The sequence below is a fragment of the Chiloscyllium punctatum genome, chromosome 10 (assembly GCF_047496795.1).
Source record: "Chiloscyllium punctatum isolate Juve2018m chromosome 10, sChiPun1.3, whole genome shotgun sequence".
In the NCBI taxonomy this organism is placed as follows: Eukaryota; Metazoa; Chordata; class Chondrichthyes; order Orectolobiformes; family Hemiscylliidae; genus Chiloscyllium; species Chiloscyllium punctatum.
The window spans coordinates 9,529,435-9,590,382 of record NC_092748.1 but is presented as its reverse complement, the minus strand read 5'-3'; the positions used below and the strand labels follow the sequence as shown (position 1 = coordinate 9,590,382).

Genomic DNA, 60,948 nt, shown 5'->3' with positions numbered 1-60,948 from the left:
TGGTGCATCTATAAAATTGGGAGATGTTCCTGGGGACATGCCGAGTTTCCTCAGCTTCCTGAGGAAGTACAGGAGTTGGGGGGATGGCATATAATTAGAATTAGGTTTTGCTGTCACGTGTACTCACATACAGGAATACTGGCGTGAAAAGTGTACAAAGTCACCTTTCTGTGGCACCATCTTTAAATACAAGTTGAGAATTAAACGAAAGAAAGTCAAAATAAAAATAAAAGCTTCCAGATCTTAAAGTCCATGTCCAAAGGAAAGGAAAAACATTTCAGATTTTAAAGTTTTATTTGCCTGGGGCCTACCCCTGGCCTGGAGTTTGGGTCAGCCTACTCCTGGCACATGCTCCACTGATCGCCTCTGATGCCTCCACTGTCGCCACCAATTACCAGAACAAGCCACCCCTGTTGCAGCAGCTAATTGGGTGAAAGTAACATCCAAAATGGGTGTAAAAATTAGGTAGGGGTAATTCCACTGCATTTTAATTTGGGGAGAAGGTGGCCGCGTTTTAAATAAGACAAGGATAACATTGGATGCAGTTTTAAATTGAAGGCGATCAAAATTTGTCAGGAATAGAATTGCTGTGTTGAAAATCGGCCTAAAACGAACACATTTAAAATAGTGTGTGATAGAAAACTGGACAGCAATGAGATACTCTCTCCACACCCAGTCTTTGCACTATACACTTCACACTCAAATTTCAACGGTTTTTGGGTATTAGTCCCATTTTGTATCACTTTTTCCAATGTTTCTGAGAACTAATTAATTTCTTTTTGGATATTCCTATGACTTACTCTCTTACATTGATGCAGCTGTGTTCATTTGAATAATCTACAGTTCCCGGAGATGAATCCTGGGTGATTATGAGCGCTGGGAGAAAGTGAGGACTGCAGATGCTGAAGATCAGAGTTGAAAGGTGTGGCGCTGGAAAAGCACAGCTGGTCAGGCAGCATCCAAGGAGCAGGAGAATCGATGTTTCAGGCATAAGCCCTTCATCAGGAATTGCATATTCTCCCCGTGTCTGTGTGGGTTTCCTCCGGGTGCTCCGGTTTCCTCCCATAGTCCAAAAATGTGCAGGTCAGGTGAATTGGCCATGCTAAATTGCCCGTAGTGTTAGGTGCAGGGGTAAATTAGGGGAATGGGTCTGGGTGGGTGTGCTTCAGCGGGTTGGTGTGGACTTGTTGGGCCGAAGGGCCTGTTTCCACACTGTAATTAATCTAACCTAAATCTAATCTAATCAAATTGATAATTTTCTACTGAAATAGCATCCTGTAATTGAAATGCAGTAAGTTAATTCTTCATCTTGTTTTAAGCATAAAGCTGTACTTCTAAATGAAAACACTTGAAAAAACTAAAATGGGACTCAAAACATATTGATATAAATTCTTAGTCGTTGGAGCACTGAAAACCTGGTTGAAAGGGTTAATGGCACCTGGCAGGCTGGTATTGAGCTGGGCAACACTGGCCAGTACTCATGACTCAAACAGCATTACAGAAGCAGATTGTCTGATCACTACTGTATGGCTTCAAAAAGTGCTTTGACTGTCTGAGACATCATGAGGTTATAGGAATGCAAGTACTTCTCTCCATTCCCTAAAACCACTCTGTGCTGCCAGGGAATGCCTCCTGCATCATTACACCATGAGGCTGCATGTCAGGACGCCCTACCCCCTTCAAGGTAGTTCATTCACAGAATCTCTACACAGTGTGGAATCAGGCCATGCGGCCCAACAAATCCATTCCGACCCTTCCTACCCAGGATCTCCCACTCCATCCCTGCATGTCCCACGTCCAATCCACCCCGCCGACACAACCTTTGGCCTGTGGGAAGAAAGCGGAGCAAACCCACAGAGAGACGGAGGGGACGTGCGAACCCCGAGAGGGACGGAATCGAGCGCGGGGTTCCTGGGACTCTCCTGGTGCTAACGTGCTGCCTCCCAACATAGCATGCTGAAGCATCCCAATCCCAGGCCGTCGCACTCTCATGCAACTGAACTGCACACTCGACCAACCCCATCCCCCCGCCAAAAAAGCAAGTCTTATAAGCAAAACAAACTCCAAACCCAGGCGGGTCAGGGCTTCAAGTGGAACAGAAATTGCTGACAACAGCTCAACCTTCATGTTTCGTGCCCGGTGATCCTTCCTCAGACTTTTACAGTCCTACACTGATCCATCCTCAGACTTTTAAGTGGCAGTGACTCAGTTAAACTCCCCTCCTACTCCAGATGATTGCAATGTAACAAACAGTTAGAAGGAGACATCAGCCTGCTTTAGCGGTCAGTGTAGTGCTCCTTGGTATATGTAGTACAGCGGGATGTGCTGATCCAGGGTCTAAGTGACTGATGGACTCCAAATCCCAGCTTGCTTTGTGCAAACAAAGTAAAGGCTTGTGGGAAGTATGCAAAAAGAAGGAGTTGAAGTAAAGTCAAATGGTTTTACCACAAGCCACAGAGTTGGAGGCGGGGGAAGTCTCCGCTTATAATCGATGCCCAGGTTCTGGGAGCTCTGCAGACTCTCCCAAGTCTCAGCAAGTCAGAAGAGGAGCAACTCCTTGTTTTGTACATGGCACTCGTTCTGTGCAGCAGTAGAGGTTGTAGGTACCACCATCACCACCAGGGAAGGAGATCAGCTACCGCGAAGGCATTTCAGTTTTCAGGGGAGTTTGGGTTCAGTCTTGTCTTGAGTCTGGGAGCACTTAGGGAGACTGCATTCTAAGTTCAGCTCCCGGGGAAAAGTGCTGGCGAGGCTGTTCAACTTCACATAGAGATAGAGATAGAGATAGAGAAGGGTTGGGGGGGGGGTGGGCAGACCCAGGAACCAGGGCCGTGTTAAAGACAGACAGCGAGCAATAATGGACCCCGAGGTCCCAGAGAAAACGCTGCAGAAGCAGCAGCAGCAGCAGCCCGGGGAGTGCTGGCGGTTCTCTGTCCTGTACCTGTGCTTTTATGGGTTCATGGTTCAGATTAAACCAGCGGAAAGCTTCATCACTCCTTACCTACTGGGTCCGGACAAAAACTTCACCAGGGAACAGGTGAGTCTGCCAGCTCTCAGGAATCACTAACACGAACGGGCTCCTGTGCTTTTTTTAAAAAAAACACTAAATAGCTGGCTATCAATTATCGTTCACACTCCAGTGAGGCAGACTTTTACCAGTGGCGCCTCATCAATGCAGCTTGTTGTTAAATGATAACGGGGTTACCGCTGGTGATGGAGCTCAGGCTGGAGTTTTGGGTCGAGGAAATGGAAAGTTGAAACCCAACAGGGGCTGGAAGAACTTTTTTTTGTGAGTGCATGGTTGCTCATGCCTAATGAGTACTGAACGTTGTTCATCAGGGGCAGTTGAACTGGAGAAATACCACTCCAGATTGTTTTCTTTTCAACAAAAGAAAGATTTGTCCTTTGTGACCTCGGGATATTCCATTAAAAAATGCCAGTTAAAATATTTTCTGAAGTGTACCTATCCTTGTAAGGGAAGAAATGTAGCAACCAATTTGCTGGTGGTAACAGGTTTCCACAGTCCACAATGTGATGATGACTGTGTAATATTTCTGTGAGATTGGTTTTGTGGAGAGGGGCAAGTTTTGGTCAGGACTCCAGAGAGAATTCCCCTGCTCTTTGTGGAAGTTTGCATTCGTTTTAACTTATTACTGTCACATGTACCTGGGTACAGTGAAAAGTTTTGCTTTGTGTGCAGTACAGACAGAGCATTCCATACAAATCTCGTAGGGTGATTGTATTCCTCGCTGTTTTCAGTGTTATGGCTGCACAGAGAGTGAGATCAACATTAAATGTAAAATTTGAGATTCCGATACAGAAGGGAAGAAGCTATTCTTGAATTTGTTGGTATGTGTGTGTTTAAGCTTTTGTATCTTCAGTCTGACGGAACACATTAAAATGGGGGTGGGAGGGGTCTTTGATGTTGGCTGCCTTCCTGAGGCACTGAGAAGTATAAACAGAGTCTGTGGATGGAAGTTTGGCTTGCATGATGGACTGGGCTGTGTTCACAACTTCCTGTAATCTCCTGCAGTCCTGAGCAGAGCAGATGCCGTACCAAGCTGTGATGCCTCTGGTTACAATGCTTTCTATGGTATATCTAAACAAAATGGGTAAGAGGCCTTGTGGACATGCCGAATTTCCTTAGCTCCCTGAGCTAATAGAGGTGTCATTGTGCTTTCCTGACTGTAGCATCAACGTGGGTAGACCAGGATAGATTGTTGGTGATAATCACTCCCAGGAACCTGGCGTCCTCCACCATCTCCACCCCAGCACCTGATGATGTCAACATTTACAGGCCCTGGAGCATCATAAACAAATTTCTGGGTTAGGGTTGGAGTGAACAGACTTCTGAACATCATGTGCCAAAGATCATCTCCAGCTATACAGTTGCCTTCCAGTCTCCAGTTCCTGTTTGTTTTTTTTTGTTGCAAATTCTGTTTTCTGTTTGATTGATGGAGAGGATGTTAAAGCTTTCATTTGTAAAATGTGTCATAGAAATAATTAGTACAATTGTACAATAACTGAGGGAGTTGATTGACGCTCTGCAATCATTATGTACTGCCCATTAGTATACTGCCAGTGTATCTAACCTGGGTCTCTCCTGTTCTCTCCTCCACTTCTTCTGATACGAAGCTTCTTTGACCGTACTCTTGACTATCTACCTCAGTATCTCCTTGTATGGCCTCATTGTCACAATGAATTTGATCATGCTCCTATGAACAACCTTTGAGGTTGCTCGTAGTAAAGGTGCTAAATAGAGTCATACAGCACAGAAACATGTACAAGTGCAAGTTGTTGTTGTCTATCCACATGTGACCAGTGCAGTTTACAGTTTAGGCACTTCAGTCCTTTGCCTTATTCCCAGTCAGTGTCTTTGCCCTGCACCTTACAGGTTATGGATGATTGGGGGGGCGGGGGAGAAAGGGGTGTGTGTGTGTGTGATTTTGACATTGATCAGTGAGGTAACAACCAGATGATCTGTTTTTAGTGAGGGGTAAACACCTTGGGGATAATTCTTCCCCCCCCCCCCCCTGTCATTCTTCCATTTAACAGCATTGGGTGATCACCCAGTACTGACACTGGATTACCAGCCTGGACTACATATTGAACTGTCTGGAGTAGGGCATGAGCCTGTGAACATCACGCCTCTGAGTTGTGTGTGCTAAAAGATACAACTATCTCTTGCTTGAAGTCCCAGTCCAAAGTGGCACATTCCTGCAGCAGATTCAGGAGAGAGCTGCGTTCTTTCAGGCCTTTCTCTGCAGCGCTGTCCTAGGGCCATTGTTGGTGTGAATTATCCACAGTTTTACCTCCTATAACCACCACCACTGCTCTGCAAAATGTGGATCTCCTCCAATCATTCGAGCAATTTATGATGCTGTATCACCTCAAAATCCTGCTGGGTCTGGACAGAGTCACTGGGGAAAAATTTTCCAACTTGGTGAAAGCACAGCGAATGAAAGGGCACTGCTTTTTAAAGTAACTACCAAAAGAAGCAAAAGGGTTAACTTTTTCTAAGTGGTTAGGTTCTGGAATGCATTACCTGGGAGTCATGGAGTCATAGAGATGTACAGCATGGAAACAGACCCTTCGGTCCAACCTGTCCATGCCGACCAGATATCCCAACCCAATCTAATCCCACCTGCCAGCACCCGGTCTATATCCCTCCCAACCCTTCCTATTCCTATACCCATCAAAATGCCTCTTAAATGTTGCAATTGTACCAGCCTCCACCACTTCCTCTGGCAGCTCATTCCATACACGTACCACCCTCTGTGTGGAAAAGGTTGCCCCTTAGGTCTCTTTTATATCTTTCCTCTCTCACCCTATGCCCTCTAGTTCTGGACTCCCAGACCCCAGGGAAAAGACTTTGTCTATTTATCCTATCCATGCCCCTCATGATTTTATAAACCTCTCTAAGGTCACCCCCTCAGCCTCCGATGCTCCAGGGAAAACAGCTCTAGCCTATTCAAACTCTCCCTACAGCTTAAATCCTCCAACTCTGGCAACATCTTTGTAAATCTTTTCTGAACCCATTCAAGTTTCACATCTTTCCAATAGGAAGGAAACCAGAATTGCACATAATATTCCAAAAGTGACCTAACCAATGTCATGTATAGCCACAACATGACCTCCCAACTCCTGTACTCAATAAAGGAAAGCATACCTTCACTATCCTATCTACCCATGAACCTGCACTCCAAGGTCTCTTTGTTCAGCAACACTCCCTTGGACCTTACCATTAACTGTATAAGTCCTGATAAGATTTGCTTTCCCAAAATACAGCAACTTGCATTTATCTGAATTAAACTCCATCTGCCACTTCTCAGCCCATTGGCCCATCTGGTCCAGATCCTGTTGTAATCTGAGGTAACCGTCTTCACTGTCCACTACACCTCCAATTTTGGTGTCAGCTGCAAACTTATTAACTGTACCTCTTTTATGTGAGTACCCATGACAATAAACCTAATTCTAAATCCTTCCCACCTTCTGTACAGTGGTTCAACAAGTAAACCCAGTCCTGATGTCATAGAGTCATAGAGATGTACAGCATAGAAACAGACCCTTTGGTCCAACCCGTCCATGCTGACCAGATATCCCAATCTAGTCCCACCTGCCAGCACCTGGCCCATATCCCTCCAAACCCTTCCTATTCATATACCCATCCAAATGCCTCTTAAATGTTACAATTGTACCAGCCTCCATCACTTCCTCTGGCAGCTCATTCCATCCACGTACCACCTTCTGCGTGAAAAAGTTGCCCCTGAGGTCTCTTTTATATCTTTCCCCTCCCATCCTAAACCCATGCCCTCTAGTTCTGCACTCGCCGACCCCAGGGAAAAGACTTTGTCTGTTTACCCTATCCACGCCCCTCGTGATTTTATAAACCTCTATAAGGTCTCCCCTCAGCCTCCGACGCTCCAGGGAAAACTGCCCCAGCCTGTTCAGCCTCTCCCTGTAGCTCAGATCCTCCAACCCTGGCAACATCCTTGTAAATCTTTTCTGTGCTGAATAAACCCGACTCCAGGCCCGGGTTTGAAATTTAAAAAAAAACTTTTGCAAATAGGGGAGGCCATTCAGTCCATCTGCTTCATGGTACTGCCTAAAGTTACAGCCTCCCCTCTCCAGAATCGGTGTGTGTTGCCCCACTTTAGACCTGAATTTACTGCTTGATCGATTTGTCCCCACAGGGGCTTGTTTTTGACTGAAGTTGCTGTCACCTTTTTAACGCTTCAAAGGCGCTCCGGCTTAAACATTTCCAGGCTGACTGCGTCTCACAGACCACTCTGTAGGAGGTTCCGTCTTGTATACTTTCAAGAGCTGAGGGTCAAGGAACTGTCGCTGAGGTGGGCTAGCGCTGACGCTCAGTTCCCTCTCTGGAGACTTGTGCGTTCAAATCCTCCTGCATCCAGCTGAGCACCGTCTCCTTGCCGATGTTCCCAGATGCAACACCGTCAGAGTTATTAAATCATCCACGTTCTGTCGCTGGATTTCCTCCCCCCCCCCCCCAAATTTGTCTCTTAACCCATTATCACTGACATGATCATCCCATAACACTGGGTTTGTGGGATCTTGCTGTGCCTTTCCAGTGCTGGAATGGTGGCGACTTTTCACAAAAGGTGCACGTTGGCTGGAAAGAGCTTTCGGGCCCCCTAAGAGCCTACTATGTTCAGGAATTTATTTTCTGTCTGTCTTAATTATTAAATATGCATTGTATTTTTTTCTTTCTTTTTTATTATTAGCAGTGTGCGAATTGGCAGGTTGGGGTCCTGATGTGCCGCTACTGTAGCTTTGAAGTTGTACTAATCCTACTGTCATCGGCTTTTTAAGAATCACCCCCCCCCCACCGTGCAGTTAAGAAAAATAAACTGCACTCCCTCCTCCTGGATTATGTTCCAGCTTCATTAGTGGCTCCATGGGTGTTCTCCCACTCTCCATTTTAGATTGAAATGACGAGCACGGCTTATACTCACCAAAACTTACACCAAATGGATTTGCTCAGAAATCCAGTACGCTCAGCATCTCCGTTCCACTCAAACAACATCACACTTTCTATCCCCTTTCTCATTCTCTGTGTTCACTGGCGTTTCCCTTTTTTTTTTGGAAGTCCCTCACAATCCTCTGGACGTATTAACGACCTCCTTATTTGTACAGGAGCACTTACTCCCTGTCAAGCCCCTTCATAATTGGATGTAGGAATTGATCCAAGTCAGGAAACCGAGTTGGAGCAGATGGGTCACTTTTTTTTTCAGGTTGGCAAGCTGGTATTGTGGCAGACCACGTGTAAGATTACTGGAGCCACAGCTATGTGTAATCCGTCAGTGATTTGAATGAAGGGTTTGTGTTTGATACAGAGTAAAAGCACGCATGTCTTGATGGGCCAAATGGCCTCCCGGTCTGCTCTACTAGTCCTTGGCTGGAAGCTCTCTGTCAGGTTATCTCCCCATCCCTTTTTCTTTTCTCCCTACAGAAAATAGCTCTATGTGTAGGGTGTGTTTGCTGGGAGTTGGAACCTCTCGGTTTTGGTTTCATTTTTGGACATCTTTTTACAGAGTCACACAGCATGGAAACAGACTGTTCAGTCCAACTCATCCATGCCAACCAAGTTCCCAAACTAAACTAGTCCCACCTGTCTGTGTTTGGCCTATATCCTTCCAAAACCTTCATATTAATGAACTTATCCAAATGTCTTTTAAACATTGTAATTGTACCTGCATCTGCTACTTTTTCTGGCAGTTAATTCCACACACAAATCACTTTTGTTTTAAAAAAAGTTGCACCTCCTATCCCTTTTGAAACGTTCTCCTCTTGCCTTAAAAATATGCCCATAATTTTGAATTTCCACCCCCTCCCCACTTTAGGGATAGGATCTTTGCTATTCACCTTATCTATTGACCCTCCTGATTTCATAAATCCCTATAAGGCCACCTCTCAACCTTCTACACTCCAGTGATAAAGTCCCACCCTGTTTCTATAACTCAATTACTCCATTCCCAGCAGCATTGTGGTAAATCTCCCCTAAACCCTCTCCAGCCTCATAATATTATTCCTGAAGTAGGGTGACCAGAACTGGACACAGTATTCCAGAGGAGGCCTTGCCAATGTCCTGTACAACCTCAACGTGACGTCACAACGTTTATACTCCAAGGTCTGAGCAATAAAGGCATATGTGCTAAATGCCGCCTTAACTACCATGTCTACATGTGATGCAAACTTCAAAGAACAATGTCCCTGAATCCCTAGGTCTCTCTGTTCTACAACACTCCCCAGGGCCTTACCATTAACTAGTCCTGCCTTTGTTTGCTTGACCAAAAGGAATACCTCGTGTTTATCCAACTCAAACTCAATCTGCCACCCCTCAGCCCATTGACCCAACATCTCCTGATCCGGTTTTGAATCGAAGACTGTCAACTCCCCCTCCCACTCTGCCGAGGACATGGAGGTCCTGGGCCTCCTTCACCGCCCCTCCCTCACCACCAGACGCCTGGAGGAAGAACGCCTCACCTTCCGCCTCGAAACACTTCAACCCCAGGGCACCAATGTGGACTTCAACAGTTTCCTCATTTCCCCTTCCCCCACCTCACCCCAGTTCTAAACTTCCAGCTCAGCACTTTCCCCATGACTTGTCCTACCTGCCTATCTTCTCTTCCACCTGTCCACTCCACCCTCCTCTCTGACCTATCATCTTCATCCCACCCCCATCCACCCATTGTACTTTTTGCTACCTTCCCCCACTCTCCCCTCTGACCTATCACCTTCATCCCCTCCCCCACTCACCTATTGTACTCTATGCTACTTTCTCCCCACCCCCCACCCTCCTCTCACTTATCTCTCCACGCTTCAGGCTCTCTACCTGTATTCCTGATGAAGGGCTTTTGCCCGAAACGTCGATTTTACTGCTCCTTGGATGCTGCCTGAACTGCTGTGCTTTTCCAGCACCACTACTCCAGAATCTGGTTTCCAGCATCTGCAGTCATTATTTTTACTGCATTGTAACTACCACCTTGTGCAGAGAATGAGGGGCCTATCGAAGAGACTGTGGGCATTAATGCATTTCTAGATTAGTGGTGCTGGAAGAGCACAGCAGTTCAGGCAGCATCCAACGAGCAGCGAAATCGACGTTTCGGGCAAAAGCCCTTCATCAGGAATAAAGGCAGTGAGCCTGAAGCGTGGAGAGATAAGCTAGAGGAGGGTGGGGGTGGGGAGAGAGTAGCATAGAGTACAATGGGTGAGTGGGGGAGGGGATGAAGGTGATAGGTCAAGGAGGAGAGGGTGGAGTGGATAGGTAGAAAAGAAGATAGGCAGGTAGGACAAGTCCAGACAAGTCAAGGATACAGTGCTGAGCTGGAAGTTTGAAACTAGGATGAGGTGGGGGAAGGGGAAATGAGGAAGCTGTTGAAGTCCACATTGATGCCCTGGGGTTGAAGTGTTCCGAGGCGGAAGATGAGGCGTTCTTCCTCCAGGCGTCTGGTGGTGAGGGAGCGGCGGTGAAGGAGGCCCAGGACCTCCATGTCCTCGGCAGAGTGGGAGGGGGAGTTGAAATGTTGGGCCACGGGGCGGTGTGGTTGATTGGTGCGGGTGTCCCGGAGATGTTCCCTAAAGCGCTCTTCTAGGAGGCGATCGGGCTGCCCAGTAGGACTCTGCGAGGTTCTGTCGGGGTGATGTTGAACAATGGGGGCAGGGATCTGTTCCACAGAGTAGGCCATTCAGCCCTTCGAGTGTGTTCCACTTCTCCTTTTGGGTTGTGGCTTTTCTTTATTTTCACACTCTCTCTTTCCAACAGCCTTTCTCCTCTAAATCCCTTTTATTCACAAAGAAACCCATCGCTCTCGGCTCTGAGATTTTCAAGCCTCTGCTTTTTCGGAGAGGATTCCAGGTGTTCACTACCTTTCTTTCCCCTTGTGTGACCAAATGTTTTATAACGTCACTGTCATTGCCCTAGTTTTCATGTTAAGAATATAATTTTTAAAAAAAACTTTCTTGACGTTTGCACCAGAGGAAGGAGGAAAACTAACTGTCGATTCATTCAATCGTCGACATCGCTTCAACAGGATCACCCCGAGTCTTCCATACTTGAGGCAGTCTAGATTTTTTTTAAGATATTAAAACCATTCTGTTGTGACCCATCTCTGGAGTAGTTGGCACTTGAACCCGAGCTTTTGAGGCCAAAGTATAGAGATATTACCGTTGCGCTAATGCTAGTGTCAGTGTGATAAAAGAGCAGAAAATCTTGTTTCTTTTTATTTGATAGCTACGTGTTTGTCAGGCAGGTTTTTTTAAACTTTTTTTTCTCAATCTACTACTGGATGTGAAATAACTCCACAGAGGCTGGTATTCCGTCACAACGTTACCCTTTATTTAAAAGTAGAGAGTTGATCCAGCTCCCTCAGAGCCAGCTCTGAGTGAACAGAACCTCTGACACTCAGGCAGGTTTTATATTTGGCCAGTGCCTGCTAACTCTGCAGAAGTTCCTCAGGGTAGGGTCCTAGGCCCAAGCATCTTCAGCTCCAGCTCCTTCATCAATGACCTTCCCGCCATCTTGAGGTCAGAAGTGGGGATGTTCAGCACCGTCCAGCACCATTTGTGACTCCCCAGATACCGGAACAGTCCATGTTCAAATGCAACAACATCCAAAGGTTATCCAGACTTGGGTTGAAAAGGGGCAAGCAACATTTTTTTTAGATTACTTAGTGTGGAAATAGGCCCTTCGGCCCAACAAGTCCACACCGACCCGCCGAAGCGCACCCACCCATACCCCTTCCCCTACATTTACCCCTACATCTAACACTACGGGCAATTTAGCGTGGCCAATTCACCTGACCTGCACATCTTTGGACTGTGGGAGGAAACCGGAGCACCCGGAGGAAACCCACGCAGACACGGGGAGAATGTGCAAACTCCACACAGTCGCCTGAGGCGGGAATTGAACCCGGGTCTCTGGCGCTGTGAGGCAGCAGTGCTAACCACTGTGCCACCGTGCCGCCTACCCATGGCTACCATGTACATATACCAACAGATGTAGTCTGCGAAGCACTGTCTCCCTGACTTGTTTCTTACAATAACAACAATAGCCAGACTGCAGAAGTACTTCCATGACCATGAGGGACTGTGGGACGTCCTGAGGTCTTTGAAGGCGCCATATGAATGCAAGTCAGTATTTGACTCCCCTGTGTCTGAAGGACCTTCTGCAGGGAGTTGGTGGGGGAGGGAAGAGACTTGCATTTGCATAGTGCTTTTCACATCCACAGGCGGTAATGAAGGAAAGGCAGTAGCCGGGTTGTGCACAAAAAGCCCCCACAACAGTGGCATGATTTTAAATTTAAACTTTATCGTCACTTGTACTCAAGTACAAAAATACAGTAGCACAGTAAGAGGTTTTCAATGTCCTCACACACAGCACTATCTTAGGTACAAGTACCTAGGTACAAAAACTTAACCTGGAAGAAAGCAAAGTTAAAAGTTAAACATGACCGTCACTCTCTCAGTTCTGCGTAAAAACAAAATTAAACATTTGCAGGCTTTCTTAGTGTTAAGGAGGAGAAATGAAGCTAAAAGTTTAAACATTGCAGTATTTCCAGTGATGATGAGATAGAACATTTCTGTTTATGGGCATTGGGGTGAATCCCACAGCTGGAGATTTAAATGTTGACATGTTGAAGCATCTCTAACCCTCTGTCTGAAGCCTGTTAACCGGTGGGTCAGCACCTCATCGTTTTTAATGCCTTTATTTCCTCATGACAGAACTTGTAATGGCTTGCTTCTTGTCCATCACTCTGACTTGCTAGGAACAGGGCAGAATATACTGAAACCATAGGGTTTTGATTTTAATAAAGGGGAATAGGTTTGTCTTCCTAATGACAGTTGTGGTTAACTAAATACTGTGTGTCTGTTCATCTGCTCCTTGTTGGAAGGAGGGAGGAAGGGCTTGCTGGGATTGCACTTGTGCTAACGTCATCTGGGATCCTTCACCCTCTATCTGCAGGAGAATGCTGGGAAGTGTGGGAGTGTGGTCAATGGGTCAAGGTCGGTTGGCTGTATCTTTGATCCGGGGTAAAAACAGCTCAGTTACTGCCTCCTTGACTTGTCCGACCTGCCTATCTCCTTTTCCACCTATCCACTCCACCCTCTCCTCCTTGACCTATCACCTTCATCTCCTCCCCCACTCACCCATTGTACTCTATGCTACTCTCTCCCCACCCCCACCCTCCTCTAGCTTATCTCTCCATGCTTCAGGCTCACTGCCTATATTCCTGATGAAGGGCTTTTGCCCGAAACGTTGATTTCGCTGCTCGTTGGATGCTGCCTGAACTGCTGTGCTCTTCCAGCACCACTAATCCAGTATGTATCTTTGATCCACCGAGTCATTGTGATTCTGTCAGGATCATTGCGGAATCTGTCACTCTCCATAGACTGCTCGGTGGCAAGGGTGGGAGATGGACTTTGGAAATGGAGATTTGCGTGCTGGGAGTGGTAGGGGCATGGGGATGCCAATGTGTGTTTTCCTCTTCTTTTCATTTTATTTATTTAACGTCATGTGTATTTTGTGACAGGATACAATGTAAAGTGTTGCACAGTGTCGCCACTTTCTGGCGCTGTTTTAAAACACAGGAAGAATAAACCAAAACATAAAACACACAGGAAGTATTTAACTTTAAGTGCTCTGCCATGGGGCCTAATGGCCAGGCATGAATCCCCTTTGCCGCCATTGGAACAAGAGTTGCCACGTATTGGCACCATCTTGCCTCCACCAATGCCCTCGCCACTGTGATCCTCTATGGTCTTTGCCAATGCGGCTGCCACTGGCTACTGAACCAGCCAAAACTTGACTCCACCACAGCCAAGAGTCTGCTTCGGGCCTACCTCGCCAAGGCTGATTGTCACTGGCAAGGTTAGCATTTGTTGTCTGACCTCAATTGCCCTAGAACTGAGTGGCAGAGTCAGCTGTTTCAGAGACAAAAAAAAACTGCAGATGCTGGAATCCAAGGTAGATCGGCAGGAGGCTGGGTGAACACAGCAAGCCAGGCAGCATCAGGAGTTGGAGAAGTCAACGTTTTGGGTGTAACCCTTCTTCAGGACTGGGGGTGGGCGGGTGGGTTTTCGGGGTAGTTGCAGGTAAAGGGCAGGGGGCAGGGGTGGTGGTGAGGTAGGGATAGGTGAACACACAGGTAGAGGGTACAGCCTGGTTGGTCAACGGGAGGAATGAAGCCAGGTGATGGCTGGAAGGAAGGGTCGGTCAGAGGAATGGAAGGGAGTGGGCTGGGCTTGGGTAGTATGGGTGGGAAGGTTGTTTGAGTTAGACCGCAAATTGGGGGAACAACCATAAGACATAGGAGTGGAAGTAAGGCCATTCGGCCCATCGAGTCCACTCCGCCATTCAATCATGGCTGATGCGCATTTCAGCTCCATTTACCAGCATTCTCCCCGTAGCCCTTAACCCCACCACCTCTTCTTCTGCCTGGACAGCCTACAGCCCAGAGGACTCAACATTTCAAACAATCTCCCTTCTCACCCATCCGCCCCCCCCCCCCCCCCGACTCCCTTCCCAAGCCCCATCCTCCTCCCTTCTATTCCAGTGACCGACTCTTCCTTCCAGCCACCAACTGGGTTCATTCCTCCTATTGACCAACTAGACCCATTCACCTAGCCCTACCTTACCATTCTGACCCTTTCCCCACCAAAAGCTTTCTCATTTCTCCCCCCCCCATCCCACTCCTTTATCTGAAACTCCCCTTACACCCACCCCCAGTCCTGAAGAAGTGTTACACCTGAAACATCAACTTCTCCCCCTCCTGATGCTGCCTGCCTTGCTGTGTTCTTCCAGCCTCCAGCTCAGCTATTTCAGAGAGTAACCAAGAGTCGGCCAGATTGCTGTGGACTGGGAGTCACCCGTGGTCCAGGCCAGGCTAATTTCATTCCCTGAACAACATTAATGCGCTGGATTTTGCACCAGTTTGTCATTGGTCACTATCACCTGAGACCAACTTTTCAATGCCATGTTTGGTTTAATTGAATCCAAATGAAATCCTACTGTCTTCCAAAGGTAAGAATTTGCACCCATGTCCTCTAAGCAGTAGCAGGAGGTTAAAGGCATACGTGACATGGTTGTGGTGATAATAGGAAACTGTGTGAATTGTGCAATCACGCACTGATTCGGGGTGAGCCTGTGTGAGTGGTTTACTGTGTCAGAGTTTTTATGTGATAATTAGCAGGGTTGGTTTGAAGAGCATGGAGATTATTAACCAGCTGTAACATTGTGAAAAAAGCTTAGACTGAGAGACCTAACCCTGAGTCAGCTCGCAGATAAAACTAACAAAATGGGATCAGGGTCAAAGGTCCCATTCGGGAATTATTCTCTACTTTGAATGTTATTCTCCTTCTGTGTCTGCCTTTTTTTGTGTCTTGGGCTCTCTGTCGGTCATGGGTTGTGTGTGTATGAGAGCGAGAGAGAGAGAGACCTGTCTTTCTACATCACTCACAGTCAGCAGGCTCACAGTCATGGGTTTGGAGGTTTTGCCACAGGCTGCAGTGTGGGACTGGGGGTGTACTTCCCTTTGACAATGGTCATTTGAGTGCTAATGTTGCCAAAGTCTGAGGATGTCCCTGGCTTTGGCTGTGTTGCAACATCCCTTCTGTTGACCTGAATGCTGCCACCCTTGCTGTTGCTGACAACAGCGTCCGTTTGTCTGTCCACACTAACCTCTCCTCACCCCCTCTCGATCCCTCCTCACCTTCTGGTTTTCACCACCAAGGCAAGGTTCCCGAGTTGGGGAATTTCCTGACTGTTGTCCCTGGAGTTATAGAATCCCTACAATATGAAAACCAGGTCCTTGGGCCTAACAAGTTCACACTGACCCTCAGAGTATCCCACCCACACCCATTCCCCTGCCCTACTACTCTACATTTCCCCTGATTAATGTCCCTAACCTACACGTCCCTGGACACTATGGGCAATTTAGCATGGCCAATTCACCTAACCTGCACATCTTTTGGACTGTGGGAGGAAACCAGAGCACCTGGAGGAAACCCACACAGACACAGGGAGAATGTGCAAACTCCACATAGACAGTCACCCAAGGCTGGAATCGAACCCAGGCCCCTGGCGCTGTGAGGCAGCAGGGCTAACCACTGAGCCACCATACTGTCCTCTGACATTTCTCCACAGAAATACAGGTTAAGAGAATTGCCTAGTTTCTCAATGAAGCTCACTGCTGGCACCTTTGTCTGTTGGCAAAACCAGTGGAACTGGGAATCAGGAATAAGGTCCTTCCCATGATTTTTTTTGCTTTGTTTATTTGTTTTTGTTTGTTTTTGAAAAAACTGAGCTGTCCTGGCACAATGAACGTCTCGCCAGAACTGTGTATCTCTCCAGTGAAGTAGTGCGAGGGCTGTTGGTAGTGGCTCCCATATTAACAGCGTCCCTAAAAGACACTTGTTTTCTTTTGACAAAACGTGTGTGACTGAAAGCTAATGGTCCTTTGTCAGTGACTCCCCACACGTTATTTCATTAGTTAGAGTCTATGCTGATTGGCCCGTGATTAGTTTCTGTTTGAGACTTGCAGCATTTCACTGTCCCCATGGCAATACAACTTGTTGCTGTAGGGGAACATCACCAAGAGAGAAAAGTGGGAAGGCTGGTGTTTAATCTGAAGATCCTTCAGTAATTAGAGTGATTCAGGAAAGTGTGTTCACTTCATTAGCTGTATCAGTGTGATAACAGGTCGCTTTAACCTTCACAGCTGCTAAACGGCAGATTACAAAAGTCCAAAGTGTGCAACTGGTTCTGGGAGCATAAACATGCCGTGAGCCAGCTAAGTCTGCGAGATGCAGGGAAGCACCTTGAGGAGAATTTTCAATTTGCCCTCCACTAGCTCTGCGATCTCCTCCCACTGCACCCCACCTCCGAGAGCTCTCTGCTCCTTCAACTTTCCCCACTCCACCAGTGGTGAACATCTCTGTATCGGGAAGCTCTGCCTAACCCCCTCCGTCTCTCCCACTTTACAATGCATATGTACACCCATTCCTAAAGAACCTATTTCCCATGGTCATCTGATCCTCTGGTTTTGTTTATTCAGGCAGGACTTGTACAATTAATGGCAGGGCCTTGGGTAGTGTTGTAGAGCAGTGGGACCTAGGGGGTCAGGCACGTAATTCTTTGAAGTTTGCATCATCGATAGGCAGGGTGGTTAAGAAGGCATTTGGCATGCTTGCCTTCATTGCTCAGTCCCTTCGGTATTGGAGTTGGGATGTCATGTTGAGGTTGTACAGGACCCACTGGTGAGGCCTCTCCTGGATTACTGTGTCCAGTTGTGGTCACCCAGTTAGTTATAGGAAGGATATTATTAAGCTGGAGAGGGTTGTGAAGAGATTTACCAGGATGTTGGCAGGAGTCGTGGGCTTTAGTTATATAGAGAGGCTGCATATGCTGGGACGTTTTTTCACTGGAGCGTAGGAAGTTTAGAGGTGACCTTTATAGAGGCAATATAGATAAGGTTAAAGGGTAGGTGTCTTTTCCCTAGGATGGGATGGGAGTAGGGGTTGCTTTCAAGATGAGGGGACACGTTTTTAAGGTCAGAAGAGAGAGATTTAAAAAAGACACTAGGGGCAACGTTTTAACGCCGAGTGGTTCGTGTGTGGAATGAATTTCCCGAGGAAGTGGCGGATGTGGGTACAATTATGATGATTAAAAGACATTTGGATAAGTACGTGAATAGGAAAGGTTTGGAGGGATATGAGCCAGGAGCAGGCAGGTGGGACCGGTTTAGTTTGAAAATAGTCCAGCATGGACTGGTTGGACCGAAGGGTCTGTTTCCATGCCGTAGGACTCTGTGTAAGTCTGATATATGCACAATGTTGTCACAGAGTTTGTTCCAAACTTCCTCAAATATGTTTTTCCTCCCCCACCACGTTCGTTTCTGCAGCTCACCAATGAGATCACGCCCGTGCTGTCGTACGCGTACATGTCGGTGTTGGTGCCTGTCTTCCTGCTGACGGACTACCTGCGCTATAAGCCGGTGCTGATCCTACAGAGCCTCAGTCACGTGGCCATCTGGCTCCTGCTGCTCTTTGGGACCACTGTGCTGCAGATGCAGTTCATGGAGTTCTTCTACGGCATCACCATGGCCGCTCGGGTGGCCTACTCCTCGTACATCTTCACCCTGGTCAGCCCGCAGTCGTACCAGAAGGTGGCGAGCTACTCTCGTTCTTCCGTGCTCATGGGGGTCTTTGTCAGCTCAGTGCTGGGCCAGCTGTTTGTCACCCTGGGTGACGTGCCCTTCCTCACCCTGAACTACATCTCCCTCGGCTTTGTCACCTTCGCCTTCACCCTGACCCTGTTCCTCAAGAGGCCGAAGAGGACCATGTTCTTCAACAGGCGGCACGCACTGACAGCCAATGGCACGCTGCACTCCGACAGCGAGGCAGTCAATGCCACCTCCGTCTCGCTGGTGGCCGAGAAGCAGAAGGCCCCCCGAGGCTGGCAGTGGCGGGAAATGGCGCTGGTCAAGATGATCCTGGAGCTCAAAGGTGAGCGGCCTCTGTTTTCATTCCTTCCTCCATGTTTGCAGCCTGCTATGGGCCGGAAGTCTCGTTCCTGAGGTTAGAGGTCAGATCCGAGGTGTCCGGGTTGCTGAGTCGTCTCTAACCGAATCCCTGCGCGGTGGCTCACTGTGGCTGCCACCTCATCATGCCAGGGTTCGATTCTGCCCTCGGGTGACTGTGCAAACCCCACATTCTCCCCATGTCTGCAGGGCTTTCCTCCCACAGTCCAAAGGGTGTGCAGGTTAGCTGGACTGGCCATGCCAAATTGCCTATAGTGTCCAAGGATGCGTAGAGGGATTTGCCGTGGAAAATGTGGGATGGGGTGGGTCTGCTCTTGATGGGCCAAATGGCCTCCATCTGCACTGTAGGGATACAATGATTTCCATGAAATTGGCTGGCGTGTTTCCTATACTGCAAGTGACTCTCCTTTCTCACTGTGGAGTTCTTTTCAATTTGGGATGTCCTGTTGAAAGGCGCTATATAAATGTCAACTTTTCGTACCGTGGTGGTGTAGAGAATGCCTCATTCAGAGCCGGTGTCTGGGCACTGAGGGTCCCTGGGGTAACAATCTCTCGAACAGTTGCTCGTCATGCATTCAAAGTGCAGTGAGCGCAACGAGTTACCCGTTAACCTGTGTCACCATTTTGCATCCGATTTGGGAGTGCATCAGCCGACCCTGGGTCCTTCAACTTCCTTGTGCCCCCTTCTGTAATTTCTTTTGTGGGCTGTGGGTGTCCACTGGCTAGAGCAGCATTTGTTGTCCATTCTGAATTGTCAAGAGAGGAGATAAGAGCCGATCGCATTGCTATGGGTCTAGAGTCACACGTAGAGCATGCCAGCTATTGACATCGAGTGTCCTTCCCTAAAGTCAATTAGTGAATGAGGCCGGTTGAGCTGGTTACCCAGACTGCCATGGTGGGATTTCACCCCGACCCCCTTGAGCATTACTGGATTAGTGGTGCTGGAAGAGCACAGCAGTTCAGGCAGCATCCAACGAGCAGCGAAATCGACGTTTCGGGCAAAAGCCCTTCATCAGGAATAAAGGCAGTGAGCCTGAAGCGTGGAGAGATAAGCTAGAGGAGGGTGGGGGTGGGGAGAGAGTAGCATAGAGTACAATGGGTGAGTGGGGGAGGAGATGAAGGTGATAGGTCAGGGAGGAGAGGGTGGAGTGGATAGGTAGAAAAGGAGATAGGCAGGTAGGACAAGTCCGGACAAGTCAAGGATACAGTGCTGAGCTGGAAGTTTGGAACTGGGCTGAGGTGGGGGAAGGGGAAATGAGGAAACTGTTGAAGTCCACATTGATGCCCTGGGGTTGAAGTGTTCCGAGGCGGAAGATGAGGCGTTCTTCCTCCAGGCGTCTGGTGGTGAGGGAGCGGCGGTGAAGGAGGCCCAGGACCTCCATGTCCTCGGCAGAGTGGGAGGGGGAGTTGAAATGTTGGGCCACGGGGCGGTGTGGTTGATTGGTGCGGGTGTCCCGGAGATGTTCCCTAAAGCGCTCTGCTAGGAAGCGCCCAGTCTCCCCAATGTAGAGGAGACCATCTGGCCTCTCATTTACCAGTCCAGTGACCGTCCAATGCCATTTCCTTCATGCTGTTATAATGACACACCATTCTCTTATTTTCTCCACAAAACACTGGAACTGATGTAGGGTATTTGGTGCCTCATGCCTGCTCCATCATACAATGAGACCATAAAAGAGTTCCTTTACACATTCAACACTCCATTGGAATAGTGGAACATTAGACCATCCAGCCCCTTCCAGAACTCGGTTAGGTCATCCACATACTTGTGGCTATCTCCATCTCCCTGTCATGATTCCCTATCCCTTGATAATGTTAATTAACAGAAACAAACTGTCTTCAATTCAGCATCCAGGTTTCCCTCGCCTTCTTGTACCAGGATGTACTTCCTACATCACTGTGGACCTGCCTGGCTGTAAATGTTAAGGTTCTGAACTCTTTCCTCCCCCCTCCCATCCTAAAGGGATGGCCCTTGCTCTTGCTCTCACTTTCACATCCTTCCCAGGGTTCCACTGGTTTCACCATATGCCCCCCCCCCCCCAACAAAGACCCTGCCATTAGTCAATAGGTGCCTTCATCCTGCCTAGTTCTTTTATCCCGTTCAATATTTCATTTCTGAATAAGTGTTCCAGTCAAATGAAGGAAGTTTGCTTTTTGTTTTTTAATAACTCCTCTTTGACTTTCCTCCCCGTCTTTGCTTGAAGCAGCAATGTCTCACGGGTCACGTTCTGTCTTCATTCCTGAGGAGTTGATCATCTCAAATCTCTTCCAAAGTGGATCTCCTTGTTTCCCTTGATCTTCCGTCCGTCCTTCCTTCCTTTTTCAGGGTCTTGCCTCTCTTGATTGCTGGCCCTTGCCCCGCATGTCTGCTCTTGTCAACCTTTGGTGCCCTTTGTTTCTGAACTTTGACCCTCCACTTTGGCATCCCAATTTGTTGGAAGTGAGCTGCCGGTCCTCTGGCCACACTGTAGGTGGCAGCAGTGAGCTGCTTGGCATTTGCTGAGTAAACTGAACATAAATAAAGTTTGTGACCGAGAGCAGGTTTCGTTCAATTATGAGTCCAGGTACTTCCCTTGACGGTCTGCATTGGACCATTTTGGCCAGGACCACACCCCCTCACTTAACCTCTTTAAAAACAAAAACATCCTTTTCCATTCATTCTGTCCGCACACCCCCACTCTCAAGTTCCACAATTGATCCAAAATGCGACAGCCTGTCTGCCAAGAGTTTCCAGTGGTTTCCAGTTTTGACCTTTCAAAACCTGGTCACCCTATAGTTTTGTGGGTGCTTTATCCTGCCCATCACAGCCTGCCAGGGAGACCGGCCAACATATAGTTCTGAAAGTAATAAACCATTGCATTTCTGTAGCGCCGTGAGTGGTTCCAGGTTGTTTTCAAAGCCCTTTATAGCGAATGATGCATTCTCTCTCTGTTTGTGTGTGTCTCTCTCTCTGTCTCTGTCTGTGTCTCTCTCTCTCTTTCTGTCTGTGTGTGTGTGTCTCTCTCTCTCTCTTTGTGTCTCTCTCCCTCTCTGTCTTCTAAATTAGAGTGGTGCTGGAAAAGCACAGCAGCTCGGGTAGCATCCGAGGATCTGGTTTCCAGCATCTGCAGTCATTGTTTTTACCTGTCTGTCTGTCTGTCTGTCTCTCTCTGAATGAGGCTGGGAGCCTCTGGGATGGAGAGATGGTGGGGGTGGGGCTGGGGAGAAGGTAGCTGAGAGTGTGATAGGTGAATGGAGGTGGGGCTGGGGAGAAGGTAGCTGAGAGTGTGATAGGTGAATGGAGGTGGGGGTAAAGGTGATAGGTCGGAGAGGAGGGTGGGGTGGATAGTTGGGAAGGAAGATTGGCTGATGGGATGGGTCATGAAGAGAGTGCTGAGCTGGAAGGTTGGAACTGTGGTAAGGTGGGAGGAGGGGAAAGGAGGAAACTGGTGAAGTCTACATTGATGCCCTGGGGTTGGAGGGCCCCAAGGCATTCTTCCTCCAGGTGTTGGGTGGTGAGGGAATGGCAATGGAGGAGGCTCAGGACCTGCATGTCCTTGGCAGAGTGGGAGGGGGAGTTGAAATGTTCGGACATGGGGCAGTGGGGTTAGTTGGTGTGGGTGTCCCAGAGATGTTCTCTAAAGCGCTCTGCAAGAAGGCTTCCAGTCTCCCCAGTGTAGAGGAGACAGCAACAGATACAGTAAATGATGTGTGGAAATGCAGGTGAAACTCTGATGGATGTGGAAGACTCCTTTGGGGCCTTGGACAGAGGTGAGAGGGGAGGTGTGGGCACAGATTTTGCAATTCCTGTGGAGGCAGGGGAAGGTGCTGAGAGGGAGGATGGGTTGTTGGGAGGTGTGGACCTGACCAGGGAGTCATGTAGCGAATGGTCTTTATGGAAAGCAGATAGGGGTGGGGAGGGAAATATATCCCTGGTGGTGGGGTCCGTTTGTAGGTGGTGGAAATGGTGGATATATCCGGAAGTTGGTGTGGTGGCCTCTGCATACATCGCATCATCCCTCGCCATTTCCACCACCTACAAACAGACCCCACCACCAGGGATATATTTCCCTCCCCACCCCTATCTGCTTTCCATAAAGACCATTCGCTCTGTGACTCCCTGGTCAGGTCCATGCCCTCCAGTAACCCACCCTCCCATCCTGGCACCTTCTGCCACCACAGGAATCACAAAACCTGTGCCCACACCTCCCCCCTCACCTCCATCCAAGGCCCCAAAGAGGCCTTCCGCATCCATCAGAGTTTCACCTGCACTTCCCCACACGTCATTACTGTATCCGTTGCTGTCACCTCTACATTGGGGATACTGGACGCCTTCTCGCAGAGCGCTTTAGAGAACATCTCTGGGATGCCCGCACCAACTAACCCCACTGTCCCATGGCCGAACACTTCAACTCCCCCTCCCACTCTGCCAAGGACATGCAGGTCCTGGGCCTCCTCTATCACCACTCCCTCACCACCTGATGCCTGAAGGAAGAACGCCTCCTCATCTTCTGCCTCGGGACCCTCCAACCCCAGGGCATCAATGTGGATTTCACCAGTTTCCTCATTCTCTCTCTCTCTCTCTCTCTCTCTCTCTCTGTGCACCCCTTACCCCCGCCTTACCCCAGTTTCAACCCTCCAGCTCAGCACCATCCTCATGACCTGACCCATCAGTCAATGTTCCTTCCCAACTATCCGCTCCATCCTCCACTCTGACCTATCACCTTCACCCACCTCTCTATCCACCTATTGCACACTCAGCTACCTCCCCCACCCCACCCCCCCTCCCATTTATCTCTCCACCCTGGAGGCTCTCAGCCTCATTCCTGATGAAGGGCTTTTGCCTGAAATGTCAATTTTTCCTGCTCCTCGGATGCTGCCTGACCTGCTGTTCTTTTCCAGCACCACTCTAATCTTGACTCTGATCTGCAGCATCTGCAGTCCTCACTTTCCTCTCTGTCGCGCGCTCTCTCTCTCCGTCGCTCTAGCTCTGGCACTCTCTCGCGCTCTCCCTCTCGCGCATTCCCGTGCTCTCGGTTTCTCTGTCGCTCTCGGTCTATCGCTCTCTCTGTCGCTCTCACTATCGCTCTCTCTCTCGCTCTTGCTCTCTCGTGCTCTCGGTCTCTCGCTCGCTCTTGGTATGTCGCTCTCTCGCTCTCTCTGGCGCTCGCTCGCGCTCTCGCTCTCTCTCGTGCTCGTGCTCTCGGTCTGTCGCTCTCTCGCGCTCGCTCTCGGTTGCTCACTCGCTCTCTGTCAGATAGGAGATGCTGCAGCCATGTACAGCAAGCTCCCACAAACTGCAGATGGCCAGTTTTCAGTCAGCAGCTGTGGTAGTGTGTGCGGAGAGTATTCCTGGGCCTGAAAGCTCCCAGCTCAGGCAGGTTGGCTGCACTGGTGCCCCTCACCTGTGGAGGATTTTTCATTTTACGCTCCAGTTTCCAGACGTGTCTCGGCGATGTTTAGTTGAGGGTTGGAAGAGGGAGCACTCCTTGCTCTTCTGGGGAACAACCAGATCTATTTGCACCCACCCAGGAGTGCCCTGGCTAACCATTCCACTGGGAAAACGAGAGCTGTGACGATGCAGAGGATGTTTGACAGAAGTTCTCAAAACTAAAGAGGGGTCTGGATGGAGGAGATGGGGGCGAAACTGTGTTCCCATTGTCAGAAGGTTTTTTTAGAAAATAAAAGTAATTCATGAGATGAATGTCACTGGCTTTTGTAGCCCATCCCTAATTGGCCAGAGGGCATTCTGCATTGGTACATGAGCAGTGTGCACATTTGGCATAGAGCAAACCTGATTAGGGAATACATGGCTCATTGGTGTGAGAGAAGTGGGTTCTGGTTTCCAGGCCACTGGCACCAGTCATGGGGGGGAAAATGGCTGTCCATTTAGCACAATCTCCACCTGAACTGCGCTCAGGAAAATGTCCTTGTAAGCTGCATAACTAGGGAAGTGGAAAGGTACATCAAGCTTAATAGTGGAGGCAAGTGATCACATTTCAGAAGGTGTAATAAGTCAAAGCATTAAGCTAAGGTTAATGAGGAAGGCATTAAAACAGGAAATGTTTTGGAAAGCAGGAGGGGATGGAGAGTACAAGTTTAAGAGTAAACCAATGGTAAGACTGGAATTTTCAACAAAAGTAAGAGGAATGGAGATGCTCCAAAGGTTGAGCCAATAGATATGAAGCTGGAAAAGCACAGCAGACCACACGGCATCTGGAGCAGGAAAATCAGTGCTTTGAGCCTGGAACTCTTTAGCCAGGAAAGGTGAGACAGGTGAAGCTTGTATCTGCTGGGGTTCAGGTGGGCGGACAAGGATGTTGCCAGGGTTGGAGGATTTGAGCTACAGGGAGAGGCTAAACAGGTTGGGGCTGTTTTCCCTGGAGCGTCGGAGGCTGAGGGGTGACCTTATAGAGGTTTACAAAATTGAGGGTCATATGAATAGGGTAAATAGGCAAGGTCTTTTCCCAGGGGTCGGGGAGTCCAGAGCTAGAGGGCGTAGGTTTAGGATGAGAGGGGAAAGATATAAAAGAGATCTAAGGGGCAACTTTTTCACGCAAATGGTGGTACGTGTATGGAATGAGCTGCCAGAGGAAGTGGTGGAGGCTGGTACAATTGCAACATTTAAGAGGTATTTGGATGGATCTATGAATAGGAAGGGTCTGGAGGGATATGGGCGGGGTGCTGGCAGGTGGGACTAGATTGGTTTGGGATATCTGGTCGGCATGGACGGGTTGGACCGAAGGGTCTGTTTTGGTGGGGAGGGAGGGGGGGGTTTGGGGAGTGGGTCCAAGTAAGATGATTTTGCAGTGAAGTGTCTGGCCCGATGGGTTGAATGGTCTCCTCCTGACATGAGTAACACTTAAAGCCCCACCATTGGCAAATGTTTGTGAAGAGTCCAAAGACACGAGGTTAGATGGATTGGCCATACTTAATTGCCCATTGTGCCCAGGGATGTGTAGGTTAGGTGCATTAGGCATGGGAAATGCAGGATTACAAGGATAAGGTAGGGGGATGGGTCTGGATGGGTTCCTCTTTGGAGGGTTAGTGTGGACTTGATGGGCTGAATGGCCTGATTCCAAACTCTCGGAATGCTAATGTGATTCTACGATTCTGAAGTAAATCTGTTAAATTGGAGCTAATATCTCTCTCTCCCTCTCTCCCTCCCATTCTGCGTTTTGTCGCCCCCCCCCCCCCCGCCTTTCAGATACAGTCCGATCACCGCAGTTGAAGCTGTGGTCTCTGTGGTGGATCTTTAACTCGACCGGTTATTACCTGGTGGTTTACTATGTGCAGATCCTGTGGGATAACATTCACCCGTCCAGGGAAAACCGAGGTGTCTACAACGGTGGTGTGGATGCAGCCGCAACCCTGTTAGGTATGGAACACGTGCAACCCCTTCCTGTCTTTGGGAATGCTGCGTGAATCGCAAAAGGTTGGTTGGCAGGTGCAGCAGGTAGTTAGGAAGGCAAATGGAATATTTCCCTCCATACAAAAGGGATTGAGGTTAAAGGCAGGGAGGTTATCCTGTCTGTGTAGAGTTTGCACATTCTCCCCATGTCTGCGTGGGTTTCTCTGGGTGCTCCGGTTTCCTCCCACAATCCAAAGATGTGCAGGTCAGGTGAACTGGCCATGCTAAATTACCCATAGTGCTAGGTGTGTTAGTCAGAGGGAAATGGGTCTGGGTGGGTTGCTCTTTGGAGGGTCGGTGTGGACTGGTTGGGCCAAAGGGCCTGTTTCCACACTGGAGAGAATCTAATCTATGTTGCAGCTGTACAGGGTGCTGGTGAGGCCTCATCTGGATTACTATGTGCAGTTTTGGTCGTCTTTCTTGGGAAAGGATGTACTGGCACTGGAGGGGGTGCAGAGGAGGGCCACTTGATTGACTCCAGAGTCAAGGGGGTTGGCTTATGTGGAGAGACTGAGTAGACTGGGATTATATTCATTGGAATTTAGACAGAATGAGGGGAGAATCTTACAAAAATTATGAAAGGAATAGATGTGATAGAAGCAGGGAGGTTGTTTCCACTGGTGGGTGACACGGGCATGAGAGGGCAATGCCTCAAGATAAGGCGGGGGGGGGGGGGGGGGGCGGATTTAGGACTGAGTTGAGGTAGAATGTCTTCACCCACAAGGTTGTGAATCTGTGGAATCCCCTGCCCAGTGAAACAGTTGAGGCAATGTTTTTTAAGGCAGAGGTAAGTAGATTTTTGAACAGTAAGGGAATTGAGGGTCAGCAGATGGGTGGGTTAAATGGAGCTGAGTCTATGAAAAGATCAGCTATGATCTTATTGAATGGTGGAGCAGGCTGGAGGGATCAAATGGCCTACTGTGTTCCTAGTTCTTATGGGTGGGGTGCGGTGGGAATTGAGTGTGGTTGTGTACTTTCCAGGAAACAACAGCCCCAATCCAGAACAGGCCGGCACGCTGGTATAATTGTGGCCACCACTGGGGCATCTGTGCTTCTCATTATAGATTAGTGGAGCACGGTGCGAGGCCATTCATCCCTCTGTCCCTGTGCTGTCTTCTGCTGCTGTATCTGCTGACCTTGTGGATATGGTGCCAGTCAAGAGTGTTCTTAGTCCTGGATGGTGTCAAGCTCCTTGAGTGTTGTTTGAGCTGGACCCTTCCACGTGAGTGAGGAGTGTTCCATCACACTCCTGACTTGTGCCTTGTAGATGGTGGACAAGGATTGGGGAGTCACTGCAGGATTCCCAGCCTCTGACCTGCTGTTGGAGCCGCTGTTTTTATGGTGAGTCTAGTTAAGTTTCTGCTCATTGGTAACCCCCAGGATGTTGATAATGGGGGATTCAGTGAGGGTAACACTATTGAATGACAATAGTGGGGAAGTGGGGTTAGGTTGTCTCTTATTAGTGATGGTCATTGCCTGGCACTTGTGTGGTGCGAGTGTTACTCGTCAAGATCTTGCTGGATTTGAGCACGGACTGCTTCAGTATCTGAGGGGTGGGCAAGCGGTGCTGAACGTTGTACAATCCTCAGCGAACATTCCCACATCTGACCTCACAATGGAGGGAAGGTTGTTGAAGTAGCCATGTGTTGGACAGAAAGTTGACATCTCTCCATCACTCTCTCAAGCTCCAGGCTATACCCTACAGGGTGAGATTGACCACAGCTGACCGTCCTGTTAAAAGCAACACCCTCACTGTCAGCATTCAAGTTGCCTCCATCAGCGCATTCCAAATCACAGCTTCGGTTAAAAAGAACCTTCCTCCATCTTGTTCGTTTGTCATTTATCTTTAAACCAGTGGCCTCTGCTTACTGTCTGTTACCACGAGAAATGGTTTTCTACGCAGCTTCTGTTTAAAAGTCATGATTTGGAGATGCCGGTGTCGGACTGGGGTGTACAAAGTTAAAAATCACGCAACACCAGGTTATAGTCCAACAGGTTTAATTGGAAGCACACTAGCTTTTGGAGCGACGTTCACTATCACCTGATGAAGGAGCGTCGCTCCGAAAGTTAGTGCTTCCAAGTAAACCTGTTGGACTATAACCTGGTGTTGTGTGATTTTTAACTCTGTTTAAAAGAAAAGCCTTTATAATTCTGAACACATCAATTAAATTCTGCTTAACTCTCTCTTTTCTGTGAGATGACGAAGCTTGTTGCTGTGATCAGTTGTCTGAGGAATGTAACAGTGACTGTACAAGTTTGGGGCGTGTGTCCGTTTGGATGTGTTTGTAGATAACAGTCAGTCAAACTTATCCATCCTGAATCCAGACCCCATTGGCTTGTGGACCCTGATCTAATGATCAATTTTAAGTCGGTGATTGGGAATGTGTGTCCTGCCTTCACCTCCAATGTGAAAAATAAATCCATCCAGGCCAAACCACTCGCTGCGGTTTGTTTACTGCTAAAATAACAGCATGCCATGAAGGTGAAGTCTTTTAGGGAGCAGTGAGAGAGGGCTGCTCACTCCTACCTCTTCACTGATGGATCGATTGCCTGATCATTAGTTGTAATTAGTGGGAGCTTGCTGTTCACACATTGGTGACCGCCCTTCGAAAAGTCGCTCATGGGCCGTAAAGTCGGGGTACAGCGGCTGGGGGAGGTGCTACTCGGTTGCAAATCTTGCTGCCTTTCCCACACGCCGTATCCTTTTGTTCACTTGTAGGACTCCCTGCACATATAAACTTCCTGGCTTAAAGTCCACTGTGTTGACAACAGCCCGGGATAGATCTCGGGATCCCTGTGTATTTGCGAAAAGTTGCTGTTTTTTTTTTACTTTCCAGAGTGAGGTCATTTACTCCAAAAGGCCTGATTCTGGCCTTTGTTGCACCTCTTGGGATTTACACCGGTCCAGATCAATGAGCTTGCCAGAGGAACTTGTTTACCATCACGGAGACTGCCAGTTCAAGCGTGGTATTTTGTGGCAAAGAAAACCAATTCTTAGATAAACACCATCCCCCACCTCCAGAACCATGAATCTGACCGAGAATAACATGGTCATTAGTGCCAGAGTAGGATCCAGTGTTCCCAAACTGGCATGTACCAAGAGACATGAGGCGATGAAAGCGATGACACTTGTTCAACTTGGCTGCCCAGATTTCAGAGCAAAAGATGTAAACAGATCTCTCCACACCCCAAAAGCAAACCCCACAAGCTGTGCTTGGCACTGTGCTCCTGAGTGCTGGCCTGCATGAGGCAGGCAGTCAGACCCCATTCATACCCACGCTGCTGCTACATGTAAAGGGTTCTATTTATACATTGCCTTGCAAAACATTGGCACATCCAAAACTGCTTCGCAGTCAGTCACATCTCTTCTTGTGTCCCAGTCCCTGTTGTCGCCTAGCAAGCTGTACAAAGCAAGATCCCACCAAACAGCGATGCGATAGTCAGCCAGGTGATCTGGTTCTCGTAACTGCTGAGTTGTGGAATAAATATTGACCAGGAGGAATTGCCAGGCGCTGTTCCTCGAAACATTCCTCCCACCCCTTCCCCTCATCCTTTTCTTGCATCCTATAGAGTCATAGAGATGTACAGCATTGAAACAGACCCTTCGGTCCAACCCGTCCATGCTGACCAGATATCCCAACCCAATCTAGTCCCACCTGCCAGCACCCGGCCCATATCCCTCCAAACCCTTCCTATTCATATACCCATCCCAATGCCTCTTAAATGTTGCAATTGTACCAGCCTCCACCACTTCCTCTGGCAGCTCATTCCATACACGTACCACCCTCTTGTGACAAAGTTGCCCCTTAGATCTCTTTTATATCTTTCCCCTCTTGCCCTAAATCTAGACTCCCCCACCCCAGGGAAAAGACTTTGTCTATTTACCCTATCCATGCCCCTCAATTTTGTAAACCTCTATAAGGTCACCCCTCAGCCTCCGACGCTCCAGGGAAAACAGCCCCAGCCTGTTCAGCCTCTCCCTGTATCTCAGATCTCCAACCCTGGCAACATCCTTGTAAATCTTTTCTGAACCCTTTCAAGTTTCACAACATCTTTCCGTGCACGTGATATTCCAACAGTGGCCTAACCAATGTCCTGTACAGCTGCAACATGACCTCCCAACTCCTGTACTCAATACTCTGACCAATAAAGGGAAGCATACCAAACACCACCTTCACTATCCTATCTACCTGTGACTCCACTTTCAAGGAGCTATGAACCAGGACTCCAAGGTCTCAGCAACAATCACCAGGACCTTACCATTAACTGGTTCCTGACCCTTTTTGTATTATACAGAAGGGACAAATTGTTGCCAAAGACCGCAGTATCTTTAATCAGACCAGGATTCATGTCATCGTGTATTTTTTCCCCTGTTGGCAACTGGCTCTTCCTTTTCCAGTTACGGCCTTTTCTACAAGTTGATTCAAGTCCCACGTGACTCACCCTTCACCCACAGCCTAACGCTGCTGGTTGATCAGCTTCAGCATGACATCCTGCGGCCTGAAAGTAGAACCGGACACCTCAAAAGAACCCTGCGAGTGAGCCATTTCAGTATCTTTCCCAACCGTACAAACCTACGGGCAAATTGAGATCAAAAAGGTTTCTCTGCAACGCAGGAGCTTTCATTCGTCCTGCTTTCCCCATTATTGAAAGGCCCAAGCATCCTCTTTCCCCCTTTCCCTGTTCCAGGTGAGGCATTGACCTCTTTGCTGCTTGCTTCACCCTGGGGGCCTGCTAGGCCTGTTACTTGGGGGAGGTAAAAACAATGACTGCAGATGCTGGAAACCAGATTCTGGATTAGTGGTGCTAGAAGAGCACAGCAGTTCAGGCAGCATCCAAATAGCTTCGAAATCGACGTTTCGGGCAAAAGCCCTTCATCAGGAATAAAGGCAGTGAGCCTGAAGCGTGGAGAGATAAGCTAGAGGAGGGTGGGGGTGGGGAGAGAGGGACTCCCTGAGATTCTTGTAGAGAGAGGAGGAAAACTTCTTCAAGGCAGGCATCCTTGCAAGAGGATTCGCAGTAGGGTTAAAATCAACGAGGTAAAAACAATGACTGCAGATGCTGGAAACCAGATTCTGGATCACCCCCACCCTCCTCTAGCTTATCTCTCCACGCTTCAGGCTCACTGCCTTTATTCCTGATGAAGGGCTTTTGCCCGAAACGTCGATTTCGAAGCTACTTGGATGCTGCCTGAACTGCTGTGCTCTTCCAGCACCACTAATCCAGAATCTGGTACTTGGGGGAGGCTGGGCCACCACGTTTTGCGCTCCCTCAGACATGACCCCGAGTTTCTGGTCTCTTGTCGTTGTCATTCTGTGCCCTGCTCTCCCGCTGACATCTCTGTGCCCTGACATTCTCTGTCATTCTGTGCCCTGCTCTCCCGCTGACATCTCTGTGCCCTGACATTCTCTGTCATTCTGTGCCCTGCTCTCCCGCTGACATCTCTGTGCCCTGACATTCTCTGTCATTCTGTGCCCTGCTCTCCCGCTGACATCTCTGTGCCCTGACATTCTCTGTCATTCTGTGCCCTGCTCTCCCGCTGACATCTCTGTGCCCTGACATTCTCTGTCATTCTGTGCCCTGCTCTCCCGCTGACATCTCTGTGCCCTGACATTCTCTGTCATTCTGTGCCCTGCTCTCCCGCTGACATCTCTGTCCTCGGCCTGGCCTGCTGCCCTCTGTCAGTGAGGAACAGCGACTGTTTTACGGCCTCCCAGACCCCAAGCTGTTTCAACAGTTTCGAGTGTAATATCTTTCCCCCCCCCCCCCCCTAAACTCACTTGTTTTGGGTTTTTTTTTGCTTTCAGTCAGCAAAACACCAACTTTAGGCGTACATTTCACTACTTCAGTTTTTTTACTTCTTGCCCTATTTCTTTTCAGCCTGGAGGATGAAGTTATTTGCTGTTCTCTCTCTCTGCTGTCTATATCACAGACTCTGTTTTTGTCCTTCTCTCTCTCTCCCAGCCCTTGCTCGAACTTATTGAATCCCGATCATCTCCCGGTTTCTGAGGGAAGGTCACAGACCTGAAACGTCGTCACTCTCTGTCTGGCGCGCTCTCATTCGCGCCATCTCGCGCGCGCGCTCTCTCTCTCGCGCGCGTTCTCCATTGCTCGCTCGCTCTCTCTCTCTCGCGCGCGCGCTCTCTCGTGCTCTCCCTCTCTCTCTCGCGCGCGCGCTCTCGTGCTCTCCTCTCTCTCTCTTCTCTCTCTTTTTCTCTTTTTCTTTTTCTCTCTCTCTTTTTCTCTCTTTTCTCTCTCTCTCTCTCTTTTTCTCTTTTTCTCTTTCTCTCTCTCTTTTTCTCTTTTTCTTTTTCTCTCTCTCTTTTTCTCTTTTTCTCTCTCTCTCTCTCTCTTCTCTCTCTTTTTCTCTTTTTCTTTGTCTCTCTTTCTTTCTCTCTCTCTCTCTCTCTCTCTCTTTCTCTCTTTTTCTTTCTCTCTCTCTCTTTCTCTCTGGTTTGTCTCACGCTCTTTGTCTCTCACTCTGTCTGTCTTGCACTCTCTCTTCTCTGTCTCCCTCGCTCTTGCTCTGTCTGTCTCATGCTCTCTCTCGCTATGTCTGTCTGTCTGTCTGTCTATCTCTCTCTCTCTCTCTCTCTCTCACTCTCTCCCCCTCTCACTCTCTCTCTGTCTGTCTCTCGCTCGCTCTCTCTCTCTCTCTCTCTCGTTCTGTCTCTCTCTCTCGCGCTCTCTCTCTGTCTCGAGCTCTCTGTCTCACGTTCTCTGTCTGTCTGTCTCTCTCGCTCTGTCTGTCTCGAGTTCTCTCTCTCGCTCTCCCGTCCCTCCACAAGTACAATCATGACCAGTTGAGTATTCCAAGCCTTTTCTGTTTATTCTTAGATTTAAAACGTTAGTTGTGTGATGTGCTTCCTATATATGTTGTACTTCCATCCCTCTGTCCCTTGGTTAGTACCGTACTCCCCTCTGAGCCACAAGAGTTTGGGTTCCAGTTCCACTCCTCACTTTGTCCTGCCTTGGGATCCCACAACCGAGTGAGTGCTGCACTGTCAGAGGTGCTATTTTTTGGATACGTTTTTAAGCCATGTCCTGGTCAATATTTATCCCTCTAGCAATGTAACAAAAAACAGACCTTCTGCTCATGATCCTTTGGCAGAAACCCCCCCCCCCCCACCCTGTAAAGACCAGCAATCATCTGCCACATCAGAAAGTGGCCACACCTCCAAAGTATTTTGTGGGCGGAAAACCCTTTGAGGTCGTGCAAGGTGCTATAGAAATGAAAGTTGGTCTTTTATTTGGCTCAGCCGCCCCACACTTGGGCAAGTTCCACATTCCCAACACTTTCTGGGTAATGATGTTGTGAACTCCTTGATTGGATTGACCAGTGGCCATCTTTTAAGGGGCACAGAAGATGGTCCACACCAGAACCAACTGCAAGCTGTCCTTCAGCTCACCCTGGCTCCTCAGAATGCCCCAATCAGTCCTGTCTAGAAGGGCATGGGCAGCAGGTCCAAGGGAAGACCACCCACCGCAAGATTCCCACTGAACCACTTGACATTCCTGACTTGGAAGTATACCTCTGTTCCTTTTGTTGTGGCTGGGTCACTGTACTGGAACTCCTTCCCTAATGGGTGTTCATACACCCCAAAACACATCAGCAGCTCAAGAAGGCAGTATCACTCCCCAGAGAAAAGGGCTTGAAAAGATGGAATGTTGAGGAGTGTGGAACCAGGGGGCACAGTCTCTGGAGAGATAGGGTAGACACCATTTTGGACTGAGATGAGGAAACATGTCTGCACTCAAAGGGCAGTGAACCCGTGGAATTCTCTACCACAGAAGGCCCGCAGAGATCAACTGACTGTATTCAAGAAAGATGTAGTTTTAAAAAAAATTTAGACTTTATTGTCACGTGTATCCAAGTACAGGCGGATAGTGAAAAGCTTTCAACAGTGCCATCTTAGACACAAGTTAAACATTATAGTCAAAAGGCATCAAGGGGTGCGGAGAGGAAGGAAGGATATGGTGTCGAAATAGAGGATCAGTCGTGATGGAGCAGGGTCAAGACCGAATGACCTAATTAGCTTCTAATTTAGGAAAGTGAATCTGTTGAGTTTTACTCGGGTTCTGCTGCATCGCTGCACTTTAGTATTGCGTTCTGTCCTCGTGCAGTCCCTCACCTCTTCAGTTGGGCTTCCTTTTATCTCGTTGGCAGGTGCCATTGCGTCTTTCTCAGCTGGGCACGTCAAGTTGCGGTGGTCGTTGTGGGCGGAGCTGGTGATTTTTGTCATCACGGCGCTGCAGGCCGGGCTCCTCTTCCTGATGAACTCCACCACCAACATCTGGGTCTGCTACGTGGGCTTTGTCCTGTTCCGGAGCAGCCACCAACTCCTGGTTCCCATAGCGATGTGAGTATTTACCCACAGTGCATCGTCTGCCAGGGCAGAAGTCAATGGCGTCAGTGGTTCAATGGCGTCTCCGAATGGGCAGTAACATAACCAGTTTTTTAAAAAAAAACAGAAGGATGGAACTGCTGGGTGGAAAGACTGGGTTACTGGGGCAGAGGGGGAGGCAGCAGGGCAGGCTCAGAACTGTGGAACCAAGCAAGGAAGGATTAGAAAGGAAATATCTACAGTTATGTGCCAAAGAAGGCACATAGGAAAAGGATTAGGCTATTCAGCCCTTTTGAACCTGCCTCACCATTCAATAGCTGACTGTCCAACTCAATACTATGTTACTGCTTTTATTTGTCTCAGCGTAACCTTTGATCCTTTTATCCCTGAAGACGATATCTAACTCCTTCTTGAAAGCATCTAGCATTTTGGCCTCAACCACTTTCTATGGCGGACATTTCCACAGGGTCACCACTCTCTGGGTGAAGAAATTTCTCCTCCTCTCAGTCCTGAATGACCTATTTCATATCCTTGGGCTGTGTCCCTCTGGTTCTGGTCATCGGGATCATCCTTCCTATGTTTACCCTGTGTTAGAACTTCATAAGTTATTTGACCATTCGTCCCTGTGAGCTCACTCCCTCGAATGTCCCTCCTCTTAAGGCTGTTATCCTGTTGCCTTATTGGAAGGGCCCTTGTGGTACAGCAGTCATGTGCCTGTTTCTGGGCCCAACGGCCTGAGTTCAAGTCCCATCTGGCCTCAACACGCAGATGTGCCTCACCGTGTCCGGTTCCTTTGTGAACATTGCTGAACTGGGAAGGTATGGACTCCCCAGTCTCCTGTAGGTATTCTGTCAGTGTGTACAGGATGTTTATCAATCAGAGAATTGTTACAGCCTGGAAGGGGACCGTTCAGCGCCTCATAGCTGCACCAGCTCTATTCCCCGATGCCAATCTCCTGCCTCTTTTCCCCCGTATCCCTAAACGCCATGAATGCATGTTGCTATTGAGCAAGTGTAAATGAGCCATTTTCCAAGCTGCTCTGATGACCTCAACATGACCCCCCAGCTTCAAGGGCGTGTGAGTGTGGCTGTCTGCGTACAGACCCTATTGCTTTCTCTGTGGCCATGCCTCACTGGTGTCCTGAGCCCATCAGCCCTGTGTTAACCCTTCAGTATAAATTATTGAGAACTTTTGAAATTTAGCCATTTCAGCACCGGCTCTGGACATTGCGAAATGGCTGTCTCTTCTCACCAGCAGAACATGCTGGCAAATGTGACCAGGTTGGTTCAGGATACCTGGTCAGCCCGGATGTGACTGAGTACAGTTTCTGGATTACCAAGTGGTAATGTCTGTTTGGAAATTAATTAATTATTCCAGGTTCCAGCAACCCTCCAGGTAGCTCATTCCAAATCGTAATGACACATGTTTTGATTTTTAAACACTCCCCTCTGCTTTCTTCCTTTTGTGGGTTTTTTTTTGTTTTCAATCCTTCTTCCTCATTTTGTCAATGGGAGCAATTTCTCTCCTTTATCTCTCTTTGTTGGAGCAAAGCCCCTTTACAATCTGGAACAGTACTTTTATAACGCCACTAAAGTAGACTGGAATTATCTTCATTGGAATTTAGGAGAATAAGGGGGTATCTTATAGAAGCATATAAAATTACGAAGGGAATAGATGGAATAGAAGTAGGGAGGATGTTTCCACTGGCAGATGAAGTTAGGACAAGAGGCCATAGCCTCAAGATTTAGGGGGAGCAGATTTAGGACAGAATTGAGAAGGACCTTCTTTACCCTGAAGGTTGTGAATCTGTGGAATTCCCTGCCCAGTGAAGCGGTTGAGGCTACTTCAGTAAACGTTTTTAAAACTAAAGTAGATTTTGTTTTTGGAACAGTAAAGAAATTAAGGGATATGGTGAGTAAGTAGAGCTGAGGCCACAAAGATCAGCCATGATCTTATTGAATGGCAGAGTAGGCTCGAAGGGCCAAAACTAATATCATTTATCACATCATTTATTGTATCCGTTCTCCCGATGCGGTCTCCTCTACATTGGGGAGACTGGGCACCTCCTAGCAGAGCGCTTTAGGGAACATCTCCGGGACACCCGCACCAATCAACCACACCGTCCCATGGCCCAACATTTCAACTCCCCCGCCCACTCTGCCGAGGACATGGAGGTCCTGGGCCTCCTTCACCGCCCCTCCCTCGCCACCAGACGCCTGGAGGAAGAACGCCTCATCTTCCGTCTCGGAACACTTCAACCCCAGGGCATCAATGTGGACTTCAACAGCTTCCTCATTTCCCCTTCCCCCACCTCATCCTAGTTCCAAACTTCCAGCTCAGCACTGTCTCCTTGACTTGTCCGGACTTGTCCTACCTGCCTATCTCCTTTTCCACCTATCCACTCCACCCTCTCCTCCTTGACCTATCACCTTCATCCCCTCCCCCACTCACCCATTGTACTCTATGCTACTTTCTCCCCACCCCCACCCTCCTCTAGCTTATCTCTCCACGCTTCAGGCTCTCTGCCTTTATTCCTGATGAAGGGCTTTTGCCCGAAACGTCGATTTCGCTGCTCGTTGGATGCTGCCTGAACTGCTGTGCTCTTCCAGCATCACTAATACAGAATCTGGTTTCTAGCATCTGCAGTCATTGTTTTTACCTCGAAGGGCCAAATGGCCTACTCCTGCTCCTAGCTGTTATGTTCTGAAGCGAAAGCTTCCCTCATGAACTATTGGCCTGGCCTTCCATTTTGTAAATCCCGACAGAACTGGCCTGTCTAAAATACCGTCAGTTCTGCTTTACTGAGATAGTTCCAGTCTCATGTAATCCTGTGTTATAAGAAAATCAGGTAATAGCAGAACTGACTGTTCTTAAACGAATGGAGCCGAAAAGTTCCTGCTTTAGAAACAGCGTCTCCAGGTCGTCAGTCGTGTTATAGTGAATTTATCTTAATGACGTGTGCGTTGTAGCAGAACGACCTGTAGATATGAGCTTCTCTGGGGAGAGTGGGTTGGGGGACACACTATAATATTAGATTAAGAAGGCCGGGATTGTGGGGTTAGGGTGTTTCTTACCTGAGGTGAAGAGTCCAAGGGGTTAAGCAACACCGGATGACCTTTTACAGGTTGTGTTTTGAGTAGAGTTCTGCTGCTGTCGATGGCCCACCTCACCTCGTGGATGTCGAGTGTTGAGTTGCTAGACCTATTTGAATTCTGTCCCCTTTTGCACGGTGCTCGTGCCACACAACACAATGGAGGTGATTCGAAGGTGGGTCTTTGTCTCCACAAGTTGGTCACCCTGTCCAATACTGTCAAGATCAGTGCATTTATAACTGGTAGACTGGTGAGGAAACCAAGGCATTATACTTAAGGCAGATATACATGAATTCTTAATTAGTAAGGGAATCGAGGGATATGGAGAGTAGGCAGAAGAGTGAGATTGAGAAATATGCCATGATCAAATAACAAAGCTGACTCGACGGGCCAAATGGCCTAATTCTGGTCCTATATCTTATGTCCTTTTGTTCTTCCCTCTTGTTGGTTCCCTCACCATTTGCCGCAGACGCAGTCTCGCAGCTATGCCCTCTCAGGACTTAACCAACTCCCCTAGTGGAAGTCAGAGAAGGTTCACCTATAGAAGAGGTACTGTTGCAGGGTGAGAGGAGACAGTAACGAAAGAGGACAGCAATGGCAGATGGGTCAAGAGAAGGCCGAAATGGAAATGGCCAATGAGCAGCGGATGGTGTCTGGGGAGAATGGACCCAGGGGGCTGTGCTCCGAGTCAGCTGTTGAACTTGGGAGTCTGGAAAGTGTGGAATTGAAAGATGGGTTGGAGCTCATGTAGGGCTTTGCTGAAATGGTGCAGGGGTCGGAGGAGCCAGTGTGAGCAGCGGGATGTGGCGACGGTGGTCAGGTGTCCAGTCCGCTGTGTGGTAATCCCCCACACCCTGATAAGGTACCAATCAGACTTTGTGGTGACTGTGTGAGGAGTTCAGTTGCTGTGAAGGCCTCTGTCCTGACTTAGTGTGCGCTGTCGTTTAGTTTTCAGATCGCCACGTCGTTATCTAAGGAGCTCTGTGCACTGGTGTTTGGTATCAACACGTTTTTGGCCACCATCTTGAAAACCATCATCACGCTGATCATCGCTGACAAACGGGGCCTAGGACTGCATGTGAACAACCAGGTGTGTACGGCATGCAAAGGGCTGTCAGTCTGTCCTCTATAGCAGATCAGGCCAGGATGACCCAACTCTTGGGGGGGTGGGGGGAGGGGCACTTTAGAAACGGCTTGTTGTAGTACTGTGTCCACATCCAGGCATCCTGCATTGTGAAGGATGTCGAGGCCTTGGTGAGTGTACAGGATGTGGGGCTGACGATGAGGCGGCGAGTTCTGTTTTAGAGCCTGGAGAGGTTAGGGTTAATTCTGTGGCACTCAGAATTCTGAAGAGTTTTGATGGGGTAAATGAAGAGGAATCTTCACCCATAGTAGGGGTGGCGGGGGGAGTGAAAAAGGCAGCGTGAGGATGTGGATTTGAAATAACTGGCTAAAGCACTAGAAGGCAGGTAAGTTTTCTTTGTGTTTCTGACCCAGCGAGCTGTTCTGATTTGGAACAGACATCCTGACAAGGTGGCAAATGTGGATTTGACGATTAAATTTTGAAAGAGGCAAGAGTATGTATTTGAAGGAGAAAATTCATTGGGTTGTGGGGCAAAGACTGCCAGGCTGTATCAGGGGGCTAAATAGTACCCCCTTGTGTAGCATTATTCCATAAAGACATCCCTGTCTAGTGTGTTGGTCAACCCGCACAGCTAGACCATCATACCCCAGGGGCGGTGGGTGAGAGGAGCTGGGAACAAGGAGCAGGGTCATGGACTGTTCACACGAATGTCCTCGAGTCAGTTTCTGCCTCTCCAGCAACCACCAATGAGACACCCGTTATACAGCCTGTGCAATATTGAACTTGTTGTGGGCTCTTGCTGTGCACACCGTTAGCTGCCCTGTTTCCCGTGCTCCATCAATGGCTAAACCTCACCTAGCTGGCTGTGAGGAGGTCATTAAGTGCACTCTATATTTAAATGTGTGAACGTTCTCTCTCTCACTCTGTTTCTGCTCTGAGGTTTTGGCAGTGAGCTGGGAGGGGAAGAGATTTGAGTAAAGTGTAAATAAACATTTTATGCCCTTTGCCTTGGGAATAGGGAGCAGCCAAGCCAAGAGCAGTCACTGGGAACATCATCCCCGGCATCGTGTGTGTGTGTCTCTGTCACTGTGTATGAGTCTCTTTTATTGTCTCTGTCACTGTGTGTCAGTCTCTGTCTCTGTTTCTCTGAGTCTCTCCTTCCCTTTTTTGTCTGTGTGTGTGTGTGTTTTTCTTTAGTGAGTGAGGGCCCTGTGTTTTCCAGTCTATGCGCAGTGGAACTCAGAGAATCATGGTCCTCAAAGCCATTTTGACGAAAGCTGATAGTCAGAAACCCTCTCCCCCACTGCCCTTGGCCACTGCATATCTGTCTCAAGACCTTGGATCCATGCCCTCCAATCCTCATACCTTCTCTCAACGGAGCCTGTGTTTTTTTTTTAAACAACCTTATCCTGATCCTTACCCTGCAATACTCTTGTCCACATCTGACATATGTCCTCTCGGCAGCCCTCCTGCCCCCAGCCTAACCTTGTGTCTAAAATCCCTTGTCCCTGGAACCATCCTGGTCAATCCTGTCTCCCTGCTCTGGCAGACCCTCACATCGTCCCTGAGCTGCGATGACCAGAACTGGATGTATTACTAACCAGAGCTTGGTAAAGATGTAGCATAACTTCCCTGGTTTTTGCACATGAGACTCTGTTTCTGTAGCCCAAGGTCCCAAGTGTTTAGCTAACTATCCTATGCATATTTCCTGTTACCTCTTCAAAGGTCAATATGGCTGACCTCCCAGGTCTACCTCCAACTTAACTCATTGCGTCCCAATTTTCTGCATTCGGTGCATGTTCTGTCCCAGCATCCTGCAGCCTCTCCACCCTAAGCCTATAAAACGGCGATATCTTTTTATTCATTTGTGAGATTTATTGCCCGTCCCTAGTTGCCCTTGAGCTACCTTCCTGAACCGCTGCAGTCCCCTTGCTGTAGGTTGACCCATAATGCCCTATGGGGAGGGAATTCCAGGATTTTGACCCAGCGACAGTGTAGGAATGGCGATATATTTTCAAGTCAGGATTGTTGAGTGGCCTGGAGGGGAACTTGCCGGGGATGATGTTCCCATGTAGCTGCTGCCCTTGTCCTTCTAGGTAGAAGCGGTCGTTGGTTTGGACGGTGCTGTTTGAGGGTCTCCGCAGTGATCTTGTAATAGTACACACAACTACTACTGAGGGTTGGTCAGTAGGGGAGGGAGTGGAATGTGCGTGTGTGTGGAGCCAATCGTTCGAAGGGCGGCTTTGTTCTGGGTAGCGTTAAGCTTCTTGTGTTGTTGGAGCTGCGTCCATCCAGGCAAGTGGGGAGAGATCTGTCACACAGTGAGCGGCCGAGAATTCACTCCACCAAGAGCTGCCAGCCTATCGGAGGTTAAACTTTATCTCTCAGCATCACTAGGGAGACTCCGACTGTTGCCATGACAACAGCTGCTGGAGGCTGTGGACTGGGGACCCCCAGGCTGATGTGGATGGGAGGTGGCAGGGACAGGAAGTGTGGCACTCAGTGGGCCACTCCTTCCTGATGAGGGGTTTCCCCCTCCCCCGATGAGACCCACCGTGAGAGAGAGGGCATGAACTTTGGACATTTGATAAATGTCAAGATCCCACAGTTTTACCAGGGTTGGGGAGGGGAGGGGAGGGGAGGGGGGGTGGAAGAGGAGGAGGGGGGAGTGGAGTACCAGGTGAACCCAACCGGGCTGGAGTGATGTGTGCAGTGGGGAAGGGTGAGTGCAGGAGACCAGGCTGTGGATGTTCGTGAGCTGTTCACCCTGGATGCAGCCAAAAAAGCTCAGCTAGATCCAGCCCTCGGTCATTCTCTGGATCTCCTGCGTTGGACAGCAGGTGGACGCGGGGGTGACAGAGCAATTGGGAGAATGTTACCCCAGGCCAGCGCTTGTTTGGATCCTTGTGGAATTGATCACGTGGGGAAACGCCGGCTCCACGGAGAGCGTTCATGTGGACCAGTGTCTCGATGACGACCAGTAAAATGAATAAATCCTTCATTTGTTTGCCTGAGCTCAAACGTTGCAGCTGAAAGCCAATCACATGACCCTATCAGGATGGTCATGATTGCTGTCTGTCTGTGTCTCTCTCTCTCTCTCTCTCTCTCTTTTTGTATCAGTGCAGAAGATATCATCCTACGCAGATGCACAGTGTGCACAGCAAAGACATTATTTCAAAGCATTTATACGTTGAGTGTTGTACCTCAGCTGGGTCCAGTTTCTGCGCACTGTCCAGAAGGTGTCAGGGCCTTCTGGATGAGCCCTTGAGGGAGCACCCAGTTAGAGTGCTACTCCGAGACTGGCCGACCACAGACAATGTGTTGCTAATGTGGCCAAACAGCACGCTCGGCCTGAAAATCCTTCCCGAGTGCCCAGGGCAGGTGGAGGGGAGGAGCAGGGGAGTCTCGAGGTCGGCCATATTTGACGTGGGGGTGTCAGCTCTCCAGCTGCAGCTTCTGTGACTGTTCCACAGGAGACTAACCCCAGGGAACAGACTCAGATATGGGCTTTATCTTCTCTAAGTCTAAAGTCCAGGTCTGTGGAGGTGGGACAGAAGAGAATTATAAGAATGGTATCTAACATGAGGGACCTCCAGTGATGCCAAGAGTCTGTGGAAGATGGATTTGTGTTCCTTAGAACAGAGGATCATAGAGACCATTCAGCCCATTTGAGTCCACACTGACCCTCTGAAGAGCATCCCTCCCTATCCCATTACCCCATATATCCCATAGCCAATCCACTTAGCTTGGACACCATTGGTAATTTAGCGTGGCCAATCCACCTAACCTGCGCATCTTTGGACTGTGGGAGGAAACCGGAGCACCCAGAGGTAACCCACGCAGACATGGGGAATGTGCAAACTCCACACGGACAGTTGCCCGAGGCTGGAATCAAACCTGGATCCCTGGCACTGTGAGACAATGAGCCACTGTGCCACCAAAAATTTGAGGGGAGTTTAAAATGAGGCATTCAAAATCCAGTTTCAGGCTGTAAAGCCAGGAGAAACTATTTCTTTCCACTGGCAGGACGCAGCGACACAGGTCAGAGAATATCGTCGGAAACCCAAAAAGAGTGAGAATATGTTTGTACGCAGTGAGTTATGGTGATGGGAGCAGATTGAATAGGAATGGTTAATACCTCCAAGGGGAAAAGGATGTAAGTAATATGTGGGAAGAGGAGGTCACTGGGACTAATCGGGCAGCTCTTTCAATGAATTGGCACCAGCACAATGGAGGTCCGTGTGTGTCAGGAGCTGGAACTGAATGAATTATTTTGAGGTGGGAGAGGGGTGTGTCTGTGAAATGGGCTGCGGGGCGGAGATCCTGTCACACCCACCCTCCCACTCCCACATGCTCAACTCCACTCCCACCCACCCAACACCTGTGATAAGTCTACATCAGATATTGGTGCAGTCCACCCATGCTTAGAATGGTGTACCCAAGGCTTCATGCTGGACATCTCTCAGTCTAAGCTTGGGCCTGTTTTCCCATTGAATTAAGTCATGGTTGTATCTTAACTCCAATAAGAGACCATCTAACCATTGCCTCTTGATAGTCAATGATGTTGACATCACTAAATCCCCGACTATCAACATTCTGGGGGTGACCGTTGACTAGAAACTCAACTGGACTCACCTCATAAACACAGTGGCTACAACAGCAATTCAGAGATCCGGGCACGGCAACGAGTTACTCACTTCCTGACTCCCCAAAGCCCGTCTACGAGCCCCAAGGCAGGAATATGATGGAATACTCCCCACTTGCCTGGATTTTGAGTGCAGCTCCAACAACATTCAACAAGCTTGACACCATCCAGAACAAGGCAGCCCAATTGATTAATACCACCTTCAGCATTCACTGCCTTAACCGATGCTCGGTGTGTGCCATTTACAAGATGAACCGCAGTGATTCACTCCCTTGGCAGTATTTTCCCATCCTGCAACCTCGCACCACCTAGAGGGTCAAGGGCAGCAGTTAGATGGGACCACCACCACCTCTAAGTTCCCCTAAAGCCAGTCACCATCCTGACTTGGAAAGATATCACCATTCCTTCAGTGTCCCTGAGTCTAAACCCTTCCTCATGACATTGTGGGTGTCAGTGGTTCAAGAAGGTGGCTCACCGTCACCCTCTCTAGGGCAATCGTGGATGGGTAATAAATGCTGTCCTAGGCAGCGAACGCCCATATCCTGTGAAAGAGTTAAAATCACTCCCTTACCCACCTTTTGTTTCCGATTTCTTTTTAACATCCTTGTCCAGCAAAACAAAACTTCCAAACTCCCAAGCTTTCAGGGTCCAGATTCCAAATGCTCCTTGACGTTACGCCAAGTGGCTTAAATTTTAAGGTTCTGGACCTACCCACCTCATTGTAAAGAAATAGTTTCTCCTTATCGAAACCATCAAATGTTTAATCATTTTGAAAAGGCTGCTTGCTTTTTAAAAAAAAATTGCATCCTGTCAGAATTGATGGAAAGTTCATCATCACTTTTGAAAAAGTTTTGTTGAAGAAGGCTTTTGGCTCATTGTGCCCCCTGTATATTTAAGGGTACTGCGCAGGGTGAGACTGAAGGGAAAGAGCTAAATTGTAGCAACAAATTGCGTTGTTATTTTTAAATATTGTTTTCTCGACAACACAGGAAACCAGTCAACCTCCTTGTTATAATAGCTGCGTTTGTATGTACACTTAAAGCTCACAGGAAGCTGCCTTAATCCCAGGTACCTGTGGTTCAGTGCGGTCTTGAACACACAGGACATTAGATAATTCTGATATTCATTATAACAACCGCACTGCAGCCTCTTCATGGAGGCAGGAAATAGTGCTTGAAGAAATGCCAAACCCACTTGTGTTCAAATAAGCTGCCAAAGAGCAGGATTACAGCTCTCTGTTTTCCAACCAGTGATCTGCTCCGAGCCCACTTTACTGATAAACAGCACATTAAGGACAGCTGTTTGGTAAAACCGTCTTGTTTTGTGGGTTTTGTTTTTGCAACATAGTGAAAAATTTTTTTTCTCTAGTTTTTTTCTCAATATGGTTAATCATCATTGAGTTGAGAGCAGAGTTTGCCTGGCAGTGTACAATGCAGGATTGTCTGACTGTGTTACCCAAAGCAGACCCTTGCTGGTGATGTTTCAGTAGTAGCTACCGTCTTTTGCTCAACTGGTTTCCTAAGGTCAGAGAGCAGCGTCAGAGTTGCACTTTTATAGTGCCTTTTACGACCCCAGGATGCCTCAAAGTGCTTTCCAGCCCACTTGAAGTATCTTTCCGAAGTATATGTAATATGTGGAAAAAGTGGGAGCCAGTTTGTACACTCCATACTGGCATACAAAGGAACTGTCTGCTGCTCTTCAAATCTGTTGTTGTCTCTCACCAGGGAAGCCTTGCACCCTTGCTTTCTGAATGTTTCATTCGAAAGCCAGTCCCTTGGACAGGCTCAGTGCTGCGCTTAAATCTGAAATTTATAATCTGGAGTGGGATGTGAACTCTCAATCTTCTGCCTCATGGGCTGAGGGGTACCCACATGTGTGTACAGGGCAGCGTTGACAACCTGCCTCTGAGCTGTAGATATCATCATAGAGTCGTACAGTGCAAAAACAAGACCCTTTAATCCAGCTCATCCATGCTGACCAGACACCCTAACCTAATCTAGTCCCATTTGCCAGCACTTGGCCCATATCCCTCCAAACCCTTCCTATTCATATACCCATCCAGATGCCTTTTAAATGTTGTAATTGTACCAGCCTCCACCACTTCCTCTGGCAGCTCGTACCATACACGTACCACCCTCTGCGTGAAAAAGTTGCCCCTCAACTCCTTTTTTTTTTCTCAAAAAAAAGTCTTTCTCCTCTCCCCTTGACCCTATACCCTGTAGTTTTAACTCCCCTCCCCTGGGGGGGAAACCCCTTGGCTGTTCTGTTACAGCTGTGAGTGGGAGGAGGGGGTGAGGATGGCAGTGGGGAGGGTGGAATGGGATGGCGTAGCAGAATGGCCAAGTCCTTGTGTCTAACAGGCGCTGGGATTGCCCTTACGAAATAGGACTGGAGGACCCAGCAGGAAATAATTTAGGGTTTACTGTTTTCAATTATGTGATGCTCTGGAAATTCCATTCATGGTTTTCAGAGGGATCCTGTCTGATTTTTTTTTCCACTAGTACAGTACTGTGACTGTCTGTATTCTAGCCAGGGCTAATTTCCTATCATTTCGGGTCACTCCTATCGAGTCAAATTCATCTTGCCTTTTCTATCAGGTAGCTGATTCTAATTTTTGTTTTCTCTCTCTTTCTGTCCCTCACCTCCCCTTCCCACCTCTCCAGTTCTATTTCTACATTGGCCACTTCTCGCTGTTGGCCAGTATCTACCTGGGGAGAGGACTGTATGTCTTAGCCAGGCACCAGCGGGAGCTGAAGGCCCGAGGCCCGCAGAAGGAGGGTGAGACCAACAACGGTTCAGTGGCTGAGATGAATGGGACGGGAGGATGCTCTCACCCTGCCTGCTCGAGGGCCTGAGAACGAGACACAGAGCGCGAGGGGGCCAGGGCAGCAGGAGGGATAGGGATATCCCTGCTTCTCCCCCCACCCTCCCACCCCCCGCCGCACCCCACCTCCACTCTCAATCTCACAGGGGTGTGTGAAAATGTTTGTGAGTGCTCGTTTTGTTTTGTTTGTTTGTTTAAGTAGCATGGGAGCGATCGAATGCAATGAGGCGGCAGTGAGGCCACGTTCCCAGTATCGTGAGTCCTCCTCGTCTCCGAGGGGGCTAGCCCCTGCCCGGCCCCCTTTTCTTGAGCGAGCCCAGAAGAATCCCAAGGTGCAGTTGTCCACGACCAGCTGGACTGTACCCATGCAAAAGATCGGGCAGCATTGTCCTCCCTCCCAGCAACACTTCAGGAAATAGACTGAGCTGAACATTTGCTGGCCCCTCCTCCTCCTCCTCCTCCTCCTCCTCCTCGCCAATGCAGCTTCTACATGGACCTGGGCACGAATGCCAAGCTTGGCCTACCAACGTGGAGCCACACTCTCTCCAGCCTTTGAACTGGTGCTAATGTAACACGTGACCTTCTTGCGAGTCGGCATGGCATTGAAAGGAGGTAGGCATGTGGCTCACCGGACCTGTGCCCTGGTTGGCCAAGGACTGTTTGCTTGGGGAAGTGCGTGAAATGACCAGCTCAGTGCCAGGGTGAGCATCCAGGGATATGCCATGGCTGCAGAGATGGGGAGTCCACAGTGTCAAATTGTGATTTAACCCTCATGCACTTCCACTGCCAACTTGAAGAATTGGAGGAAGAGACTTGGGGTTTACATTACAACCCACTTGACTATGAAATATTATTTCAATCACTTCAAAATTATGCACTTTAATTTTTGAGGAGGGGTGGTTTGGGAGACAAAAAAATTAACTCTGTTTAACTCTTTAATAACATAGTACATCATGACAATGCTAGTTTGGTCCTCTGTATATTGACTTGATTGCCGTTGGCCTAACTGACACATGCATGTGGGCGGTCAACTATATTTGGCGTTGGTGTAGTAATCGCCAACACACTGACCATATTGGGCATGGGTCTGATGTAATGGACCCAAAGCTTGCCTTTATCCATGACCCACAGAATCTTCCCCAGCCCGAAAGGTTGGGGGGGGGGGGGGGGGGGGGGGGGGCCGGGGGGGGGGGGGGGGGGGGGGGGGCAATGTTGGCATCAGACCATTTTTCCAAACCAGTGTTCCTGCCATAATTATTACGGAAGTGGAAGAGAGGATCGTTTGTAAAACCGAGCAAATCTTTTGATGCACACACCAAAACTAGCTCCATTTGCACAACTGATAAGAATGAAGTTTGAACTGATTTGACTGTAGTCTTCCTGGTGTAGTATTTTATACGTAATCGATTAACAGCACTCGAGTTTTTGGAAAAAAAAAGGTTTTTTTTCAACATTTACTTAATGGATAGGGTTGATCGATAATAGCATGGGGTTCTGATTCCTGATAGCACAAAGGTAGGTTAGCGAAGATTCGCGCACCTCAGCGTCACATCTCCTCGTGTAAAAGTAAGATACTAGCAGTGGCTTCTTCAGCACTTTTCATTTCCTCAGTGCCTTTTGAAAAAATCCGCCACTCCACTCATGGTGGTCAATGAGGAAAGAACTCGGGGCTGTCCCGTTGGAGAGAATGTTCCAGAGCTGAGATGTAGGACCACACTGGGGGTTTGGTGGGAGTGGCAGAAATTGGGCCTTATTCTGAAGAGTTGTCTCTCCACCCCGAGGCTCCCAGCCTCATGCCTGATGGAGGGCTCTGGCTGGAAGCATCGATTTTTTTTTTTTTTTTTCCCCCTGCTCCTCGGATGCTGCCTGACCTGCTGTGCTTTTCCAGCACCACACTCTCGACATTAAAAGTTGGCTTAATGGCCACCGCCTTTGAAGACCAACTTCTTCAGGTTGACTATTATCCGCTCGGGAAGGGAAGCTACCATCCTCCTCCGGTCTAATCTATGTGTGACTCCAGACCCACAGCATCGTGGTTCACTTTTAACTGAAAAGGCTCTCGGTTATGTGGGAAATTGCAGGTTTTTTTTCAAAGAGAAAGGCACAGATCTGTTGTCGGATGTCTGAGCGCTCACTTCGAGGGAATGATTTTAACTTGAATGACATGGTTGTGTTTCTTGCTTGCACTTTATCAAGGGCCTGTGTTGACTTTTGAAGAAAATCCGGCTGATTTCCTCCCGCTCTCGTTTTTAAAAACTCATATTCCAGATCCTGTCAGTTTGTAAAACATTTTCCTGTTGAAATGTTTCAGATCTATCACGTTGAAAGTGTTCTATACATTCTGCTGCCAAGCTTAATGCTGCCCCTTCTACCAAGATGCATTGATAGTCTAAACCTCATTGATCATTGGTGGAAGGCAGGTGCCAGTTGCGCCCCCGGGTGGTTAGTGGTTGATACAGGAATGTCCTGGTGGTTGTGTCATTGTGAGCTGGAGTAGATGTCAAGATGTATCTTCAGGGTGGTGTTTTCATCCAATTCCAGTGTTTATTGAGGCCTTACTGAGGCTAAAAATAATCCTTCAGAGCATGATTGCTAACATATAGATTTCTGATTGAGTTGTGCTTAGAGGCCACACTGTTTGGGGAAGGGTGGCATGGTGGCTGATGTCACTAGAGAAGTAGATGCTCAGTCCGAAGCCCTTGGTTCAGATCCCACTGGGACAGCTGCTTGAATCTAAAATAAAACCAGGAATTTAAGGTTTGTCTTATTGATAGCGACCAGCAAATGGTCATTTTCTTGCCATGCAAACCCATCTAATTCACCAAGGTCCTTTTTGGTGAAGGGAGTCAGCCGTCCTGACTTGGTCTGGCCTACATGTAACTCCAGAACCACAGTGCAGTGGCTTGTTTTGAACTGCCCTCTGAAATGGCTGTCAGGTCAAGGGCAATTATGGATAGGCAAAGAAATACCAAGATTACCACTGATACCCTCATTCATTCCCATTCCAATAAGTCAAAGTGCCTTACGCAGTCTCTAATGAAAATATTCAAAATCATTGAGTGTCCCTGTTATTTCGCTCCTGGGTTTGCTGAAATGTTTAATGGCAGGAGACACCTCCACCCCCCCCCCCCCCCCCCCCCCCCCACCCACCTCCCCCACCTCCCCCCCCCACCTCCCCCACCTCCCCCACCTCCCCCACCTCCCCCGGACAGTTCTGACCAGCCTCTCCATTCACTTCACATTCGATCCATAGGCTCAGCCAACCGAGCAACTTCCCTTTGTTCAATCTGCCAGTGAACCAGTAAAATGACTCCTGCCTTCAGATGTATTTGTTTTGATTGTGCAATGCTTTCTCCATGCAACGAGTTAATGGAGCCATTATCACCGTCCTAATATAAGGATTACAGGGCTAAGAGATTAGTTTCAACACTTACTTAGAATATATGCATAGAAACGTAATATATATTTAAATGAAATGTGTATAGTTTTCAGGTTTTAGTTAACAGGCTTTAGCCAGAAGGTTTAGTAAAGCTGAAGGCATTGAAACGATGTGTTTGCTTTCAGTTCCCACGTAATGACTAGCTTTAACATTTAAAGAGCTGATTTCCTCTCCAATAGTAGCAGGGTAGTGTAGACTGAAGGGGGCACCCTGTTAAGTTGGTGGATAGTGCACAATTCTGGTCTCCCTGTCATCGACGCAATGACAAAGGTGCAAGACAGATTTGCAAAAGATGTTACAAGGTTTGAGAGAGTACGACTTTCAGGAAAGACTTTCTTTTTAAGACAGAAAAGCAAAGTCTGGGAAATTTCTTTATCGAATCCTTTCGGAACACGTACAGAGAAGGCAGAGAAAAGATCATTCCTGCTTTTGAGGGTGTGTTCAAAGCCAGTCATTAAAATATCAGTCAAGTAACGCTACAGGTACAGCACCTCCAATCTAGCTGCCTGCAAACCTTTTGGTATAATCATAGAATCCGTTTGGAAACAGGCTATTTGGCCCATTGAGTCCACACCGATCCTCCGAAGAGAAATTTATCACTCAAACACTATCCCTCTAACCCTGCATTTCCCATGGCCAATCCACCTAGTCTGTACAGCTTTGAATTGTGGGAGGAAACCAGCGACCCATGCAGACACTGGAAGAATGTGTAAATTCCACATGGACAGACTCCTGAGGGTGGATTCGAACTCTGGTCCCTGGCGCTATGAGGCAGCAGTGCTAATGTATAATCTTACGTGCATTGATGTTAATTGAATAATAACACAAAATAAGAGTTCTTCTATAATGTGATGGCTGTGTTCCTGTGTTATAGAAAAATCGCGCATGAGAAACAGCGCTTAAAGTGTTGGCTAACGCACATTTTAAAAGTTCACGCCTTAGAAACAGTGTCCCCAATTTGTCAACCGTGTTATAGTGAATTCACTTTGACAAAACGCAGATTAAAGCAGAACAACCTGTAACCTGGACAATTCTATTTGGTCCTTGGCTGGTGTGGTGTAAACATATAGACTGGATATTGCCTTGGTCACCTCTATCTTGCACATGGCAGTATCAGTGACCCCACCTGACCCAATTTGACCTGAAGTGCCCAGTCCCCTTCAAATCACCTGGCTCGAAATCTGAAAATACCTGAAATCCAGCAAGACCCGGGGGTGCCAGATTTGAGGCAGCTGACATACCCAAGTTCAGACTTTGAACTGCCCCTCGATGGGGGAGCAAGGGGCCGGGACCTCGGGGTTGGGGGGGGGGGGGGGGGGGGGGGATGACAGATGATGTGTTTTCTTCACTCGAGCTTGTGAGAATCTGGAATTATCCCCACGCCCACAACACGCCAGAAATAAAAACTCATCCCCAACACCAGCACTTCAAAAAATAAGTTGAGCCCATTGGAAATTTCAGATCTGAGATTGACAGATTTTTGTTGGTGACGGGGCTAAGCATTATGGAACTGGGCCAGTTTGACAGAGTTGAGTTATTTTTACAGGCTGCCCTTAATCTCAACGAGTACACAACCTCCCATTCACTCCTCTTGTTCCTCTCAGTTGAAGGGCCCAAATTTTCCATGTCCCACGATTATTTGTGACATTTATTCTGGGAGGGACTTGCGATATTTTTTCTCTCTCGCTATATAAAAAGAAAGAAAACACAATGTCACTGGCTGATTTCTTTATTTAAAAGTTGGGCTGTGTATCAGGAAACCTCGAGTCTGTTTTTGCGAGGGTTACGCAGGATGGAGCAGTGTCAAGGGTGGGTTTTATTTTGGATTGAGGTTGGTGTGTGGGTGTTAGTGGGTTATTGGGCTGTGTCCAGCTAAGCCTCTGAAAGTTCCCTTGTGGGTGCTTGAGGCTTGCATCAATTTCCAGACCACTGCCTTCTAGCATGTGTTCTATTTATGCAATGGGCACGTGTTTATAAACAGCACGTTCACCCCCCCCCTCTTGGTGCCAAGAGTCGGTACTAGTAGGAACACATCTGGTTTGCCTTAGGGCTGTTGCGCAGAATCTCTTGTCTTCAGCCTCTCCCACTTCTACACGTGGTGGATCCTATTAGCAATCCTTCCCTGTTAGCACAGAAGTGGCACGTAGCTCTCAGGCTAGCATTGAATGTTAGCTGTGTTCAGTGGGCAACACTGGCTTGTCAGCCAGAGGGTGACAGGTTCAAGTCCCACTCGAGAGAGACTTAAATGCAAAGTCTGAACTCCTGGACAATCCTGATTGCTTGTCTTTGACAGTGGCTCAGTGGTTAGCACTGCTGCCTCACAGCACCAGGGACCCGGATTCGATTCCAGCTTTAGGCAACTGTCTGTGTACAGTTGGCATATTCTCCCCATGTCTGCCTGGGTGTGCTCCGATTACCTGTCACAGTGCAAAGATGTGCGGGTTAGGGTGGATTGGCCGTGCTAAATTGCCCCGTAGTGTCCAGGGATGTGCAGGCTAGGTGGGTTAGCCATGGGAAATACAGGGTGACCGGGATACGGTAGGAGGGTGGGTCTGAGTGGGATGCTGTTTAGTGTGGACTAGATGGGCCTTACTGGCTGATTTGCATACAGTAGGGAATCTATGATAATGCCCACTACAGTACTGACCCAGAGACCAGAAGTGCCTTCTCAGGTGAACCAGAGCAATTTGTTTCATGCCGTCGCACACTTCTTCACCAGTGCAGTGCTTTCAAAGTGTAGGCATGATTGGAGGAATTGAAGAAGCCAGTTAGCACACAGCCAGCTCTATAAGCAGCAGCGGGCAGTGAACAGTTAATCCCCCTGATGTTGATTGAGGTGAAGGATCAGTATTGGTTTTAGGATACGCTCTATTACTGTTGTTTAAGAGTTTGTGTCCTTGAAATTTTTGGATATCTATCGGAGGTAGATTGTTTCATATCTCTTCTGTGTGAGACATTGTCAGCTCTGCTGGTGCAGTGCTGGGGACATCAGCCTCTGCTTTCCTACTGAAGTCCTGGATTGGGCCTCGAACCCCCTACCTGCTAACTCTGGGATTGGGGTAGAGGGGAGAGTGAGCCCCCCACCTCCCCCGAGCCCAGCACTGCCTGGAAGAGCTCCCCAGCCAGTGGTCTTTCAGAGAAGAGTGAGGCAGTTCTCCCTGGCATCTGTCTGTTGCCCTGGGCTGCCTTCTGATTTATCCTTGATCTATACCCTAGGCTCATAATGCCTGCTGCATTTCCTACATCTCAACAGAATGGGGTGTGGATCACTGGCCATCCTACACAATGGGCCTTGAACAACTGGCCATCCAACAGAATTGGTTCTGGACCACTGGCCTTCCAACAGAACAGGCACAGACACAAGTTAGAAAAGGATCTGGTTGGTCACAAAGTGTCCTTTTGACACGTTGGTGGAGGAGGAAAGTGCTGTAAAAATGCATTTTGGTTTTGTTTGAGAGTCTGACGTGGAGCTCTGCAGCTTAAAGCCCAGGTCGCCATCACCCCATCCTTCGCTGCACAGATCCTGCCCCAATTGTACATCCTTGCCTTCTGAGCTCCTTGCCTATACTTAGACGAGCACAGGGTCATGACCTGTACTCTCAGCTTGTGGTGAAAACTAACGTGGACGCTTGCACCTATCTGGCACCTTTCCCACTACTGGTGTCCCAAACTATTGTACAATCAAGGAGATGCCTTTGAAGTGTCACTGTCAAAGTGTGGGAAACGTGGAAGCCACATTGTGCACAGCAAACTCCCATAGCCAGCAACATGTCAAAGGCCAGTCATTGGTTTTGGTGGTGTTAATTGAGAGGACACCGGGGACAATCCCCACTGCTCTTCATTGCAATAGCGCCGTGGGAGCACTTACAAGCACAACACGAGGCAGACAGGGCCTCGGCTTCACATCTCCCTGGCAATGTGGCACCCGCTCAGTACTGCACTAAAACACCAGCTTAGATTATTTGTGCTTGGAATAGTGCTTGAAACCGTCCCCTTCTATCTCTTAAGGCACGAGGTGCCTCAATGTTGTCAAAATCTGTGCACTGTGCCTCCAACGATTGCTCACTAAAGTTTGATTTTACAACCATTGACCATTTAGGACATCACAGTATATAAGCTGACACTAACATGGGTGCTGGGGAAAAAATGAGCAGTACTGCAGTTAGGCGGTAGTGTGGGGGTTAAATTTAAAAAAAAGAAAAAAAGGAGAGTTTCACCAAAAAAAAGAGAAAAAAAAGAAAATAAACTGGAGAGTGATCGCCCTTTAATGAAAAAAAAAGAAAAAAAATATTTAAGCTGACATTAACATGGGTGCTGGGGAAAAAATGAGCAGTACTGCAGTTAGACGGTAGTGTGGGGGAGAAAATATATAAGCTGACATGGAACGCCTTTCTAAGGTTATTACAGTGATATTTTATTTAAGAAATCAGTGATTTGAATTGCTTTTGTATATGAGTCGTGCAGGTTTGCGAATGGTGAAATAGCTAAGAAAACTGAGCAGCCTGTTTCTTACCAGTATTTTGGGGTTTACTTTGCAAATGAGCTATTGGTCACAGTAAATAGCAGTGAAAATGTGGGACTGCTACCACAGGGGTTGGCTGCTGTCGTTTATTCAGGACAAGACAGATACACACATGAAGAACGGAATAAGAGGATAGGGTGTGTTGGAATTGAATAGAAAGAGGTGTAGAACATAAACACTAGCACAGGCCAGTCAGCCTGATTTACACACAATCCCCCAACATCCATGAACAAATGAGTTCCTTCATCTCAACTTCTGGGGGATTTTCTTCAACTTTAGGATGAAATGGAGCTGCAGAAATTCTCGACTCAAACCGAAGAGTGAGGCTGGTTTCTAGCCAGATGCTGCTTTCTGTGGCTCTCCTGTCCTGGTGTGAAGTAGTGGCACCTGTAACAGAGAGATGTGCAGATTCTGTGTCTGCGCCCGTTCTGTTGAATGGCCAGTGGTTCACACCCCATTTGTGGGTGGCACAGTGGTTAGCACTGCTGCCTCACAGTGCCAGAGACCCGGGTTCAATTCCTGCCTCAGGCGACTGTCTGTGTGGAGTTTGCACGTTCTCCCCGTGTCTGTGTGGTTTTCCTCTGGGTGCTCCGGTTTCCTCCCACAGTCCAAAGATGTGCAGGTCAGGGTGGATTGGCCATGCTAAGTTGCCCGTAGTGTTAGGTAAGGGGTAAATATATAGGTAAGGGGTAAATGTAGGAGTATGGGTGGGTTGCCTTCGGTGGGTCGGTGTGGACTTGTTGGGCCGAAGGGCCTGTTTCCATACTGTAATGTAATGTAATCTAATACATTCTGTTGGATGGTCAGTGGTCCATATCCCATTCTGTTGGATGGTCAGTGGTCCATATCCCATTCTGTTGGATGGTCAGTGGGCCATATCCCATTCTGTTGGATGGTCAGTGGGCCATATCCCATTCTGTTGGATGGTCAGTGGTCCATATCCCATTCTGTTGGATGGTCAGTGGCCAACTGCCCATTTTACTCCCTGGTGGCATGTTCCGATGTTAAAGGTAGCATTAAGTGAACCTATTTCTCAATCGCTAAGATGATACAATGATGGGATGGTTATCCCATTACATAGTCATTGTATCAAACACCCTTCTTTTACCTACAGTTTCAGGAAGTACCTCGATTAAATAGTTAATATCTGTACATTGTCTCTTATTTTGTAATTACTTTATGTAGAATTATGTAAATAAATGTATTTGGTTTTGTTTTGTATCATAATAAATCTGTAATCTTTGGAGTTAAATAAATGTTGTGGGATTTACTGGAATGTTTTAGCTGATTAAGAATCAGACTGTGTTGTACGGAGGTAGAGAGACCATTTGCAATCCTCCTTGTCCGTTATTGATTGGATTTTTGAGTGTACAACTGTTACGAGGGGGTCATGAGGTTTCCATACATTTGTTGGCAGTGTTGCGAAATCTATATTTACCTCTTCCCCACTCATTACTCTTCCCTCCCTGCTTCCTGTCCAAACCACTTGCCAGCCTGAAGTTCCATTCCAGCATTTGTCCCGTTCAGTGGCCGAGATGAAATACTTCAGAAACACGAGTCTTTCTTCCCAACACGATTCAAGTTCTGTGAGGTTGAGTTACTGTATTTCTAAGAGAGACTTGCATTTGTGTGCCGCCGTGTTCAGAATTCCCCAATGTCCTTTTACAGGTGATTTAGAATTTGGGCCCTTTTGAAGCACAGATACTGGTGTCTTGCGGAAAACACAGGAGCGAATTTTCGCACAGCAAGCTCCAACAAAATGGTGTGGTTATGGCCAGATGATTTGGTTTAGTGACGTTGGGTTGGAAGATAAATATTTTCCAGGATCCTCGGAGATTGTCTCTTTTCTTTGACACTTATATCCGAGTGCAGACAGGTCCATAGTCTCAGGAGACAGTCTCTGACTTTGCAGCACTCCTTCCATTACTGTACTGCGGGGTCAACCGAGGTCAGATTACTTGAGTCACTGGGGTAGGATATGAACCGACCATCATGTGAACTGCTTCAGTGTGTTAAGGCAGTGACAGCCCAGTCCAAATAGAACGTAGACCCAAATTTCACCCCTCACAGTATTTTCAGTGGAGGGGTAAACTGGAAAGGATGCAAAACCTCCTGATCCACCAACAGCCATCGAACAGCATCTCACACACAGTCAGAATTGCCTCCCATCAGATTTGTAAAAGGAGTGTGCTCGGTCGAACTCATTCCCATCAAATCTCCCTGTCTCCCGTTCACAATGTCATGCTTACCTCAGGGTTAGCAAGAGTGTTGAGAAAGACACAGAAATCAAAACTAACCTGAAAGTTTTTAGATAATATTCCCGACAGTGTGGAAACAGGCCCTTTGGCCCAACAAGTCCACACCGACCCTCCGAAGAGTAACCCACCCAGACCCATTTCCCTCTGACTACTGCACCTAACAAATATGGACAATTTAGCATGGCCAATTCACCTAGCCTGCACATTTTTGGACTGTGGGAGGAAACCCCACGCAGACACAGGGCGAATGTGCAAACTCCACACAGACAGTTACCCGAGGCTGGAATCGAACCTGGGTCCCTAGTACTGTGAGGCTGCAGTGCTAACCACTGAGCCACCATGCCACCCCAAATGGTTTCTCTGTCTGAGCAGTAAGGAGTCTTACGGGGCGTACATTTTCGTAAACACAGGCTTTGTTCAGTCTCTAAGGAAGTTTCTCCTCCCTGGTCCCATTCGAGTAAATGTTTGTGCGGATCAGTGTTAAGTCTACCTTAAGTAACTCCTATGAAACAATGCCACAAAGCCAGGTTCCCAGTATTACTACTAATGTATTCAGTACTTGTATTTAAGTCAATCACAATTCTGAATTGGTTAGAGATTTTAAAGCTTTTATTTTGCTCTTTTTATTTCACACTACACAATGGTACATTTCTTGCTTTGTAATTAATGATTTTATTGTTAAAATAAAGTTTGTAAGATATTCAACTTTGACATCTGGTGTTTAGTGTTTTGTTTAATCTTCAAGGCTCCCTGTATAATCTCGGTCTGAATGGTTTCTCTGTCTGAGCAGTAAGGAGTCGTACATTTTTGTAAACACAGGTTAGGCCTCTCAGCTTGAAACATTGTAGAATTCTCACATGACAGGTAGAAAGTTCTGGCCAATTCTGGACGCTGCACTTGAGGCAGAATGTTAAGATCTTAGAAACAGTGCAGTAAACATTTACTCGAATGGGACCAGGGAGGAGAAACTTACCTAGAGACTGGACACCTTGGGGTTGTTCGCTTCTTAAAATAGAGAAGGTTAATCAGTGATGGATACGTCTATCCAGTGGCTAGAGTCGATGGGGAGAGAATGTTCTAAGTGCAGGCTTTGAGTGGGAGACTTGGTGACCAGTGGACACAGTGGCAAATGAGGCAGAAACCAAAGGCGAGAGGAGAAGTTAGTTTCTTAAAGACAGTGAATCGATATGATCTGGAACCTGATGCTTGTGGTGGACAGAGATCCAATTTCTCATCTTCAATGTAGGTTTAGTTCTAAAACGGTTGCAAATTATGAAGCATTTATCGCATCAACCGAGTATTTGGAACCAGAAATTCATGTTGGCTTTCCTTGACACGCCCAGTGCCTCAATGTTCACCAGTTGCTTCTTCGACATTGAGTTTCTGTTGAACTGAAATTCACTCCCATCAAACACTGGGGAGACGGAAGCCACTGTCTTCAGAAACAGTCGCCATCTCCACTCTGCGGCTATCTCCATTTCCCCACTGTCTAAGGCTGAACCAGATTGCTCATAATCTGGATCTCCTCTGACCCTGTGGGTATCTTCCTCACTACTTCCACCTCCGTAACGTTGCACTGCCTTTGGCCTTACCTCAGCTTATCTGCTGCTGAAGCCCTCATCCATACCCGTGTAAACTCCTGAACTGATCAGTCCTGTTTGGCCGCTCTACTGTTTAGAAAGTCAGTGAAGCGTTGGCATAGTGGTAAGGTCCCAAGGTGAGGAAATCCAGACTGATGCTCTGGGAGTATGGGTTTGAATCTCACCATGGTGTTTCAAATCAATTCTTGTTCACTAAAGTGAGCGTCAGACCACTGTCCTTATCAGACCTGCTCTTCAAGTGACTCCAGATCCATAGCAATGTGATTGATTCTGAAGATTTCTGCAAGGTTTCTGGCTATACCAGATTCCAGTAATGGGACAGGACAGTGGTGAACCCAGTCCTGTTAATCATGTAAAGTCTTCCCAGTGTCAAAATTAGGATTTCTGACCTCCGGGCTAGTCTGCCAACAGCCTGACACACGTGGAATCTTACCTTACAGTGGCTTGGACACCATGGGCTGAGGTGGTGGTACAGTGATAGACAGGCAGGAAACAGTTTCTCAACATTGACTCCAAACCCCATGAAGTCTTAGGGCATCAAACATGGGCTAGTCAGCCTCCTGCTCATTACCATATTCCACACCCATTAGCTGATGAATCAGTCCCCCTCCATGTTGAACAACAAATGTATGCTGGGTGGGGGATTTCAATGTCCAACACCAAAAGTGGCTCAGCAGTAGCACTATAAATCGAGCTGGTTGGGTCATAAAGGACATAGCCACTTAATTGGGTCTTTGGCAAATGGTGAGGGAACCAACAAGAGGGATAAACATACTGAATCAATCTGTTACAAGTATATCTGTCTATGATAGTATCGATGGAGGTGACTCTTGTGCAGTCCTTGTTGAAATGAATTCTTGTTTTCAATCCCCTCCATCGTGTTGTGTGGCACTATCCACTGCTAAATGCAACAGGCTCCAAACATATCAAGCAACTCCAGACTGGGCCTCTATGAGGCACTGTGGGTCATTGACAGCAGCAGAATCATACTCCAGCACAATCAGTAACCTCATGGCCCGGCATCTCCCCCACTCAACCATTCCCATCAAGCCAGGGGATCAACCCTGGTTCAATGGGGCGTGCAGGAGGGCATGCCTGGAGCAGTACCAGGCATACCTAAAAATGAGGTGCCAACCTGGTAACCAAACAGGGCTACTCGTGTGCCAAATGGCATAAACAGCAAGTGATAGACAGAGCTAAGCCATTCCACAACCAACAGATCTAATTTAATCTCTGTGGTCCTGCCACATCCACTCATGAATGGTGATTAAACAACTCACTGGAGGAGGAGGAGGCTTCACAAATATCCCCATCCTCAATGATGGAGGAGCCGAGCACATCAGTGCAAAAGATAAGGCTGATGCATTCACAACAATCTTCAGCCAGAGATTCCGAGTGGATGATCCATCTCGGCCTCCTCCAGTGGTCCCCAGCATCACAGCTACCAGTTTTAAGCCAATTCGATTCACACCATGCACTGGGTACTGCAAAAGCTGTGACAATATTCCAGCAGAAGTGCTAATGGTGTATTTCTGATTTGGCCTTACCAGTGACTCCCACATCTCAAGAATGAAAGAAATCTCTCTGCTTCTTCCATCCTAACTTGTGTCCAAATCTTATTCACCATCTTCCTTACATTTGCTGATCTACATTGGCTCCCATTCTGGCAATATCTCTAATAAAAACATACGTACACACATGTTATGTTTTTGTCCACTATTTTTCTGTAGAAATCCCTCCATGGCCTCCTGCTTGTCCCATCTCAGGCTGTGCAACATCTGGCCCTCTCTATTGCTGTATTACTGCTCAGGGGTGCACCAAATGGGAATGGACTGGCCACAGATCTCGAGAATTTCTCCTCGCAGGCTGTGGACCTCGCTATTTCAGATGATCATGAGAATTAAAGGTAGCAGGAGCCCTTTTCACCCTCTCCTTGATTCAACACGATTATTCAGCCCTTTTCTCTGGGATGGAGTAGGTATCGCCGCTCCGAGGCTGTGTTAACAGAGCTGCTGTCATTACCCTGTTTCAATCAACCCGTTCAATGGGGTCTCCTCTGTTTTGCCTGGACTTTGAAAGCAGTTGTAGGGCAATAATACTACCGGGCTCTTAATCCAAGACCCCATTTATAGTCCTGGGGTTGTAAGTTCAATAAAATCTGGAAAGCTAGCCCGTTGGCTGTTAATGTCAATTGTCATTAATATCCCTCTGGTCCACTGATGCCCTTGAAGGAAGGGAAATCTGCCATCCTTATCTGGTTTGGCCTACATGTGACTCCAAACATACAACAAGAAGGTTGACTCTTAACTCACCTCTGGGCAATTTTTATTTAAAGATCAGTTTTCAATGGAAGTGGTTATTGGGGGGTTCAAGCCTAAAGAGGTTTGATCATACAACCTAGACTGATACCTCCAGTTCAGCACAGAGGGCATTTCAGATGTTAGACTAAGGCCTAGCCTGCCCTCAGTGAATCAGGTTTCTTCCCTATTGAACACCACTTGGAGGAAGTACTGAGGGTGGCTACAGAGCCAAATGTTCTCTGGGTGGGTGTTTTCAATGCCCCACCACCAAGAATGGCATCATAGTGCCACTGTGACTGTGCTGGTTGATCCTATAGGACACTGCTGCGAGCCGTTTTGGGGGAGGGCCCTAATTCAGAGGTCATCCTCTAAACCTATCTTCACGCAACAATCATGTGTGTGTTAGAGAGACAGTGATCCATACAGCCATAGAAAACAGGAGGCGTGGTGGCTCAGTGGTTAGCACTGCTGCCTCACAGCACCAGGGACCCAGGTTCGATTCCAGCCGGGCAACTGTGTGTGTGGAGTTTGCACATTCTCCCCGTGTCTGCGTGGGTTTCCTCCGGGTGCTCCAGTTTCCTCCCACAGTCCAAAGATGTGCAGGTCAGGTGAATTGGGCCGTGCTAAATTGCCGTAGTGTCCAGAGCAGGCTAGGTGGGTTAACCATGGGAAATGTGGGATGACAGGGATAGGATCGGGAAGGGGGTTGGGTCTAAGTGGGATACTCTCCAGAGGGTCAGTGTGGACTTGATGGGCTGAATTGCCTGCTTCCGCACTGTGGGGATTCATTAAATGCCAAACACAGTTTAGACATGCGAAATGAGATAGATGTTGAACTGATGTAGCAACTCAAAACCGGGCATCAGTGTCTGCAGAAGTGTATTTACC

The 60,948-nt window shown here is 48.1% G+C and overlaps 1 protein-coding gene across 1 annotated transcript; it reads left to right on the top strand.

Annotated features, from left to right (window-relative positions):
* The first annotated feature begins 2,411 nt into the window (after positions 1-2,411).
* Positions 2,412-46,048, top strand: slc19a1 (solute carrier family 19 member 1). The gene is made up of 6 exons (XM_072578490.1): positions 2,412-3,037; positions 17,922-18,525; positions 25,747-25,917; positions 34,118-34,310; positions 38,336-38,477; positions 45,780-46,048. Exons 1-6 carry the CDS (start codon positions 2,858-2,860, stop codon positions 45,969-45,971), a joined length of 1,482 nt encoding a protein of 493 aa, XP_072434591.1. The 5' UTR covers positions 2,412-2,857; the 3' UTR covers positions 45,972-46,048.
* Positions 46,049-60,948: the final 14,900 nt, after the last annotated feature.

Coding starts and splice junctions, on each gene's coding strand:
- slc19a1 (XM_072578490.1), top strand. CDS start 2,858: ATGGACCCCGAGGTCCCAGAGAAAACGCTGCAGAAGCAGCAGCAGCAG. Junction 3,038..17,921: donor AAAACTTCACCAGGGAACAG/GTGAGTCTGCCA, acceptor TCGTTTCTGCAG/CTCACCAATGAGATCACGCC. Junction 25,918..34,117: donor TGCAGCCGCAACCCTGTTAG/GTATGGAACACG, acceptor TCTCGTTGGCAG/GTGCCATTGCGTCTTTCTCA.